The 71,417-nt window shown below is 40.3% G+C and overlaps 5 protein-coding genes across 10 annotated transcripts in view; 3 read left to right on the plus strand and 2 right to left on the minus strand.

The window, feature by feature from the left end:
- Window positions 1–269: 269 nt before the first annotated feature.
- Window positions 270–3,604, plus strand: si:ch211-222l21.1 (prothymosin alpha). The gene is made up of 5 exons (XM_066671266.1): window positions 270–453; window positions 1,920–2,018; window positions 2,344–2,404; window positions 2,492–2,571; window positions 2,686–3,604. Exons 1-5 carry the CDS (start codon window positions 403–405, stop codon window positions 2,755–2,757), a joined length of 363 nt encoding a protein of 120 aa, XP_066527363.1. The 5' UTR covers window positions 270–402; the 3' UTR covers window positions 2,758–3,604.
- A 244-nt stretch (window positions 3,605–3,848) lies between these two features.
- slc45a1 (solute carrier family 45 member 1) lies at window positions 3,849–20,923 on the minus strand. Of its 2 annotated transcripts, XM_066671265.1 has the most exons (10): window positions 20,787–20,923; window positions 18,113–18,556; window positions 17,738–17,830; window positions 16,109–16,333; window positions 14,638–15,536; window positions 12,784–12,937; window positions 12,343–12,519; window positions 11,534–11,739; window positions 9,477–9,702; window positions 3,849–6,467 (listed from the first exon to the last, which is right to left on the minus strand). In XM_066671265.1, exons 2-10 carry the CDS (start codon window positions 18,537–18,539, stop codon window positions 6,439–6,441), a joined length of 2,436 nt encoding a protein of 811 aa, XP_066527362.1. In that variant the 5' UTR covers window positions 18,540–18,556; window positions 20,787–20,923; the 3' UTR covers window positions 3,849–6,438. The 2 variants fall into 2 exon arrangements, with proteins under 2 accessions (XP_066527362.1, XP_066527361.1); XM_066671264.1 differs by lacking the exon at window positions 3,849–6,467 and having other exon boundaries at window positions 8,126–9,702.
- A 2,576-nt stretch (window positions 20,924–23,499) lies between these two features.
- Window positions 23,500–33,683, plus strand: prxl2b (peroxiredoxin like 2B). 2 transcript variants are annotated; one of them, XM_066670527.1, is made up of 7 exons: window positions 23,500–23,632; window positions 24,839–25,043; window positions 25,454–25,505; window positions 25,902–25,965; window positions 27,461–27,536; window positions 27,897–28,015; window positions 32,258–33,683. In XM_066670527.1, exons 1-7 carry the CDS (start codon window positions 23,570–23,572, stop codon window positions 32,282–32,284), a joined length of 606 nt encoding a protein of 201 aa, XP_066526624.1. In that variant the 5' UTR covers window positions 23,500–23,569; the 3' UTR covers window positions 32,285–33,683. The 2 variants fall into 2 exon arrangements, with proteins under 2 accessions (XP_066526624.1, XP_066526623.1); XM_066670526.1 differs by lacking the exon at window positions 27,461–27,536.
- A 358-nt stretch (window positions 33,684–34,041) lies between these two features.
- On the minus strand, window positions 34,042–54,452 carry mmel1 (membrane metallo-endopeptidase-like 1). The gene is made up of 24 exons (XM_066670525.1): window positions 54,313–54,452; window positions 51,754–51,921; window positions 51,614–51,643; window positions 50,010–50,072; window positions 49,393–49,554; window positions 49,196–49,276; window positions 47,889–47,984; window positions 47,186–47,304; window positions 46,837–46,902; window positions 46,606–46,740; window positions 45,655–45,744; window positions 45,421–45,557; window positions 44,979–45,072; window positions 44,048–44,176; window positions 43,618–43,716; window positions 43,058–43,141; window positions 42,133–42,236; window positions 41,943–42,001; window positions 40,611–40,730; window positions 40,223–40,356; window positions 40,026–40,091; window positions 39,810–39,905; window positions 39,127–39,203; window positions 34,042–38,264 (listed from the first exon to the last, which is right to left on the minus strand). Exons 2-24 carry the CDS (start codon window positions 51,908–51,910, stop codon window positions 38,165–38,167), a joined length of 2,298 nt encoding a protein of 765 aa, XP_066526622.1. The 5' UTR covers window positions 51,911–51,921; window positions 54,313–54,452; the 3' UTR covers window positions 34,042–38,164.
- Window positions 54,453–69,044: 14,592 nt separating this feature from the next.
- The window catches only part of miip (migration and invasion inhibitory protein), a 7,931-nt gene continuing 5,558 nt past the window's right edge, over window positions 69,045–71,417 (plus strand). The window contains exons 1-3 of one of the 4 annotated variants that reach the window (XM_066672102.1): window positions 69,045–69,777; window positions 70,357–70,541; window positions 71,094–71,196. In XM_066672102.1, coding sequence (XP_066528199.1) covers window positions 69,438–69,777; window positions 70,357–70,541; window positions 71,094–71,196 — 628 coding nt within the window. In that variant the 5' untranslated portion in view covers window positions 69,045–69,437. The remainder of the gene's footprint in view (window positions 69,778–70,356; window positions 70,542–71,093; window positions 71,197–71,417) is intronic. The other 3 variants (XM_066672103.1, XM_066672104.1, XM_066672105.1) reach the window with 3 other exon arrangements.

Below are 71,417 nucleotides of genomic sequence, written 5' to 3' on the forward strand. Positions count from 1 at the left end.
TTCGTCTTTACCAAATCATTTCCTGAGGAATTTCTGTAAAAGTACAGCACAAATTTCAGCAAAACACCCGACTAAAGAGTACATAGTTTATTCCATCAATAACGGCTTTCGAGTGGGCGGGGATTTGGAGGCAGGTTTTACAGAGCAAGTTCTCCAATGAGAGCGTCTGATTTTTTAATAGACGTTTACTTCTCCAATCGGACGGCAGAAGAATGTCCTCGTCACTGATGCTTGTCCAATGAAATGTCACAGAGCGTTGCCGCGTCATGGAGACGGTTTTCAGTTCTCAGGTTTGAGTCGGATTTGATTCACTCGCTCCGTCTTCAACCTGCCGTACGGAGTTCCTCTTCACTACAGCTTTCTAAATTATATTTAGTTTCCTTTCTTCACATTTAAGCAGCAATGGCCGACACCGCTGTAGACACCACCACTGCCCCAGAGATTACTACAAAGGTGAGTATTCCAAAAAGAAACTATTAGCAAATGGTCAGAGAAGAGAAGTGAGGTAAGGCGAGGTAAGTGAACTGAGTGTGAGCTGAGGTAAAGTTAGTGAAGGAGGTTTTCATTCGGTGTAAAATTAGTCGACGCTGTTCGTGTATTCGGCATATTCTTGTGAATTTATGAATCATAATGACAGAAAGTCCTACTGGAAATGCTATATTAGGTGATGTAACTATACCATGTTTACCATTGGATAACGCGCACAGAAAATTCATTTAGAAATGTCTCGCGTCACGTTACGACTCGACTTTTCTGTTCCACCTTAAATGCAGCCTCGGTTACACGAGGCGCTCGAATGTCACAGCTATAACATTTAAGGTGGAGTTAAAGAATTCGAATAAGAAGCCTGAAGCTTCGGGTTCATGTTAGATATCCTTTGTTCTCCGTTATAGAGCGGTGTTGTTGAAATTACCGGTTATTTTTTTTGGGTTTACCAGTCTAAATTTCGCTATTGAATTCGGTTAATTAACGGCCAACTCGACCGTTTTTTGTTTGTTGGTTCCCTTATTCATATAATTAGACGTTCCTCTGCGGAAGAATAATTTAATTCTGCATGTAAATAGTTAATCTAGCGACGTTTTAAAGGCTGGGGTCAAATTTTAAACACAAACCACACGTTTCTCCGGGTATTTTCTTTTATTTAGCTCTTTTTCTCCAAAGACGCGCTGAAAGGGCGGGAAATCAGGTTGGCGTGAGCGCGCACCCTCGGCTTTGTTCCCCCTCGGCCACGCGCTTTTCTTTTTGTCTTCGACGCGTGAACGTACCTCACGGTCAGAGGAGCCTGGTGCGAGAGAAATAAACCATCTTTGATTATCACGATGTATATCTGAATATTAGACCGTTTTTGATAAGTTCTCCTTGTAGTTAAAGCAGGTAATTAAAAGAATTCAGGCAATGCATAGAGGAACGCCAAATTAACATTGATGCTTCTGCCTTATGATGAAAAAGATGCCCTTTGACTTGAGCATTTCTTTTCATCCTATTTAGAGCCAGATTAAGAAATTTTGTTACTTTATTCAAACGTGTACATTGATTACATATAAATAAAATTATCACCACAGTTTTGCAGGTAAAAACATGAATTCCAGTAACCATCCATGGTAATACATTTAATTCGTGTGGGATTAATGTCTCAATCAAGTAAGATTACTTTGAAAGCAGTGTGGTTTCAGTGCATTTTATGTAGTCATTTACAAGAAAATCAGACCGGTTTTAGTAGGTTTGCTCACACACATGGCATTTTGTTTAGTTCAGCTCAACCAGTGTTTGTGGCCTCTGTGGTTATGATGGTAATACCCCATGTGGGTTGAGAAATACATTTCACTCAGATTCTAGTACAAACATTGAAGTATGGAAAAGAGCCGTAACTGTCAATGCTGATATGAACACATACTTACAATCTCTTGTTGTATGAACAGGAACTTAAAGAAAAGAAAGAAGCAGTGGAAGAGAAGGTCGAGGAGGCCCCAAAGGAGAATGGCAGTGGGGACGCACCTGCCAATGGCAATGGAACAACGGTGAGTAAAGCGTGGGGGTATTTCCCAGTGGGCCTTGCTGCGATGGGCTCTGGCTTGCAGGTGTCGGGAGGCCCATCCCCCTTTGCTCTTTTGTTTGGGTTTGAGAACTGCCACAGATGTAGCAAAAGCAGAGCTGTTATAAGATGCTGCCGCTTGCCTGCTTCTCAAAGCATTATGAAGTCTTGGTGTGAATGGTGAATCATTGGTCTTCCCACAGCATAAAAACAGTCACAGAGCAGTTGTGTACTTTATCTGAAAATCACACACACACTTATTTATTTTATCCTAACTTTTTTTTTTTTTTTTTTTTTTATACCTCTTTTAGACTAATGGTGCCTCCCATGAAGAAGAACCCAGCAAAGAGGAAGAAAAGGAAGCTGAAGAAGGTAAGTGATCTGAGCTAGTTATAATAATCATTGTTACATATTGAGACGTTTGTCTGTAATTAAACTCACTCTGGTGTTGTGGTACAGCTCCAGAGGGGGAGGGTGAAGAGAAGCCTGCTGAAGAGGAAGCAGATGGACAGGCAGTGAAACGTCCAGCAGAGGAGGAGGTGGGTTTGAAACGTTGTTCATCTGTTTCTGAATCTTAATCATTTTAAAAGAAGCCACATCACTAGCGGTTCTGGACGTTTTTCATCTTACTAAATCCTCTCGTGTGTCCACAGGAGTCAGTTGAAACAAAGAAACAGAAGACAGAAGAAAATGGCGAATCCACAGAAGCTGAAGTGAAAGCCTAAAACCTTTGCTATCCTTTTTGGTAGCTCTGTCTGTCTGGTCAAACTGACCTAGTAGAGTTTGTGCTTCTCTTATATAATTCTGTTCCAAAACCCCCAAGACCTGCCACAAGCCATTGTAATGCACTGAAGTCCAATAGATCATGTCCCTTCCTTTTTTTTTGTAAGATGTTATTTATTGGTGTAGAAGTAACATTTTTAGGAACCTTTCTACAAGATTTAAAAGGTAAAAAAAATTGACCAAGTCTGCAAGCACACACTCTACTGTGTTTATTTTGACCAGCAGATACACACTCAAGCCGCTGTACCCTTTCTCTTCATGTTTCGACATTTACATGGGTGATAACTCTGATTCACTTAAGACCAAAGATAAAGTTTTAAGCAGGGGCTAATGGACAATGTTTAATCCTGACAGTTTGTGCTGCTAGTAGTTAATCCCTTGCTTGGCTGATCTGTTCACAGATGGCATGCATAAGCGAAAGGGTCTCGTTGCTGCGCCTAGTTGAAAAGATGGCTTGTCTTTTTTTTGACTGGCTTATGTCATGTTAATTAACCCCTCTTAAACCTTAAGGTTTTTGGTCTTTTGTTCCATATGCATTCCAGAAGGATTGTACCTTTTTCATATCCTTATGTACAGTTTTGGGTTTTGTTTGGTCAGTTTGATTTGTATGGGGCGTGCAAGATCAAAACAGCCTATATCAGAACAACATGCTGGCACTGGTGTTCTCAGTCCTCTAAGCGATCCTTTTCTTTTTTTTTTTTATTATTGTGTTTTGGTTGCTTTTGACCACTGCTTTGTATATTCTGGTTCAGGAGTATAAATAAAATCAATCTTGTCTTTTTAATATTGGCTTTTGTTTGTCCCACAAGTGACTGGATTTTTCATGCAGTGCAGTGTGTTGGGTCTCTCTCAGCTTTTAGTTGGGGTAAAGAATCAGACAGAGACTGACAAACAAACATTTAATTTTCTGCCTTTATGAGGTCTTTTTGCAAGATGAGTGAGTTCTTGCAAACTTAATGCACTGACAATTTTTTATTGCAAGCTGCCCTTTATTTCAAGGGTAATTGGTATCTTTTGTCACTACTGCGCCCCCTAGTGGAAGTTGTATGACATTCGTTATCTTTGCCCGGATGTAGCTATATTATCTGCAAGGTCAAATGACATCCACTGAACATGTGAAAAGTAATTCTTAAAGCATTTCAAAGAATGTACAGCACTCTTGGTGTAGAAAAGCTAACTAAACATCTATCATTTACCTGATTCGCCAGGCGCTGAGTCCATACAACTGCAGTTATCTAGTTTTCCACTGGAAGATGTGTATATGAGGCGTCTTGAAAAATGCTTATATAGACTGCACAATCAGAATTGTGGCTGGTCTATTCACTTGTTTCAAAAACTTGGAGTAATTCAAAACACTGATCAGACTTAGTTACCCAAATAGACTTGAAGGGTCATGGCACAAATTTGTCAAAATATCTGCATAATTTGATGGGTTTATATGAGAACAAATTCATTCAGGTTGGTTTGATATAAAAGGCCCTCTTAAAGAAAAACTTGCTAATTCTGTTTTTTCCCCAGTGTGTGATTGGAAATAGACATGAGATCTTTACCTTTAAAAACTGCCTTTTTATTACACGAATGATTAACAAATGTTTTCTCATTCTCAGAGAACTTAAATAGACTAGACTTCCTGTGCTAATTGTCATTCTAAGCTAATCTAATTTAAACCACCTTTTCAGAGGAGAGTAGAATGCATAAACCCTTTAATAAATTGCTTTATTTGGTTTAGCGTAGTGCAGTATACTTTTTGTAACTAATTCTGTAGCCCTTAGTTTGCTAACACTCAAGGTAGCAGAATGAACTAACAAATAACTCAGGCTCTTGCCTATATGTGACAGTCATAAAGTACAGTGTGCATTTTGAGACAGTCACATATCTTTTATATTTTGTGACAGTATCACAATTATTTTATGGCAAAGAAACACACCAATCCAATGTACCATACACATGAAACAAAAAAGGGCACAATACATTTACATACCATAGGTTTTCATTCCAATACCAAAGGGGCATGGGCTAATTGTATTACTTCAGAAATGCAATTCCAGCTTTTCCTGTCCTGCTTTAGCTGAACTAACAAGAGAATTTCCCTGTCATTTGCCAGCTTCTGATATGTCTAATGGACATTCACTCCCATTAAGTCCAAAGGGAGATAACAAATGGACATTTCTTTAGTCTTCATTAGATTTAAAAGTTTAGCAAATAAAAATGGCTAGGCTAATTTTTCTTATTCTTCCACAGAACCTTTAAGCAGACAATGATATGTTGTGTCCAAATATAATGGGAAAAGCAGTGATATAAAGATCTGTATGTTAATTTCTCATAAGTGAAGAATTGTGATACTGTCACATAACGACTTCCATAAATTTCACTTTGCCATTTTTGTGACTTTATCACAAATCAGAGTTTGACTGAGTTGTAAACAAGGAAAAGTGGAGGTTATATTAAAAACAGTATTAAACAAAGACCAAACAGAATCACAGGGATTTATGAATGACCTTTTAAAAGCCAGGATGGTAATTGTAAGGGATCCTGTTTTGATCCAACCCAGTCTCACACCTGTTTGTGATATAGTCACATATACAGGAGACTGCAATTCGTGACATAGTCGCATATATTTTATGCGACAGTAACACGAAAACTTCCTCATTACTCATATAACATAGAAAAAGGAATAATGTGATTTACATACCATAGGTTATTACTCCAACAAAGGCATAAATTATTTTATTATAATATTTCTCCTAAACAATGCTTATTATTGATGTCCTACTTTAGCTTTAACTCTAACAATAACATTTCTTTCACGTAACGTAATTTTCAAAAGGTTAATACTGAAAAAGACATTTCTCTAGCCATTATTTGCTTCAATATTTTAGCAAATAATGAATTAGCAACGTTACATTTTCCGTAAATAAAAATAAGGCCGTGGTATTAACGGATGGTAATGACGTCATAATGAGGAAGAATTGTCGTGTTACTGTCGCATAACACGGGGCACTGATATGACGGTTTCTATGGTAATTACCTATAACATTCACTTATAATTGTGATATTGTCGCATAAAATGTGGAAAATATGCGCCTATGTCACGAATTGCAGTCCCCTGCATATGTGACTATATCACGAGTAGGTGTGAGACTGGGTTGGATCCTTATCACCACTGGAAAGTCAATGAGTGGTAAATTTCTCAGCAATCATTTTACATCAGCAATGTGAATGATTTTGTTTACACTTCAAATAAAACCACCGCATTATGCAGATTAACAAAAAGAAGTGGTATGTCAAATCTCTTAAAGCAACTGAGAGCCACAGTTGTATCCAGTCCAGGGCCAAACCTTGACAAGACACCTTTTCCACGGTGCACAGGAGTGTGACATTTTGTGTCGTTTCCAGTGAAAAGCCTGGAGGTCTGCCCCCTAGTGGCCACCGAGAAAATATCTCCTGCACTTTAGTACAGAGCTGGCAAGAAGATCTTGAAACAGAGCTTCGGAGAGTCCAAGTTTAGTCACTGTTCACTATGTGTCGTCTTGATCTCCTGCTCGCCGCCAAATCGTAAAAGGGTTTGGCACATTCCCTCCGTTTTTATGGACGCCTTTTCCGTAAAGCTGAGCTGTAGTCACTCACACTCCAGTCTCAACGTCCGCTCTGCCTGATAATGACAAGAACGACTGTCATTACAACCATCATGCCAGGTCAAAGGGCAGCAGGCGGAGGAGCGTGCGGCTACAATGGCTCACTATAAAAGGGTGGGTGTGCACGACAATGTTTGTGACCGTCTCACAATTAATGAACAATGAGGTTTATTTTTTTGGTCTGATTTTGAGGGGGGGAGCGTGACTCAACGGTCGCATGCAGTCCAATCAGCCGCGCTGCTCAGCTCTGTAGACACCGTTGAGTACAATATCAAAAGCATGATGTCAGTGGAAAGGCCAACCCATCATAAATCCATAGTTTTATGATTCTGAGTTTAATTTTTCGTGTGTGTCCGTCTGCATAAAGCTGTACAATTCAGGGTGATAAACATGCACTTGGAGTAGGTGGTGTATGTTTGAGTGCGCTTGACTAAAGTCTAACCAGTCAGAGCTTGTCTGGTGTGGTGGTGTATGTATGAGATTATGATCCAGTTTAAAGCCCCAGGGAACAGTAAAATATATTTTAAAAATTTGTATATAATTTGAAGATACGTAATGACTGATAAACAGACAAACAATCATTCATTTTCTGAAACACATCCTGCACAGGCCAACTGAACACAGGGCGATACTTTTACACAGCCAATCCACCTACCATCATGTTTTTATCTGAGACAGGAAACCAGAGCATCCAGAGGAAACCTGTGCAGACACAGGGAGAACAGAACACACCTCCTCACAGACAGTGACCTGAGGCGAGGATCGAATCCAGGACCCCAGAGTTATGCTGCAGGGCCACCATGCTGCTTCCAATCACACTTGCGAGAATAAAACTGCTGGTATTTGATTACAGCTCTCTGAGCAACACACACTCAGACGTATGCATTTCAGAACGCATTTGCTCATTGGCATTGAGTTGCTGTATGATTGTATTCTGAATTGATCCACCGGACACAAATTAGCTCATGAGTTATGACCATTAAGCTGCATTTGCAGAGCCTTATCATCACATGAGTTGATCCCAAATAAACACATTTGAATCAAGCTCTCTCGAGGTCTCTTGCCTAGATTTACACATTTCTGTGGACTATGAGAGGGCGGCACGGTGGTGCAGCAGGTAGTGTCACAGTCACAAAGCTCCAGGGACCTGGAGGTTGTGGGTTCAATTCCTGCTCCGGGTGACTGTCTGTGAGGAGTGTGGTGTGTTCTCCCTGTGTCTGTGTGGGTTTCCTCTGGGTGCTCCGGTTTCATCCCACAGTCCAAAAACACACGTTGGTAGGTGGATTGGCGACTCAAAAGTGTCCGTGAATGTGTGTGTGTGTGTGTGTGTGTATGTGTGTGTTGCCCTGTGAAGGACTGGCGCCCCCTTCAGGGTGTATTCCTGCCTTGCGCCCAATGATTCCAGGTAGGCTCTGGACCCACTGTGCTTACAAATAATGAATGAATGAATGAATGTGGACTATGAGGAGAAGTGGCTGGTGCACTCAACATCAGTCTTGTGATTGGCACATTTACATTAAAAGAGAAACATTTTAGCAAAATGCATGAGCTATGAACAGGATACATTTAAATGCAGTGAGCAAACAAGAAAAAAGAAAGTCTCTTCTTAGAAAAGAAGACACATATTTAGGTTCCTCTGGGCTTTAAGCCGAGCCTATAGCTTAACCATCTTAATGCAAGTGTGTGTGTGATTATGTGATTTAACTGTGATTTAAAGCTTATCTACAGCAAAGTCAGCCTGACCATATGTTCACATCAAAAGACGGAAAGTCACTCATATCAGGCCAGGTTTAGAGGTCGAGTTCGGGGCCATTTTTGTTGTTCCATGTGGGCGTGTACACTGTCCAGTTTCTCCAGTTTCTGACAAGGAGTGATCTACTAAACGTGTATCACAATTTGGTTTAATGTGGTTATGAACCATGGTTTTCAGTTTACAAGTTTTTTATTACATTGTCATGCAACACTCTTGGGAATGGCAATGAAATGTGGGAAGGAGAATAAAAAAGAACAGAAGCCTCACACATGTCTAGGCTTGGTTCGATAAATAAAACGCAGAAAATTATTATTTGAATTGGTGCTTCACTGCCCCACAATTCATCATTAGCTTAAAGTTGAGTAAATATCAACTACATTTGTTGATTCTTGCTTTGGTTGCTGCAACAAATCAACATCTCCCACAGACAACAGGTGAGCACTTGTTAATCTGTCGCCTGCTAATGTGAACACAGGGTAATATTGGGAGGTGTGTGTATAGGGTGTTTTCTAACTTAAGGCTTACCTACAGCATAACTAGCCTAGTGCCAGTGTACGCATCTTAAGAAACCGTTACGAGACACACGCACATTCTCTGTTTTACTGTTACACAGTCAGAAACAGAGGCCTACAGTAAGGCATTAGTGCTGATTCACATGCAAATAAACCTGTACATCTGACATCTTCAAACAGTCCATTGGCATTTCACTGAAACTCTTACGTTTCCCTTCATTTCGAATATGTGAGAGTGTTTTTTTTTCTACTATTATTAGATTCATGGCATTTATAAATCTATTAATAGAAAATATGTAGATAAATGGCAGCTAAAAAATCTTTGGATTCAGTATTTTGTTGTTTTGTTATTACAATTCAGACAATTAAAAAATAAACAAATAAATCAGATCCCCAAAACTGACCACAAATGGAATCTCACACACTAGCCGTAGGAATACTGAAAACCCTCTCACATATCTCAAACACTGAATGAACAGGACTGGGACAGACAATGCAGGCTAATGGAGTCTGTGATTGTGTCAGTGTATGTGTTAACGTAATATTTCTTAAACTGTGTGGAAAAGCTTACAAAATATTGTAAAATGAATGCACATAAGGCATGAGGTCAATGAACAGAACCTGCAAAACAAAACTATGTGTATGTGTTAATGAGCATGTATATTAGTGTGTGTGTGTGTAAGCAGTGTATTTGGGTGTATAGCAGTGTTAAATTTAAATGTGCACCAGTAGTGGCTGGTTCTCACTCTGCGGGTGCTCACCCTCCGGAGGTGGCAGCTGGTACACCACACACAGCGAGGAGTACAGGCAGCCTACAAATGACATCAGGCTCGCAAAGTACATCACTCCCTGGGCACCTCCCACAAGCGAGGTCAGAGGGCCCATCGCCACAGAGACCAGAATCTGGGCCAGGAAATACTGGCAGCTGAGCAGAGATATGTCCACCCCCATTCCCCGCTTGGTCCCATCCTCTGACGAGCCACAGAACTGGGGGAAATGTCAAAAACACAACAAGAGAAGCATTGATCATGCTAATAATGTCATTATATAACTGTAAATGCATGGCCTACAGTTCAGGTCACACAGAGGTTCAATTTTTCACCTGTAAAAAGAGTGTTTGTTATGAATTGGCCTAGTGCACAGATCTACAAACATGCTCTTTTCAATAAGTGGAAGGTAAGTGAGTGTGGAAACAATTTGATGTTAACATAGTGCTGCTTAGAAACAGAAAAATCAAAATCTTTTCTGCTTTCCATTTTAAACTGTAACACCTACCTCCCACCCAGAGCTCATTAGACGCTCCAGAAATTCACAGAAATACATTACACAACAAGGTACAGCAGATCATGACACAAAAATCCTCATTAGAGACATATCTAAGACCTCCAAAAGACATACAATGACATTTTCTCACCACCCACTGCAAAGCAAAGAACATCGCATCGATTACGCCATTATTTCCAACTTCAGTGGTAGTTAATCTAATGTGTAATGCCTTTCAGTCCAGCTCCCGAAGTCCTATCCAATGAGCTTTGTTGTATTTGCCTAAACACTACAAAGGAAATAAACCTGACTGTAAAAGACTCCTTTATTTTCAGCCAATGGAATAAGAAGTATAAAAATACAATACACAGGAACCCCACTAAAACCCACACCCAGTATTAAACAAAAGGTGTTATAAGGTCATGACCTTCAGAGCTACAACACGAGGAACACCTGTGTGCCCTGTCGCACTGCTATGCTTTTAACATCCTGCATGCATAACCCACATGGAATAAGGCTTTTCTTTTTCAAAGACAATGTGACCCAGAATTGTTCTAAACTGATGTTTTGTTTGCTGGCGTGCTGGTGACAGGTCTATTTTTAGATTTCACATTAAAAGTCAACTCTTCCTGAGAACTCAGAGCTGTTCAAAAAGCTACATTTCAATCTTCTCTTTTCTTTATTTTCCACATACCGTCTCATTGTTGCTTTTATTTTATTTTCTGCTGTCAATTGCCTATTGACAAAAGCTCAAAATATATTACACTCTATAAAAACACATGCTCTGATTGGCTGCTGGAAGAGAAAATATGAATATCCCAGGTAAACATTTTCTGTTTCTGCCTTGTCAAACAAGAGTTATGAATGAAGGTGGTGTTTAATAGAAATTAGGCTTTTAGTCACAAAATCCGTCCCCAAAGCTGTCACTGATACAAAGTTCCCCTTCAAAGAGACTCTAAAATTGACACAAGCTGTACATTATACAAAATATACAGGGGTTGGACAATGAAACTGAAACCCCTGTCATTGTAGTGTGGGATGTTTCATGGCTAAACTGGAGCAGCCTGGTGGCCAATTTTCATTAATTACACATTGCACCAGTAAGACCATGTGCATCCAATGGTTCAAACATTGTGTCCTGCAGGCGGTGCCGTGTATCAGGACGACAATGCACCAATACACACAGCAAGACTGGTGAAAGATTGGTTTGATGAACATGAAAGTGAAGTTGAACATCTCCCATGGTCTGCACAGTCACCAGATCTAAATATTATTGAGCCACTTTGGGGTGTTTTGGAGGAGCGAGTCAGGAAACGTTTTCCTCCACCAGCATCACATAGTGACCTGGCCACCATCCTGCAAGAAGAATGGCTTAAAATCCCTCTGACCACTGTGCAGGACTTGTATACGTCATTCCCAAGACGAATTGACGCTGTATTGGCCGCAAACGGAGGCCCTACACCATACTAATAAATTATTGTGGTCTAAAACCAGGTGTTTCAGTTTCATTGTCCAACCCCTGTATCTGCTGCCTAATGTTACAACTCTGTCCTACCTGTGGGCTCTGGTAGTATTCACAGAGCAGTGAGTAAGGCAGTGTGCAGAGAGACGAGAAGAGCACGCCATACGTCACGCACAGGGACAGCACCACGTATAAGTTGGTGGAGAGAGTGGCCAGGCCGGTGCCCAGCCCAAATGCAAGGTAAGCAAAGAAGTACAGTGTGCGCAATGAGAAACGCTCCTCCAGCTTCTCCAGAATGGCTGCAAAACATAGAGACACACAGATGGACAGGTGATAATGAACTCATTAATCCATGTGTTTCACTGGTCACAAGTGTGTACTCCAGCACAAGTGTCCTAGAATCCCCAGAACTGAATCATTCACTGCAAAATATTTTCAATCCCAGTATGTCTTTTAAACCCCATAATTCTATGGTTTTACCTACTACAAAACAACTCATAGTAATTTAGGTTATATTAAAGGAACACTTGGTGGTATTTTTACCTTGAAATAGCAGCTTCAAAATCATTGTGATGCTTCACTGACCTGTAATAGGGAGAACAGAGCCTCTGTCGTTGCTAATCTGGGCTCAGCACTGCAGAAACAGTACTATGTAACTTCTGGAGGAAGGTAGGAAAGAACCACCTTCCCCTTTTATTTCAGGACAGTGCTGTAAAAGTGAATTACACCAATTACAAGTGAATTATACCAAATCATACCTAGTGTTCCTTTAATCCATTGCTAATGCACAAGCCATAAAAATAACTTCAGCTTTTACTAAATCTATTGTAACTGACAATAACCCAGTATTCCATCATCTAATACATAAAATCTAAGCACGGGTGTAAAGTTGGCATACTAACCTGAATAAAAAGCAGCACTAAATGCATAGATGCACATGCCCCAGCAGCCCATGCTGACCCCATCATTGTAACGCTGATAAGCCTTGGAATCATGGGGCGCTTTGGGATCCCCTTTGAACACCACCTCCCCCATGAAGTCCGTGTAGAAAAGCAGCATTCCCTCAAATGACAGCCAACCTGGAAAAGCATCAGTACATGTATCTCTTAGAACTAATCCACACAATGCAGCATGGGTCATATCAGGTTACATCAGTCAGGGTTGACTCTGTACTATCCAGGGACCCATACAGATGGTAGAATGTACTGTCAACAAACAACATCCAATTTGGCTCTTAACAACTGAATTTCATATCTATGTAAACAACGTGTCTACCCTAAATAGCTGAATTCACTGGATATTCGTTATCCGTCCTCTGATGGCATCTGTTGAGAAAATCTTACCCAGAAAGTGGTTGGTGCACAGGCTGCGCAGAGATGGTGGCATCCTGTAGATGGCGATGCAAAGCAACTTCATTGACATCTGAGTGTCTATGGCCTCTGTGCTGTCGCTAAGGTTACTGTCATAGCGCATGCCATTTAGGAGAATGTTTGCCACCTAGAAGACCAATGAATAAATGTTTTAATGTGCACTTCAGTGCAGAAGCCAAAACCTTCACAGAGCCATTGAGTACACATAAACCATCATTGATTTCAAGAGATCTGCTTCCAGTTCAAGAAGAGCAAAGAAGATGGTTGCATTGACTGCGACTGACGAGTCAAAATATATTCTGTATTGAGATGTCTGGACACTGAGAAGTTCAGTCCAGGAAGACTGAAGGAGCTTTGTGTCCTTTCTACATTACTGTATTATACTAATGTTGCCCCTATATTCAGATGACACTGGAAGTACTTTTTAAAAGTAAGTGTGATTTTCAGTTTGCAGATGAGGAAATTAAGTACCAAGTTGATCAGACTTCTTGTGTGATCTAAAATGCTTCAGTGCTCCAATAGTATGAATAAACCATGGGAAAATGACATTTAAACTTCTGTGGTGGATTCACACCTGCAGTTTCATGAAACTGATCACGTCAATGGCAGTTTGTGCAGTAGGAGGTGTGAAGTTATGAAATTGACATTGTAAATATGTATCTTAGATGGCAATGTACATAGATGGCAGTCTTTGTTAACCTAAATATACCTCCCAAAACTAAATTCTTCAAAACCATCTGTCAGCTAATAACAATACACAAATCTTTAAAGTGGACATTTCGAGTTAGTCACGGATTGTTGGTTCCACATCCTAAAACCAGCTTAGAGCAAGACGAGATTATCAGAAGTGGTGAATGATAATGACCTAAAATGCTGAAGCCATTTTAACGAAAACTACACCATCAAAACCAAGAAGCATCAAATGCCAGAGGATTGCTAAAGACTAACACATTGTCAGTGATAAGCACATTTCAGCTGCAGTCAGAATTCTACATTTGTTTTATTGTCGAATAAAAAGAAATCCAAGGACATGTTTTCAAATACTGCATTTTCAGAGGAAAGGTATTTGTGCTAAACAAGGCTAAAAAGCAATGGCTACCTCTTCAGATATGCTAACGTGCTAACATTAACATTAAATAATATCTGCGCAGTTGTAGATGGTGGTGAGTCTCTACACAGTGTTGATTAACTTCAGTAAACGCAAGCACAACCACAGCAGACCTGCGTGAGAGCCCTACAGTGCCAGGTTAGCTTGCTGGGGGTGTTATGAATAGTACAAAAACTGGAAGTTCATCCGTTGACCAAGTTCTATCCCAGTATCCATGCACAACCTTGGTCAGATTAATGTTAGCATGTGATGTTAACAGTGTATTGTAACTCCCTTTAATGTACTTAAACTGCTGATTTTCCAGACAGGGATTAATTTTCCATTGACTAAACTTGGTTAATCTGTCCTGGATTAATCTTAATCCCTCTCTGGGAAACTGGCCCAAAGTGTCGTTTGAAATTTATTGATATATTGATTTATGGATATAATAATTTTCTCATGAACCTCAAAAGCAAGTCTGTGATGGATTTCTTGCTAAACATCCTATCATGTGTACCAAAGCCAGTGTGTGTTGATATAGGCAGGCAGATGCTAAGTGGTGGTTATAAGCAGCAATCACTAATGATCTACATTAGCTTCACTGCTCCAGTGCAAAACTACAGAAGCAAAATTTAAACACCAAACTTGTCCTGGCTGATGAACTACACTTAGGAAAAGGAGGTGGATATGTAAGTTTTATTTCTACCAAACCATCGGTTTAAAGAATCTGATAGATTTACCTGTTGGCTGAACGTTACAGTGCGTCTGCGACCATTGTCCAGACCAGTGCTGGGGATTATCAGTGGCTCGTCCATTAAGGCGAGACTCTGAGGGCGTTTCAGGATTCCTGAGGTGCTACCACTCTGCGATCCAGCCTGTGGAGCATCAGTGGGCTCAGGGGCCTCTGTGGGCTCCAAATGTTCAATGGCTTGGCCTTCTTCTGTGGTTTGCAACCATTCAGTTCCCAGGCATCCATTTGGCTGTGACAATTCTCTTTGCTGTGAATCATCAGTTGGAGTGGGAGCTTCTATTTGCTGTGAAACCTGTATGGAAGGCATATCTTCTGGGGGAAGTGGTGGGGCTATTGTCGCGGGCTCTGTGGGCTGCGGAGTTTGCTGTCCAGTGTAGCAGTCGATCAACACGCTGTCTATATATGATGTCCCCAGAGATGATGCAAATTCATTGATGCCAGTTAAAGTGTTGTCCCGACTAATAAAGCTGCCATATTTAGGTGTTAATGGGCTCAGAGGGGATATAGGGCTATTAAGACCCACACAGAGCCTTGCATTGGCGCTGCAAGAGTGACCTATGGAATCTGGGTACCTGCGGCTTGAGAACTGATAGCTGTAAAGGCCTTCTTCCTCCTCCTCCTCCAGGTGGGCCCCAGCTCCAGCCGGTGGTGGAGGGGATGGCGGCAGAGGAAGATTAGGGCTCTTCAGATTCCTAGAGCTTCTGCTCTGAGACTGGTTCTGAACTAGAGGTCGCTCTGGGATGCTAGTGAGAGTCATGGCTGTAGTGGCTATAAGTGTTATGCTGGTGAATATATAGATGACCCGAAGCTGACCTCCCATCGACCTCCCAAACTCAGTGTGGTCCCAGTTGACTCCTCCCACAATGTACCCAAATCCACCACCCAGACCTGCAAACAGGGCATTGATTATGATTTATTTGGGAATGTCATCATCTGTTTTTTTACCAAGAGTTGTAAGCCAATTTCTTTCATATTAAGAATACAGGATCCAGTAAGATATCTGGTTGTGTTCTTACTCTAACCACTATGTGTATAATAGATGCAGATTATAATTTAATGTCTAGCTAATTAAATGATGAGACTAGCTAAACCTCAGCTGGAATGCTGACTTTCTAGATATCACAAAAGACCACTGTTCTGACTTTGAAATACTTCCACACTGCAGACATTTAATCTGCCTGATAACTGCCTGAATATGTGGTTCACTGCTGGAGGTTATGGATAATGTTTCTTTAAGTCACCTCTACTTCAGCAGGGAAAAAAGATTGCTCTATGATACAACTAACTTAAAATAGAATGGAATATAAGGAATGTAATTAGGCTTAACATAGCACATACCGATGATCTCTATAATTTAATGTGACATCCTTATAACACAGAGTCCTCTTTACACACTTCATTTGTAGTGACATTTTATTGTGTGTATGTTTTATATAGACACAGAGAGAGTGGGGTCTGACCTGCCAGCAGTGCATGGATATTAAGCCCTCTGTCCTGGTCTTCTGGACTGCACACGTCCATCATGTAGGCATGGCTGGGGTTATCAGCTGAATCAGCACTGAAGTCCATCAGGACCACCCCACACACCGTCAGCACAATGCCCCACTTGTGATTGTCAGCTGTGTCTGCTAGAGCTGAGCCGATGTCCCGCCCATTCAGCACCAACATAAGACCCAGAAGAGCCCCTGAAAACAGTGAACAATTCTTCTCATTAAAAGTGTGATTTTTCATTTACATGAATATAGACATACACTCTGCTTTCTGACTTTAAAACAGGCACGAGATCAATCTGGAGTTAAAGATGGACAGAGCTAGGCAGACAGATGAGGGTAATCTCCAAAGTATATTGATCTGCTCCTGTACTGTGAAAATTCTCTCATACTCTTAACAATAACAGAAGTGAAATCAGGAGGATAACATCAATAATCAAACTCATTCAATCATTCATTCATCGTCTGTAACCACATATCCAACTCAGGGTCGCGGTGGGTCCGGAGCCTACCCGGAATCATTGGGCACAAGGTCCTTCACAGGGCTTCACATATTCACACCTACGGACACTTTTGAGTCGCCAATCCACCTACCAACGTGTTTTTTTTTTGGACCGTTGGAGGAACCTGGAGCACCCGGAGGAAACCCACGCAGACACAGAGAGAACACACCAAATCCTCTAATCAACACCAATAGAAAGTAATATTATAGCATAGCTATATGACTATATATTAATGGAGCCAGACACCAGAGTTGTGGTGAATAACTCTAGACTAGATATTGGAACATCTCTGTGAGAAAAAAATGTAAGGGATTTCTAAATTAATTTGGACATATAGTGTACTACAACACTGTAAATGGGAATTAGAATGGTATTGGGATTAAGAAGAGTGGACCAAATTGGAACCCAGTCTTTGAACTAAGCAAAACGGATGATGATAAATAGGATGATGAATTTTATGTCTGACTAAAGGAAAATACCATTAAAATAAATAAAAATTAATTAAGGATGGCAAAAATTCACAATCTTTTTTTTATTTTGCATTGCTGTACCATTACCAACAAGAGGTCACATGATTTCACCTCCTCTTTGCAAGCATGCTTTAAACATAGTAACACTTATATTTGTGCATTTCATTTGTCTGACACCTTCACCCATTGGGTAACGGAAGTGAAACGCATGGCTTCACAAGTGAAACACATATGTTTTAATGCAAACTATGTGTCCAAATTTTGTAGACAACCCTCATAATTCTAACTCCATAGAAACCCATAAAATTTAATTGAACTGCTGCACATGGTCACTATGTTTAATGCTCAGTATTGGCTAGAGGAGTGTAAATGTGCTCCTAAACAAGAGCTTTTAGACAAATGACAAATTCAGGAATTTTATTGTGAGAGGAGGTGTTCCGTCAGAAAATCAACACGACATGTCATATTTATCTCTTGCGTTCAACAGAAAATTTTGAACAGTCCAGGGGATTTGATTCTAAATCTTATTACTATCTAAATTATTATTCACATAGTTGAATATGTGATTATGTAGCTAGTATTCAGACAATTATTTGTGTTCATGTCCAAATGAGAACAGTTCATACCGATTGCCAGGGCAAAGATAAAAGGTCTACGACGACCAAACCGTGAAGTACAACGATCACTCCATGCTCCAAGAATTGGCTGAAGCAGAAACCCTGAAGAAGAGAGGGAACAAAGTGAGATTAATGGCTGGAGCACTGCTGAGCTGCTGTGACTCAGGGGAGCTGAGGTTTAAGCAGATTTTAAAATGTAACTGGCATCATATAAAAGGCCATGTTTTGGCAGTGATATATACAAGCATGTGTAATGACTAGAAGAATTCTATATATACACTTTATATATTTTATGCAAAAGTTTGGAATCACTTATGACTAATATCTTCATATTTATCATGTTCAATATTATTAACCAGATTTCAAAAGGTAAGCACTCTTTACCAAGTATAGGACTGATGAACCATACAAGACTGTAGAACTGATCTGGAAGGCCCATCTGCAGCAGCACAGGAGTGACGTAGGCTGTCTCCATAGCATAACTGAATTCGATACCAAACAGAATGCAGCCATTGAAGAGGAGCTGTGGGAAGGTGCGGCGGGGGGGCAGCTCGCTCAGGTCCAGCTGCTCCAGTGGGCAGGGCGTGTTGGGAGGAGGAGGTGGAGAAGGCCGTATCAGTTTCCTTCGTTTGGGATGTCTCTGGAAGTTGTTGGCTCTGTGGCTGAGATGGCGTGTAGTGGACGAGGGGAAACTGGACGTCTTGGACAGTGTTGGCCTCCATGCGCCATCCTGGGTTGTCCCAAGCCGGTCCCCACCCGGACTTGCCAGGAGGGGGTCGCTTGGAGTTCCCATTCCGGGAGAAGACATCATGCACTGGACAGTGAGATCTACATATCAACAAACACAATGAATATATCAAAGCAAGTGATTCTTGTTGTCAGTAGGTTTATTATTCTGTATGTTAGCAGGAACACCTAAGTCAAACATATAATCATATGTCCATATTCATCTGGACATTTTATATCTAAAAATAGCTTAGTTTAGGATAAGAAAGCCAATGTTCATCTCCATTTACCACACAGTATTAAGCTTGTGCTGATTTTTCTAAATTTCTGTAATCAGAGCTTTTCACAGTGATAGTGATAAGAACCTTATACTCATGGATAGCAATTATGTGTCTAAGTGCCACATATTTTCATGGAGAAAAACCCCCAGAGTCACAGCGAAACCTAAAACATGTAAACCCAGTAGGAAATACGATTCGCTGGCACCAGTACAAATGTAAGTAAATAAAACAATTACCGGTGATACATTTTTGCAGAGTTTGCAGAGCAATACAGTGTACATCAGTGTAAAACCCTGAAAAGGACAGCAGTTAATTTGATGTGTATGAGAGATATGGATTGCATTTAGTCATCTAAACTATAATTTGGTCTGCTTCTTTTCAATCTAAAAATATATTAGAATAAAACCAGTTAGGGCCTGTTGTTGTGATTTTATCTGTCCTACAGAACTTCTGTCAGAGGGGAATATGAGTAGAATGGTAAAACAGTTTGTGTCCAATTCAGCACACATTGTGACAGTTCATTACTTCATTGCTAAACATGTTTTGATGGAGAAAAGCAAAATCCAAAAAGATTTTAATTTGAAACCAGATGCTAATTTGAGAATGGTAAATTTAAGGGTTCTTTCAATCTTTCAACTTACATAATAGCCTATTTGACATTGAATGTCTATATGACTTTAAGGCTATATGACTATATGGGCCTGCAAAAATAGCAGTGTCAAAAAGGCAAAAGTACATTTTAAACATAAAATCCTCTCCAGTTGTTCATTCTAGCTGCCCGGTTTGTGTAATCATCTCCAGCCAGCCTAAGATGTGTCACGGCATGTAAAACTGGTCTTCAGGAAACATTGTCTGCCTGTAATTTATATATATATATATATATATATATATATATATATATATATATATATATATATATATATATATATATATATACTGTTTGTGTGTGTGTGTATGAGAGAGAATATATTTAATTTAAGCTTGAAAAACACTTGTTGGCATATTTTTGTTGACATGGCGTCCAATGTTGGGGGACTTACGGAGAACACCCGAACACTGTACACTATGTTCTCGATGACATTGACCCAGGACAAGTACAACTACATCTAGAACACAGACAAAAATAACGACTACGAGGGATTCAGAGAGGAACGAAAGGGAAAAGTGTTCAAAAATGTACAGCAGGATGTGCAACAAAATGGGCAAAGGTGTGAAATGAAACGGTTAGCCGGGTGGCTAACGCTGAGGAAAGTGCAGTATTTGGCCTCGCGCACACGAAGCACTGCAGCTCGTGGACGGGTGGGGGGTGGGAGGCAGCGCGGGAGGGGGATACGCAGTGCACATGTGCTTTCAGGTTTCTAGCACAAAACAATGCTTTAACTCACTCTCTCGGTAAAATAAACCATTTATCCTCCATTTTAATGCTGCCCGCCGTTGAGAAATATCTTATACCGATCGTTTTGCTTCACATTTACAATAAACATGCCCTTGAAAAACAAGAGTACCACAAGGACAAGAATTAGGTAAAACACCTCTGTTTTGATAGTGGAAATACTGGATTCTGTTAACTCCTTGGTTGGCTTAATAACCACATTTTCGTCTATTAAGGCTTCCAACCGTTCACTGTGGCCTTATTATCTTTGAACGGAAAAGAAAAAGAAAAAACAGCAAAAAGAAGTAAAAAATGTACACACAAATCGCAGGGAAGAGAGTATAAATATTGGTTTTGTTTTTAGAAAAGCGAACCAATTTTAGTAACTCCATACCTGCTAGGATAACGCTAATTAAACCTTTGTCTTCCGTTTTGTAACGCTTCTAACTGTTTAATAATAGATGATTCCTTATGCCCTACTACTTTACAGTCAAACTGCCCCTAAATAAAAAATACCACGAATACAAAAACATCTTGGTTGCTTGCTTTATATTTTAAGCAAAACTAGATGACACCCAGACCTAAGGACCGTTCCCCGAGCTACTCATGAAAGGTGAGGGTTATACAATCAGGTCATAGGAACGGAGAAGGAAAAGAGAGCATCTCTTTGTTGTATTACCTTCGCGATGCTTCGGTCCATTCACTGCGGCTCCATCTTCATCAGCCGGACATCAACTGACCCTCGGAGTCCGAACGCATCTGCTCTCTCCCTTTCGCTTCCGTTTTTACCGCAGTCATGTCTCAGCCTCTCCTCCTCGTCCTCCTCTTCTCTTCCTCCTCCTGCTCTCCTCTTCGTCCACCACCTCCTCCTTCTTTCTGACGTCACGGCCCCGCCCCTCGCGATCTCAAGATCCTGCAGCATCAGCACCAAGCAAGGAACATCAACCCTCTCCCTCTGTCTCGCTCTGCATGGGATATGAATCATAAAGACAAATTTTACTTTACATAACTCGGGGGAAAATGACAATAATTTCATGTTTCAGATTAATCATAGTGAATGATTAGAGTATTTAAAAATTAGATTGGAATACACTATTTATAGCCGGGGCAGCACAGCACTAAAAATAAAGGTACTATAAAAGATGTTTTAAGTGATGCCATAAAATAGCTTTTTAAAGGTTTAAAGATCCATCATTAAATCTTAATGTTCTTTACCCATTTAAATGTATTAGTAGATGAGTCTTTATGGAACCAAGTGTTTTTTCAATGGCATTGCTTTAAGAAACTTTATTTTTATGGGTGCAGGGTGACATTCAGTCCTTACATCAGGTTATTGTATATGAAGTGTTGTATATGAAGGGTTTCCTCCAAGTACTCAAGTTTCTGCTCACAATCCAACAGGTGTGAGCGTGTGGGAGTCTGTGATGGATGTGTGCTGACTGGTGCCCAATAAATTTTCATCTGATTATATATTCATTCATTCATTATCTGTAAGTGCTTATCCAGTTCAGGGTCGCAGTGGGTTCAGAGACTACCTGGAATACTTGGGCGCAAGGCAGGAACACACCCTGGAGGGGGCACCAGTCCTTCACAGGGCAACACAGACATTCACTCACACACTCACACCTACGGACACTTTTGAGTCGCCAATCCACCTACCAACGTGTGTTTTTGGACTGTGGGAGGAAACCGGAGCACCCGGAGGAAACCCACGCAGACATGGGGAGAACACACCAACTCCTCACAGACAGTCACCCAGAGGAAACACACACAGACACAGGGAGAACACACCAACTCCTCACAGACAGTCACCCAGAGGAGCTGTGTGATTGCGACACTACATGCTGCACCACCGTGCCGCCCCTGATTATATATATAATACATTTTACTTTTCCCAAATAGGCACTTTTTGCCTTAAAGTTGGTGTGAAATGTTTAGAAACCAGCAATTTTAAGCTAGCTTTTTTTAAAATATCCAACAATAACAGCAAAAAAATAGCCCACCCCTGATTCATGCGGCAGCACGCCTGGCCTTCAACCAACCAAAAAGAGCACATGTCACGCCCCTATTAGTTGAGCTGCATTGGCTACCCTTAGCTGCTCGCATCAAATTCAAATCACTAATGATGGCCTTCAGAGTACTCACTGGTTCTGCTCCCATCTACCTCAATAGACTCTTAAAACCATGCGTTAGCGCCCGCCCTCTCCGTTCCTCAAAGGAGCGCCTACTAACACGACCAACCCGCCGTACAGGTCAGTCGAGGCTATTCTCATCTCTGGTACCACGCTGGTGGAACGAGCTTCCAAGCACTATCAGAGCAACAGAAACCCTCTCCGCATTCAAGAAATCCTTGAAAACCCAGCTCTTTGTACTTTTTTTTTTGCACTGAATGTCTTTCTTTAATGCACTTATTACTTCCTGGCATATTGCACTTAATGTAAGGTATTTTGTATAATTTGTGCTGTAGTTCGAATGTTAGCTCCTCTTTTGTAAGTCGCTTTGGATAAAAGCGTCTGCCAAATGCATAAATGTAAAATGTAAATTCAGTTTTCCTTCCAAAGCCTCTCCCAAACACACATGAATGCACACTGCCAGACTACAGCTGGAGGAGACCCAGAGAGAGTGAGAGATAGCAACTGTCAGAATGAAATATGTTTTCTGTTTATGGATCTGTTGATTTATTGGTTGGTATCAGGATGTAAATTTTACCTCAGAAATACAACAACAACAACAACAACAACAACAATAATAATAATAATAATCTGAAGTAGCTAAAATAAATTACACACTACTCTTTTAAAGTTGCAATCAATCATTTTTTCCAGTAATTATTATTTACATTTTCAAATGGCCATTACACTGACACCTCATTGTCTGTAAATTTCAGAAATGGTGTGTTAAGCCTATTTAAATATATCCATACTCATATGGGGGATTCACTCCATGGAGAAGAAACTGCTCATTCACGGTCTACAAAGTCATTTGATTTTACATGTTGTGTGAGATGCACTTTAGAAACAAAAATGTAAAAATAATAAATATTCACGTCAATAAATAAGACTTTGTTTCGATAAAAATGAATTATTGCTCCTTCAATATGGCTTTGCCCTCTTCTGTCATTCTCTTAAACTTTTTTATGATCCACCACCTTCCTTAATATTCTGGTCTGTTTTATTTACTCATCTCAAAGCAGATATATTTGAGACAGTTGCTTCTGAATTTAAGAAGCTACACAGTTATTACATTATATTGAATAAGCCCTGAGTTACACAAACTAGAAGAAACTGGAAAGTCATTGTGAGATTAGGTAATAAGCCCCGCCCCTGTGCCGAACGCGTTGTTCTGATTGGCTGATCCTGGTTTGTTATTCAACGCGGGTCTTACACAAGTGGGCGGGAGCCGTTAAAGAGCAGCGCGCCGAGTTTATGTGGATCTGAGGAGTAGGAACTGGAAAACAGGGAAATGGCGACAGTAAATTTAGCCAAACTGAGCTCTAACCTGCTGAAAAATGCCACGTCTAGGGAGGTGAGTTTGTCCGAGAGGCTGGAGGGCTGCTTTAGACAGTAGTATTCAATCTGGAGGAAGTAACAGTTACTGTGCTAAACTGAAAACAGTGTATTCCTTCATCAATATTCACGAAATCTGTCGGTGTTTTTGGTGTTCGATAGTCCCTTATTCGCGTTTCTGTGTGTTTCTATCCGACAGACTCACTACAGATAATAAATAATCTTTCTCTTTTCCCTGAGCAACAACAACTTGTTGGTTAAAGCTAATATTCATTAGTTTGTGTGGTAGTAGTTTGCGGGGGGAGCTAATGAAGGCCATCTGAGCCACTGTGGCTGACATTTGGCCTGATTTTTGCAGACGTTCAGCATTAAAAATATTTCCCCTAATGGCATTATTTCCTGCAAAAAGTAACTGTTGTCACATAAGTTTTGTTTAATCACTAAAATGTTTCTATGTCTAATTCCTCTAATGACACCTTTGTGCACCGTTGACGTCCCTAACTTCCCCTTTATCAACAAATAAATATCTTTCTAATTCTTTTCCCCTGGACCTTACACACAGGATTTGGGTCTCTGTCATATGGAGCTGTTTGAACTTTGTCCAGTTAGGAAGGCTGTTTCCAACCCACCCCTATAACAAAAATCCAGGACTGTTTAAATTATTTGTCTTAAACATCTTTGGCAGGAAAGACTATTAAAGATTAATAGCTGTTGAATATTTTTGTTGCTCTGTGTGGTCAAATGTTTGTGTACGTATGTTACATATCTTTGGAAATTGCTGTTTTTTTTACTGCAGCAAACACTTTTATGTTTAATGCTATAACATTTCTGTGAGGATTGGATTGCATTCTGCCAGAAGAACGTTAATGAGGTTAGGTACTGATTCCTCATTAGTCTCTGTAGCCTTATCATCAAGGTCATAATTCCAAAGGTATGAATTGGGCTCTGCCTCTTCAGAGAACACAGTTCCTCTGTTCCATAGCACAACATGGTCCATGCTAGTTATTGAGCATTTCAAAGCATTTCAAAAAAGTGTTTTCCAGGAATCACCTCATCAAGGTGTCTTTTTATCTGTATGTGATCAGTACCAAGCCTTACTGCCACATCAGTTATGGTGTGCTTATGATTTTTGTATTGCATTACACAGAGATATTGTGTGTGTTGTATGTTTATTTTCAAGAAACCTGTTATAATGCCTCTCTCTTCATGTTTTATTTTCCATCAGAGTGTGGAGCTTGGCTCTCTGTGGCAGAATCAGACAGTGGTGATCTTCTTCCTCCGGCGGTTTGGTTGCCAGGTTTGCCGCTGGACTGCTGCTGAGGTCAGTAAGCTGGAGACAGACCTGAAGACTAACGGAATAGCCCTTATAGGTGTTGGACCCGAGGAGACGGGGCTGAATGAATTTGTAGAAGGCAGGTTCTTTAAGGGAGGTGAGTTCAGCTTGTTTTCTGACCCGAGTGTCCCCTTGTTTTATAGTTATATTTGGTCTTCCGTTTGCCTGTCATGTTTTATGACCCTCATCATGCTTACACAACCTTTGCCATAAATGGACTGTGAAATATTCACTCCAGCATTTTTTAACCTATTTTCCTGTGTGTAGCAGTCATTTACCCAATGCAATATTTTTTTGTCATGAAGTCTGCTTGTATGTTGGTTTATAAGTGCACTTGATCTTAAAAATGTTCTGTTGTCTTTAATATCTGAATATGTGTCTGTGATAACTGACCTCAGCCTTTGTTAATCGACTGGATGGTTTTGATCCACAGATAAACTCTATTTTTACTATAAAACAGATCATTTCTATCATCAGGATAGAGACACATTTTTCTCTTTATTTCAGATATATACATAGATGAAAAGAAACAGTGCTACAAGGACCTAGGCTTCAAAAGGTACGAAAGTGAAACAGGAAACATAAAGATTAACATAAAACAATCATTTTATAAAAACGTACATGTACCGCTTTGAATCTCTGGGATTACCCAAGACAAGTTCTGTGTCTGAGATGTTTTTTTTAATTTGGCAAATAATAGAAGTGTGTAATTCAGTGTCATCCAACCATTAATAAGTAAATTACAAAACATAATCAAACCATGGCTGCCAAAAGAAAACACTGTATTTCTAGTCTTGACTTTGCTAAATCTGATACCTTTTTTTCCATCTATGGAAATCCAATGCTTTTGTAACAACAAAGCGACAGTTCATGGTGTGAAGCATGTCAGAGAGTTGTTATAACGCCATTTTATTTCTGAAATGAAATTTTGGTGTGGTTTTGCTTCCTGTAACAGATACAATGCCATCAATGTGCTCCCTGCTGCTATGGGGAAAAAAGTTCGAGAAGTTGTGTCCAAGGTATTACAAGTAATTTATGTATTGGATGATTTTTATATACCGTATTTTCCGCACTATAAGGCGCACCGGATTATAAGGCGCACCTTCATTGAATGACCTATTTTAAAACTTTGTCCATATATAAGGCGCACCGGATTATAAGGCGCATACAATAGATGCTACAGTAGAGGCTGGGGGTTACGTTATGCATCAATTAGATGGAGCTGCGCTAAAGGGAATGTCAACAAAACAGTCAGATAGGTCAGTTCAACTTTATTAATAGATTACAACCCAGCGTAGTTTAAGGTAAAACATGTAGTGCAATGTTAATATACCCCACATAGTGGGGGGGGGGGGGACTTTTCCTCGATTCAATAATAATAATAATCACAATATAGTAACACTCGAAATAGTGCAAAGCGATAACAATATATCAATAACTCAACGTTGCTCAAACGTTAAAATCACACAAAATAAACACATAAAGCTCACTTTACTAAGTTATTCCTCATCCACGAATCCCGTTCGTTAGTGATTCGTTAATGTTAAATTCTCTTGCTGCTGCTCTATTCCCGTGTTCTTCTGCGTGACTGATCGCCTGAGTTTAAACTCTGCGTCATATGCGTGTCTCTTAATAGGAGCCATTTTGGGGTCTTTACATAAACAAATGGAAATGAAATATATATACCGGTATATATCCAGCATGCACCGCGCGCGGAAGAAAATGAAGTAGGTTGCTGCTTACCGTAGTTGCGAGACCTGTTGTGGCTCAATATTGGTCCATATATAAGGCGCACCGGATTATAAGGCGCACTGTCGGCTTTTGAGATAATTTGAGTTTTTTAGGTGCGCCTTATAGTGCGGAAAATACGGTATATAATATACATACATACAGGGGTTGGACAATGAAACTGAAACATCTGGTTTTAGATCACAATAATTTATTAGTATGGTGTAGGGCCTCCTTTTGCGGCCAATACAGCGTCAATTCATCTTGGGAATGACGTATACAAGTCCTGCACAGTGGTCAGAGGGATTTTAAGCCATTCTTCTTGCAGGATAGTGGCCAGGTCACTACGTGATGCTGGTGGAGGAAAACGTTTCCTGACTCGCTCCTCCAAAACACCCCAAAGTGGCTCAATAATATTTAGATCTGGTGACTGTGCAGACCATGGGAGATGTTCAACTTCACTTTCATGTTCATCAAACCAATCTTTCACCAGTCTTGCTGTGTGTATTGGTGCATTGTCGTCCTGATACACGGCACCACCTTCAGGACACAGTGTTTGAACCATTGGATGCACATGGTTACTGGTGCAATGTGCAGTTAATGAAGATTGGCCACCAGGCTGCTCCAATTTAGCCATGAAACCTCCCACACTACAATGACAGGGGTTTCAGTTTCATTGTCTAACCCCTTTGTGTGTGTATATATTCTAAATCTGTTTAGAATATAGAAGCTTTGAATTACACACACATATAAGGTGTCAAACATATATATCATTGCATTTCTTAGGCAAGTGCTGAAGGAATTCAAGGCAACTTCAGTGGCGACCTCTTACAAAGTGGAGGCATGCTGATTGTAGCCAAAGGTAAAAAAGGGAAACAGCACATAAACCCAAATGCCAGTAGAATATGTGATGGAGTGTAGAGCCGTTATAGAGTATACATGACGATTTCAGAAAATGTCTTGGTGTTTCTAATAAAGAATATTACTCTCTATATGTGGTGACTGACTCTATTAGAAATAAAGGAAAAAAAACAGACCATTCTGACGTTTTATTGGTTCTGATGTATTTGTTTTATGTGATGATCACTGTAGTTACAATAAAAATATATATTTATATATATATATAATATATATTTTTTTTTTTTTTTTTTTTTTGTAGGTCATGTATGTCTGTCAGTAGAGGGCAGTATGTCTTCATTAGATTCTCTCTCATATTCTTAAGGTGGTGAGAACGTTCTGCTGCATTTTGTCCAAGACTCGCCAGGAGACCATGTGCCCCTCGAGGACATCACTAAAGCCCTGGGCATCACGGTCAGTGTCCAGAGTGACGCAAAACCACAGGTGAGATCATAAATAAATAAGTAAATATTGTGGCAATTCTGCATTTTTTTTATTTAGCTATTTTCCGTCACTCTATAACAAACATTTATTGAATGTGACCCTCTTTTTTTTTTTTTTTTTCCTGAATTACCACAGTATGTAAAAACATGAAAATTATCTTATATTTGAGTGGCAACCCAACTTACTGAGCATGTCCAGTCACAAAATAGAATAGGACATCACTATAAAGATATGTTTGACCTACTGTGGATTTACCCATAGAATTAACTGGTAAATCCATGAACATTATTTCAAAAAGATTTTTGACAGAGTTTCAAATTACAACCAAATCCTTAAAAACGTGGGTCATGGGGTTTCATCAAAATTAACAATGCTGAAGGGTTTTGGCTTTGTTTTTAATGTTCCACCTTACGTCTTACCCAGCCTGAGATTTAACAGAGACTGAAATATTTAGCTTTTTTTTACTGAACACTTCATTCATTCATTCATTCATTATCTGTAACCCTTATCCAATTCAGGGTCGCGGTGTGTCCAGAGCCTACCTGGAATAATTGGGCGCAAGGCGGGAATACACCCTGGAGGGGGCGCCAGTCCTTCACAGGGCAACACAGACACACACATTCACTCACACACTCACACCTACGGACACTTTTTGAGTCGCCAATCCACCTACCAACGTGTGTTTTTGGACTGTGGGAGGAAACCGGAGCACCCGGAGGAAACCCACGCGGACACAGGGAGAACACACCAACTCCTCACAGACAGTCACCCGGAGGAAACCCACACGGACACGGGGAGAACACACCAACTCCTCACAGACAGTCACCCGGAGGAAACCCACACGGACACAGGGAGAACACACCAACTCCTCACAGACAGTCACCCGGAGGAAACCCACACGGACACAGGGAGAACACACCAACTCCTCACAGACAGTCACCCGGAGGAAACCCACGCAGACACAGGGAGAACACAACACTCCTTACAGACAGTCACCCGGAGCGGGGATTGAACCCACAACCTCCAGGTCCCTGGAGCTGTGTGACTGTATACATGCTAGTGATTAAAATATTATTTAAGGCCGTATTTCTTTCAGGCCAGTGCAGTTCCGGGAATAGCTGTAGGGACTTTTGTTCGCAGAAAATGTGTGTCTACACTGTTTGCTGCAACATTACCCTTCACTGATGTAATTTAAACTTAATGAACTGGTTGTCTGTAGATTTAAAACGAGCCCCTTCCACTTATATAAGCAAATTTTGTACTTTCAACTGGCAAAATAGTAGTTGGGCAGTCATTTGCTGCATGGAAATAGCCCCTTTTTAGTACTGGTAGATTTGGGCCATCAATTAACCAGATATTCCTACAACTATCTGTGCTTTTCCCTGGGCAGCTATTTCTGTCTCCTGTGTCAGTTATTGCTGGGTCTTTTGTTGTACATGTACAGTTCATCATGTCGAAACCCTTTAAAGGAAAGTCTGTTCACTCTGCGGCCATTTTGTAACGCCCCCAGGTAGTTATTTCCAGTCACACAAAACCAGGCTCTTATCTCTATAAATGAATTGAAACCAAAATACTAGAAGTTCATATCACTATGTTTAAAACCACAGTTAAATTCTAACAAAAATATCAAAAACTGTGTAGCGTTTGGCCCAATAATGTACAAAAAAATATATTTTGCTGCACTTAAAGAGATCTCCACAAAAAGGTGGGGACATACCCAACTAGAGCCATCAATCATCCTGCCTTCGCTGCTTAACCAGAAATCTGATTGGCTAATTTTGATGAAGGGTGGGATTTTAACTGTAAACAGACGCCATGTTGAGTGATATGAGAAACAATGTTGGAACTGCTATAGTTGGTGTTTAAACACAGTACCTAAATGTGTTCCGCTAACGTTTTTGAAAAGTGGGGAAAAAGCAAACTAAGTAAAATCCAAACCTGCACGTTTAGAGGCTTGGGTTTACTTATGGTATTCATTGTGAAGAATGGGGTTTTCCCTTTAACAATAAGAGGAACATTTGGGTTTATTTTTCTAGTGGTTGAATTTGAAAGGTCAATAGGAATCAAGGCACACCATAGAGAAAAGTAGCTGTCTGACAACTGTTCAAAATTCCACTGCACTTTTAAGTTCTGTTCTACCCATTCCTGGAGAAATTTACTGTTTACTGCTGTGACATTTAGGTTTGCATTTTTTTCCTTCCAATCAGCAGTACAGAAACTGTCATCAACAGCAAAAGGTATTTGAGATTGGAATTTCAATGCAAGGTTTCAAGATATCTACCTTAAGTAATACAAAACAGCAATAATAAGTAAATATTACCCACCTATGGAGCAGGAATACAGCAATATCCTTCTCGGTTAATGCTTTTCAACGTTTGGAGGTTTCTCTCCAAACTGCACACCGACACATTGTGGGTTTTTTTTAGCCATTTACTGACACCAGAGCTTCATAAACACATTAGACTAGTTTTGAGCGCAATCAGACTGGAGAACAGCAAATGGTGAGCAAATCCTCTACATTTAATTAAAAGTGCTTTTAATTAAAACCAGGAACATCACCTGTAAGTTCAAACCATAATATTGAGATGTAGCAAACCTTTCACATAACAGTTACTATTTCTTTGTACATGCAGATTGTTATATTAAACTGAATTTTGTCATTTTATGGTAACTGTTGCATAGGATTGAAAATGTTAGTTTGTTAAAGTAAAAAATGACATGGTGATTTCGATGTCAGTGATACACAGCATATTAATACTATTTTATTATACATATATATCATCAGTCACAGCTCCAGGGATCTGTTGTGAGGTCAAGTCCTGCTACGAGTGACTGTCTGTGAGGAGTGTGGTGTGTTCTTCCTGTGTCTGCATGGGTTTCCTCCGGGTGACTGTCTGTGAGGAGTGTGGTGTGTTCTCCCTGTGTGTGCGTGGGTGTCCTCCGGGTGACTGTTTGTGAGGAGTGTGGTGTGTTCTCCCTGTGTCTGTGTGGGTTTCCTCCGGGTGACTGTCTGTGAGGAGTGTGGTGTGTTCTCTCTGTGTCTGCGTGGGTGTCCTCCGGGTGACTGTGAGGAGTGTGGTATGTTCTCCCTGTGTCTGCGTGGGTGTCCTCTGGGTGACTGTCTGTGAGGAGTTAGGTGTGTTCTCCCCATGTCCGTGTGGGTTTCCTCCGGTTGGAAAAATTTTATTTATTTATTTTTATTTGGGCCAGAACTTTATCAGCTCCAGGGCATTAGAGCCAGGTACACAATAACCAAGGTCACTATAGAGCACACACTATTCAAGGTAGGCTTTGGCCTTTGTGGAGACACACTCTAGAATATCAAGTTTAGATTAACTTTTGCTGTCAATGTCAGGCTGTTGACACGGTCCATGTGTGTTATCATCAATGTACAGTGGTTTCATACCAACATGCATTAAGCCCAAACAGCACAAGGTGGAACTTCAAAATTAGGTTTAAATCTGAGGTATTATATTCATACCTCTTGTAACTGGGTCACATATGGTCTTATTTGGGATTAGCCTCTGTAAATATTCATTGCATTAAAGCTCCACATTGGCATTTATTTGGTCCTGATAAAGTGGCAAAATGATCCACTCCCACAATGTAGCTAAAAAACTGCATTTTAAAACCGATTCCTTTCTTGTATCTGATATACCTTTTTAAAGAGTTAGAAGGGAAATGAATACTCAGATTTGTGGCCTTGGTATGGAAAAGCAGGGTTATGTTCTAATTTTAGGTGATTCTTACACAGTGCATTCAATACACACCACATACAAGCTTAATAAACATATTTTTAGCCTTACAAGATTAGACAGGGGCCATCGTTGCATAAGCAGCCTGTGAAAAACAGGACATGGCTTTGGCCTTATTTTCTTATAAAAGAATTTGCCTGCTGTTTTAATGCTTCTGACATTTTGTTGCCTTGCAATTTCCTGTCTGCTGGATTTGGATTCGGAAGGATGTGCGGTAGTCTTCCTCACACGGCTGGCGACTGGGGGCTATATCAAATCACACATTAGTTACCTACCATCCTTATTCTTATCTACAAAGTATGGAAGATTTTAACATGGGGAAATTCTCTCCTGTGGTATTTTATTGAAAGATTTAGAGTCCCATCAGGTTTATGAGAAAATGATTGGCTGTCCAATGTTACATTTCTTTGGAGCCTTCATGCAGACATTTGGTCAACCTTATCTTTCCTTTTCTTAATTAACAATTAATTTTCTGTTTCTTTTGTAGTGCAGCGATGATGTCTGTACGAAATAAAGAACTGCAGGTTTTCTCAGACTTGGGAACTTCTAAAGCAGCAGTTTTGCGGCATGTCTTCAGTGGAATCTCTGAGCAGAGCAGGTTTTCTTGGTCTTAATTTTGACACTAATTGTGGTATTTGCTGAATTTATATTCATGTTATTAAATTTATATAATTCCTCTCTGAATTTGTACTTGTTGTAGTATGTTTACACTGCATAGAAATTTAATGAGATTTATTCACACTTTATGGAAATAGTCTAATCTTCTGGACAATTCATTTTTAACTACTATTTTAAATTAACTTTTTCTGTACACTAATCCTGGCCACAGACTTGTATTAAATAATTTTTTCTAGAGAGTGTACTTTAACAGACAGTTCATTTTGTTTTTATTTATTTTGAAACTTGAACACTTTTTTCCTAACTGGCAAACATTCATTCATTCATTATCTGTAAGCGCTTATCCAGTTCAGGGTCGCAGGGGGGCCCGGAGCCTACCTGGAATCATTGGGCGCAAGGCAGGAATACACCCTGGAGGGGGCGCCAGTCCTTCACAGGGCAACACAGACACACACCTACACATTCACTCACACACTCACACCTACGGACACTTTTGAGTCGCCAATCCACCTACCAACGTGTGTTTTTGGACTGAGGGAGGAAACTGGAGCACCTGGAGGAAACCCACGTAGACACAGGGAGAACACACCACACTCCTCACAGACAGTCACCCGGAGGAAACCCACGCAGACACGGGGAGAACACACCACACTCCTCACATACAGTCACCCGGAGGAAACCCACGCAGACACGGGGAGAACACACCACACTCCTCACATACAGTCACCCGGAGGAAACCCACGCAGACACGGGGAGAACACACCACACTCCTCACAGACAGTCACTTGGAGGAAACCCATGCAGACACGGGGAGAACACACCACACTCCTCACATACAGTCATCCGGAGGAAACCCATGCAGACACGGGGAGAACACACCACACTCCTCACAGACAGTCACTTGGAGGAAACCCATGCAGACACGGGGAGAACACACCACACTCCTCACATACAGTCATCCGGAGGAAACCCACGCAGACACAGGGAGAACACACCACACTCCTCACAGACAGTCACTTGGAGGAAACCCATGCAGACACGGGGAGAACACACCACACTCCTCACATACAGTCACCCGGAGGAAACCCATGCAGACACGGGGAGAACACACCACACTCCTCACATACAGTCATCCGGAGGAAACCCATGCAGACACGGGGAGAACACACCACACTCCTCACAGTCACCTGGAAGAAACCCACGCAGACACGGGGAGAACACACCACACTCCTCACAGACAGTCACTCGGAGGAAACCCACGCAGACACAGAGAGAACACACCAACCTCCTCACAGACAGTCACCCGCAGGAAACCCACACAGACACAGAGAGAACACACCACACTCCTCACAGACAGTCACCCGGAGCGGGAATCGAACCCACAACTGGAGCTGTATGACTGCAACACTACCTGCTGCGCCACCGTGCTGGCCAACTGGCAAACATCTATAATTTATATATATTTCATATCAAATATGCCTGATTTTAAGTGGAACTGGTGAAATGTGAAATACACTTTTCAAAGAATAAAAAACAATGTATATGCATTGTATGTTGTAGTTAGGTGTCTCCTTTATAATCTTTATTATGAGGAATATACACATCTTAAAATAACAATATAATAATTAAAGTTTTGTCTCCGCATATATGTATCATACACATTCAGCCTGAAAGTGACAAATGTATATAATCTCTCATAGGAATCTTTTGAAGATCTTCAGAATAGCTTTTACAACTATGTATACATGTATTCCACAGCAATCTCTGCACACTGTTGACAAAATATATATACAAAAGTATTCACATAGCAGCATTTGTAAACCGGGACTGTTGACTACAGTTAACCTACTGATTAATCACTGTCTTAATTCTTAAATTCTTGGCATTTCAAAATGGCTTTTAATGCACTTGGTAGGTACGCATGACCGAACATGCATGTATTACTTGGCAAAACATATTATTTAGCTCAAATCTTCAGTACTGAAGTAGTTTTATCTTAGAATACACAGAAAACACTGAAAATCCACAAAATCCTACGTAACAGTACATTCACAAGGCGTAAAACTTGACATTTACGCATACAATCATATCATATATTCATATATAACTGTATCATTTTATATATATCACAGCAAAGGTGACTCTTCACAAGGTACAAAACAGCTTTTAAACCTGCTTTCCTAAGCCTTTACTTGTAAAGCTGTGGTTGCAATCCTTGGCATCAAAATGTTCGAGAATACACAATGTACCTCACACCTCAATCTCTTTTGTAAGAATCAGAAATGTGCATTCATAAGTATACTTCATACTCTGTAACATTACTGTTAATGTCTTTTTACGTCATAAATGTTATCATACATGGCAATAAATACATTTACACAGGTTAAAATATATTTCAGCTCATTAAAGGAGTAATATTTACACGTAATAGAACGCCATCTGTTTCCATGACCAAGTCTTTCTGGCTGTCTACGAAACAACGAGTCCGTCACATTGATGCGAAGCACAATAGCACCCCCTTTTGGAGCAATACTTAAACATGAGTGAGAATGTGAGAAATGCCACCTCTTGAGGTGCAATTCCTAACCATGTGTGAGTGAGTTACAAGCCAGTTCCATAAGGTGCTTCGCATTTGAAAAGTGCAAATACATTCTTCTGATTCCTCATCGTATATTTATACACCAGTAATCCAAGAAACATTATTACTTGCCATTCCCAACGTAACATTGAATGTACTAGTCAAGCTACGGAACGCCTCCTGTCGCCTCAACTTCAAGTACTACTCAGCCACTTTGGTGCATGTTATAAATGTAGCCTTGTCTGCTATGGTTTAAAGGGGACATGTTATAAAACATTTACCCATGTATGCTATTAACCCACAATCGAATTGTCCTCATTTTGTGCTGCTTCTTTAGTAGAATGTAGAAATTTTAAAATTGTCCTGCATCATTGTATGAGTTTCTCCAATCACAGCATACGACCCTCATTATTAAGAGAGAGTGCAAAGAGGTTAAACAGGATTAAATAGGATTACTTTATATATGCAGAAAAAAGTGAAAACGGCTAAAATCCAGAGTGTCTTCTCCTTCTCTCCTCATTCCTGGGTCCTTCTCATTTACAGAGCTGTTTAGACAGGGCAGAGAACATTGCTGTGGTGTTTGATGCTTGTGGCATTTTGACCAAAGCATGTCACCAAGATTTTATTAAGACCCCAGAACTGTGTTCACTTGTGGAAAAAGTTGTATAACGTGTCCCCTTTATAAGTAAATTTGAAGTGTTCACAGCTCGAAAGAAACACCAAGCTCTTCTCCTCAACTCGTTAGAACCCAGCTTTAGAACCCCCTGTACAAGAAATCCCCTACAAACAGTACTCGCCATTATGGTTCTGCACAGATTGGCTGGCAATTTAGCTTCAAAGGCAGATATGAATATTCCATTAATCAGAGTCTCTGTGATGAGAGATAACAGTCGTAATCAATATCCAAGGCAACTAGATATATTTGTCATTTCTGCTTATTGACTGGACATTCAGAATCCATCTCGGTTCCTCCGCTGCTGTTCAAAAGCTAGTTTGATCTTTCCTGCCCCCCCCAACACACACACCCCAAATATACACACACACACAAACACACACTTCCCTCTGTCCTTCCTGCTTAGTTCTGCTGTCATTAACAGTTAATCAAGGTAGAAAATAAGAGTGAAACAGGGGCCAGGTCTGAATACTTCCCCTAATAAGAAGCCTATCTCTGTAGCAGGTTGGTCTCAGAGATGAGAGTGGGCTGTCACCTCAGCCGCCACGCTCCAGCTCACATCCCCCCCACAACCGATCAATTTAAGAGATCTGGAGCAGCCACTCTACCTGCCCCTGCTCCCCTCACCCCTTAAGCCAGATAAGTCTGCAAGTAAAAGTATTTTTCTTTTTTGTGATGAAACCATGCACATGTTTCCAAAGATAGCAGCTATGTCCTGCCTCAGTGATGAATTACACCGCATTAAAATTCAAGTGACAAAAACTTTTATGGATGGCCTAGTGAGTGTGGGTCCTTACGGCGGAGTGGTCTACTCTGAATAAGTGATTATACCGTCGTTTGATTTTCAGCCGGCTTTGAGAAAATGAATGGTTTGCAATGGCTCTTCAGAATAGCTTTTTAATATTAATTCAGACTTGTGTCCAAAGTTCACACGCAACAGTAGCAACAGCTAAATATCCCGTATATAAATGTATGCGCAGCCACATTTAGTCACATCCTAGTGGTCTTCCTCTGGTACCGTATATCATTACAGAGACTAATCAAGACATAAATACATTACACTAAAACACCAAGTTACCACATACATGTAAATAGGATTCTTTAATAGTGGTGGAAAGGTTCGGATATCTAATCATCAGTGATGCATGTATTTTGCCCCTTGATAAAATGAATAAGAAATCAATAAATAAATACGAATAAATATAAGGGAATAATACGCCCTGGATGATCTGCCATTCTGTGTTAGAAATGGAATTTGGAAAGCTGGATTTAGCTTAATGGCTCTTGATTTTCTGGTTCAGCCACGGATTTTCCTGTTGGTGCATCATTCATACATACAAGACCCATTTTCAAGAAGCTTTCTGCCTGTTTCTCTCTTAGGAGGACATTGTGCAACAGCCAGCAATAGCTTGTGTTAAGGGTGAACACCATGACAAAGTGCCACGGAGGGAAATGCTGGAACTGAGGTGTTTAAGGTGTCCCTAACAGGATTGTATCTCAGTCTGGTGTCGCACTGGCCGGACTGCTAAACCTTTACAGTGGTTAATTGGCAAACAGCTTAGTAAAGAATGTCTGTACTGAAGGTGCATCCTGCTATTATCCTCGTGACATCTTAACCAAACCCCACTAACACGACCGAGACATTTCCTCTGCTCACCAGCAGCATGTGGTGATTGTTTTCCCATGCGTGTGTAAAATGTGAAGATTAAAGCATCATGAATTTAACAGTCTTGTAGTCTTCAGGTACGAGGTAAAACAGCCTAAACTGATAGGTCACGTTTTGCTACGCCCTGCTCTGTAAGTGACTTATTTATTTGTTTATAATCTTTTATTTTATCTTACGATAAAAGACACTAGTACGCCCCTTTTTTTCGTTATTGAAACGAAACATGCCTTTTATAAACATTGTCTGTGCCAAATGAGACACAGTACATTCACGGGGTTTCAGTCCTAACCAAATCAAATGTGTGGGCTTCAAAGCCTCCTGCTTTTGGCTGGCTGGAGGATCTCTTGAAAGGGATGACATTTTTTGAAGGGCTTGCCACAATTACATCCAACCATAGGCAAGTATCTATTTACATAATCTTTCAAAAAATAAACACATGGCTTAAAATATTATGAAATGCACTCATATTGTAAGTAATATTATGTATGTATGAGCTTCTGAATTTGAAATGAATACACGGTGATAAAGTCACCAACACGTATTTTCCAACAGTCAGAGATCGTTGTTGAGTAATAACACTTAATGTGTGTATCACGTTCACACCCTCATCTCACTGAGCACTGCACTTATACGTGTTGGAAGTTCTATTAAAAACCTTCTGACTGTGAATGTGTGTGTGTTTGTGTATGTATGCACACATGCCTAGGTGCCAATGAAAAAACCTCCTGTGTCTTTCGAGTGACATAACGTTAAGGCAGCTCATCACCAGTCATATACACTGCAAGGGTCAGGAATTCCCCAGCTGCTGACTTTCCTGCCCGGGTGGAGAACGTGCACCGTACACTTAGTAAGAAACACACTACCACACCCTGCATTTCTCCTCAGGGTTCATGGGAGTTCCTCTTTCGCACTTGAAGGCCTCAGAAAAGGCTTCAAAGTTCTGCAAAGATCCCAGCACCCTGGTGATGAGACAGTGACAGATGAGTCATAATTTGAAACGATTAGTTCATTTACCCTGAAAATGCCCCTGGTTACTATAATAAATAATTAATAATGAAATATATACATCAGTCTGCCAAGATATTCAAATGACTTCCTTGTTTCTTCATTTGCATAATTTGTCCTTTTCACTCTGTATTTCAGTGACCAGGACCTCCACAGAGCAGGTTTTATTTGGGTGGTAAAACATACCACTGCCTGCAGTGACTCATGCAGCAGATGAGCTGCTCACTCTGACTTTACAGCTACAAAGTGGGCCAAGAAGTTAGATGTGTCTATAGACAATGAGTGGACAATGAGTGAGCTAAAAACTTTAGCTTCACTGCTGAGTCTGATCCACTTGTACCAGAGCAACACACACTAACACACCACCACCAAGTCAGTGTCACTCCGGCACTGAGAATCGTCCACCACACCAATTATACCTGCTTTGTAGTGGTCTTGTGGGGGTCCTGAACATTGAATGACAGAGTGAGAAGGGACCAACAAAGCTTGCAGAACAATAATGAGTGTGTAGTACAAAATGTGCCTTTATGGAGCTGATCAAATGAACAGTGTGTGTAGAAACAAGGAGGACATGTTTTTAATGGCCTTTTGGAATAAATGTTTTAGACCCATGCACGTTACTCTAATTCTATCCACTCTGACTAATAAAGTTCAAGCATCAAGAAGAAGAAATGAATATACAGAACTCAGGGAGAAGATGACACAAGATTTGAAGTAAAAAAGGTATTTACAGTAGATTTGAAATCATTGGATATTTAAAAAAATATTACATTAAAGTGATTCCAAAATTGGCAAGTGTGGGGGGGAGGAATGTACCTGTATTCCAGAGGACTGTGGGGGTCCGTTTTAATGGACTGGATTGCATATTCAGGACGACAGGCACCACACCATACCTAGGGAAGGCAATCCACTTCATGACTTTGATCATTTTCATTCGTTTGAAACCAAAAACAATTTTCTGACACATTTTCCATATTTGACTGATATCTAACGATGTTTAATCACTTGGTGTTCGAAAAGAATATAAAGCTATAGAGAGGGTACAGTTTGTTAAAGACTGGGGTGCTTGAAAGATGCTGCACTAACAAAACCCCAAGGTCTTCACCAAACAGGAAAACTCAAATGGAATTCTAAAAAAAATTGTAGAAAAAATAAAATGCCTCTTCATTTGGGGCAAGAACGGTACAAAAAACTGTAACGTCCAGCAACTGGGCTATCACAGAGCACTGCTCCCAAGAGCTGGACTTTATTACCTGTCATTTGAAAGCTGAAGCATCACCCAGGCCATTTGGACAGATTCTGCGATTCAATCAGCAGTTTCATGTCTAAACTGCCTCAGAGATATTAAAGTGCATGTAGCAATTTACTTTCAGAAGGTGGGACATTTCCTTTCCAAGCAAGTCAATTTAATTTGATGGGATCTTAACAAGACTGGTCTGAAACTCAGCCTGCACGCCCGCTAAGGGGAATAAACAGAGCAATGATTTCCTGTCATTCACCTGGGCAAAGTTGAGGAAGAAGAGTTGCTTATGATCCAAGTCCAAACCAGGAAGATGAGGCTCCTCTCCTTCCCTGTCCACCCACTTCATGTACGCCTGATGCCCCACACACAAAAGCAAAGTGACAAAGAGAGACAACTTCTTCAGCAAAAGATCAGCTTAAGAATGAACCTACAAGGTTATATAAAAACGCATAAAAAGTAGTCGGAAACCCACTTTATACGCCTGCCTCACGCCTCCGTTATCAGCAATGTTCTCCCCCAGAGTTGTAATGCCACTGACCTGTGCCAGAGAGGATCAATAGACTCATTTTCCTTTTTAGACTTAAAGACAAATGTACATTCATGGGTCCCCTTTGAGCCATTTTGAATATATTCCAATAATTAGTTAATCTCTTGAATACTGATAATTACATTTTGACCTCCCGCCAGTTTCCAGCTGAACTTGCCGTACTGTTGCATCACACATTTGGACTGGTCCTCGAAATGTTCTGTAGAATAGTTGCTCCACCAGTTGTTCATGTTCCCATCTTGGTCAAAGTTACGTCCTGGAAGGAATAAAGGTGGCGCTTCAGAGTGCGAGGTTAGCTAAGGAACAGTGGCGTGGCAAATATTAGCCCTGCTCATATTTCTTGTCAGCTCCAGAAGAACGCACAGTTAATCTGTGATATTTAAAATCGTGTGCTTAGCATCAGCTGCAATCTATCACACACAAATTAGACAGTCATCTAATCAGAACTGTTTATTCGGCCAAAGCATGCTGAAATTGCTGTTATTAATCAGAGTGAGGTATCTGTCTCACCGTGGTCATCAAAGCCATGGGTAATTTCATGTCCTATCACCATCCCGATGCCTCCAAAATTTAGTGCTTGCAGCTGCTTCTCGCTGAAGAAAGGAGGCTGTAGAATTCCAGCAGGAAAAACTGAGAGAGAAAGAGAGAGAGAGAGAGAGAGAGAGAGAGAATGTAGTAAGTTGTGTCCTCATTTATGGTTTAAATATTCATTTTATTAATAAGGGATGGGAGTGAAATCCTGAAGTTCTGACTAGCTGTAGGTGATGATACATGGGTATGTCATAGCTAGCACATACACTCATTTTGTGTTTGTTCAAGTGTCCAAGCAGGTCAAACTGGGCAAGTAATAGCAAGTCTCTGGTCATATTCTGTCCTATTTATATCCTGCTCAATCAACATGCACATAATGCACATATTCTGATGATTATTCATATTACAACCAGTGAAGTCTGAGTTATTTGTTTCTATGAATAAATCATATGTAACAACAGCCTTTGTATGAAGTATTAAACCTCTTGTAATGTCTTTCTTTGGTAGGAGTGCACTGGCTTTGCCCAGGGTCCTCTCCCTGGCTAGCTGTTTCACCTTTAAATAAGCTACCCTTCTGTGGGGCTCTTTGGTTTCACTGGCGACTGTGTTCATCAGGAAACTACAAGCACACGTTGCATTCACAGAAGCCGCTGCAAAGAGCTAGGATTTTCTCCATTTCCCCCCATTGCATCAAAAACCCTGGTTACAGCTGCCTCTCTGTCTCCAGAATAGCAATTCAGCTTGAAGTGTTTCCCAGAATGTCCAGGAACATTAAAATGTGCAATCTAAGAGTAATTATGTGGAAATTACTCCAGCTGAAAATCTGCATAATCACCCGGCTTTTGCAATCTATGTATTAACCCAGCGTGAATAGCATGCTTTCTGTGCCTTCAGCGCATCTCTTTTAGCAGCAGCTTTGTGTGCACTCGAGCCTGAAACTAGCTTTATATTATCTATGAAAAAAAAGCCTTACAGGCAGTACGGACATTATTTCCAATGAGCTGAAAAGGCAGTTAGACCTATGCTTAGGCAGCAGTGTGACCGGAAACTATGTCTCCCTCTGGTTCTGTGTTTGGGCAGACTTTAGTACTTCGGCATTTCTTCTTCAACGGTGGTCCCACTGGGTGTTTTACAGCTGATTGGAAATCATAAGCTTAGTTCAAGTCTTCGTATAAGGTGCAATTTTCAAAACCATGCAGGTAAAGTCATAAACTGCATTTCATTTTTGGCTAAATAGATGTTCTTAATGCCCCCAAGAAAACTGCTGATTTCAATGAACTCTCTTCAAGGAACTGACTGTCACAAACGTACCGATCTGGTTTCTGTTGTGAGAGTAGAATGCATTGACCACAGCTGCACCAATGATCCACCTGACAAAACATTGACAGCGTGAGAGCACAGAAGGTCAGTGTTTAGACAGTGTCTGAAAAGGACATGAAGTGCCTGTCTGAGTCGTAAGATTTATTAGTTTAAATTTTGTTTTGTTTTGAGAGTAACGCACAAGTCAGGGTCCACAGGTTCCCTAAGCTTCTTGTGTCCTTTCCGTGCAGTCGCTTGAAGATTCTCCAGAATATTCTCAAAGTAGTTCTTCTCACTGAAATTTAGCTGTGGGTGAAAAGAGCGTGGTATTTAAAACATTTTTCTCACTCAGAATGAATGAGATTAACATTTTAATTAAAAATAACTTCCACAGTCTTTCCACTATTTTACCTTGCTATTTTAGCAATATAAAGTGGGAGCACTGTTAGTGAAAATCATGACATCTGTGATTCGGTCGTTGGCAGGAGACAGCAAGCCAAGTCACAAAGATATTTAGTAACAACAGGACTTCTAGTTTAATAATGCTTCAATACAACATTCCTACATGTTCCGTTTATTAGAGAACAGTCATTTGCAACAACAGATTATGACTGTCTTATTTATTTATCTCTGCCCACACAAATAGTTCCACAACTCAACTGAGGTTTGTGTAGAACGTCTGTTTACAGGAAACGCAGAAGCATTTACCTGCACACTAGTGTGCTACTTTGTGTATGTCTACATTAGCCCAGGCTAGCCAGTTTGTATAATGCACAATTATCAGTAGAACTATATAAACCCGACTGAAGCCCAAGATCTGGATAAGCGGTTACAGATAATGAATGAATCCCAAGATCACTGATGCTGCTGATCACTGAACTCTTAAAACTCCCACTCGTATGCTATTGCTAACATATATTAGACCCCTCCTGTAAAGGGGATTAATACATGTAAAGTTAGAAGTCCCAGAGGAGTGATTCTCTAAATCAGCACTCATGTAATATATCTGGTCCAACTTGATGAATTGTTCAAAACATACAAAAAATTCTTTCCTTTAAACAGTGCATATACGAGTCGTATTACTACATAAATCAGAGCAGGGACTAGAAATCAATAACAGTGCTCACATGGATGTACTCTTGATCCAGTTTCTGATTGTCTTCTTCTAGAATATAATCTGGATAGCCGATCTGTTCTGAAATAGACATGGCCTGAAACATCCAAAAGCCCAGTAATCAACTTAGGATTTAAATATTCAAATTTATCACAACTCACATCTAATTAGTGGATTGACATCACATCTAGTGTATTGACACAACTGCAGTCAAACTACCCAAATCCCCCAAACACTGTTTCAGTGCCCCATTAATTCAGGTCACTTCCAAGCAGTGATTCTTTAGAAATTCAATGCTAAATCAAGGTTAGATCTGTATAATACTTGAAGGGTTGAGTATTATACAGTCATTTTGTACAAAGCAGGTAAACAGCTTGTGATTACTCTTGAAATAGACATGAAAACATAATGCTACTGCTTTATTTCTGTGCTGAATCTTGTGATCTTCATGGTACAGTCCTGTCTTGCACCCTTTGATTCTCGGTAGGTTGCCGACCCACCGTGACACTGATAATTGTGACATGGTTACAGTAGATCAATACATTTAAAAATAAATTAATGTTTTGACATTACCTTCTCTCTGGCTTTCTCTTTGGACTGATCATCCATCCAGTTCAGCTCTTCCAGTGTTTCCACAAAAGCCTCTTGAATCTTTCTGATCAGTTCCCCAACCTGGACCATTTTTGTTTTAAGCAGGTAACAAACATCCAAACACACATGCACTGGCAAACACAACTGTTAGACAATACTGTACAAGTAAGTTAATATAATGATAATATAATATATAATCAGTATTTTGTATTTTATAGTTCATCCAAAGACCCTTTCCAAAGTTCATTACACTTCCTTAAGAAAATCTAACAAACACAAAAACCAAGACCAACATTTAACAGCCTCAGTGACGGCTGACGTTGTAAACCATAAAGACAATGTAAACACTAGAGTAAAATATCGTGTTGTACGGTGCAGTGTTCAGACGTTGTAGGCCGGCGTTAGGACTCACCATATGTTTGCTGTCTCCAGCAAAGGTCTCCCGCACATACAGAGCTCCGACTGCATTCTCCATATTGCTTTGGACGTATCGAACACAGTCCCTCCAGCGCGCTTCCTCTACTGTGGTGCCATGTAAAGCCTGAGCAAATGAATGCGCATGAAGATGCCGAATTATATTATACATGCACAAAGCAGCAAGGTGTTGTGTACAAATGTATATAAAGCTTCTCATTGTTTTTTATAAAGCCTATGTTTAATGTTCTTTCCTACTCTTGATTTAATTAGGGTTCCTCAAGGGTTCTTGATTAAAGACAGTGGTTCTTTTATACCAAGAGTTCAATATAGACCCATTTGAATGATAAAATGTTTCTGTGAATGGTGAACTTGTTCTTCAGATTAAATGGGGAATGGGTTGTATATGTCTTTATACAGCAACAAAAAATGGTTTGTCTGTTGATTACAAGCTGGACACTGTTACAATTCGGTGTATAGAACCAAATACAGGGTGAATCAATAGTCGCAGAACACCCTTTTATTTCTTTGATATGTTACATGACCTATTGGAAAAACTTGCCCTTGCAACCTCTGACTCACCCTGTACAACACCATCAACCATCAATCTCACAAACCATTCCACCATAAAAAGAATCATTAAAGCAATCAAATGGTTCTCTATAAAACGAATGGTTCTAAATATAACCACTGTCTTTAATCACAAACTCTCACAGAGGCATCTTTTATTAAGCATATACCTTACCATTAATCACCTGTTTCCTAATGGTTTTTCAGCTTTATGTTCTTCAAAATGTCACCCCTAGTATGAAGTATAATGATCCACTACAATATTACTGATCCATCATCACATTATGAACTCTATGAACCCACCACAGCTGTGAGAATCATTTGAAAAGTGATTTTTTTGGGGTATGAGCGTGACTGACCTTTCGGTAGTGGGCTCGCACGTCTTTGAAGCGACGGCTCAGGCTGCTGACCCTTTCCATCACAAGCATCCACACCAGGTAATTCTGCACAGTCCTGCAAGGACACAAATGACATTACAGTGAGTAACAAGTTTGTCGGTATATATGACACACTCTGTTTTATAAAAGTGGCCCTTTGCGTTCTGGTATAAACTGTTTGTAAAATTATTGCATCTGTCTGTAAACATCAGGCATCTACAGGTAAAAAAAAAAATAGCTGGTTTGTTTACAGCAACACATTCGTTTTAGGGTAAATTAATGTACATTCTCCCTAATAATTAAAAGCAATTAATACATACTATATTCATTTTTGAGCAGCCCTTCACAGCTGTCCGACTTATTCACAGTGAGGTATTAACTATAAAACCCAACGTCTAGTTTTGTTGTGTGCTCTGTGTCTGACCTGTGGTCATATCTAGGCAGAATGTGGTTGAGCTTTTCGAGGTATGGCGAGCAGTAGACCACAATGGGCTCCTCTGGGTGCACTGCTATGGAAACACTGCTCATGATGCCATGGATGTACTGGGTCCAGTTAAAACCCTGCAACACCAGCCACAACAGAGAGCCATGCTGTGATACACCCAGTGACGCTTCTTCTGGAATTTCTGTTCCTGGAGTTACAACTCTTTACACTCACATCAAGAGCGAAGGTATCCTGCACCTCTTGCAGAGTCATCTTATTGTAGAGCACAGTGATATCATTACGTTCCTCAGCTGGAGATGTGGCCTATGATTAAAAAGCAGATTAAAAAACAAAGTCCATAAATATAAACCACCAGACTGGGTGAGTGTGTGGTGCCTTGTGATGGACTGATGCCCTGTCCAGAGTGTGTTCCTGCCTCGCACTCAGTGATTAAAGGTGGGCTGACCGTGATTAGGATTGAAGCAGGTGTTGTGCACTTTATTTTAGTGCAAAAATCAATAAAATACTTAATATGGCCATGACTAACCCAAACCTTTACATACATCCACATCACACCTAGGAAAACATCACTACACTGCTGTAGGTTTGTCATTTTTAAGTCTGCTTTTGACTATGGCATTTAAAAGCTGTTTTATATCATGGCTTCCAAATGAGGTAGGGTGAGCTGCACTGTTATAAATAATGTTTACAGAGTGCACACCACTACTACTTTAAAATGTAATTACAGCATCATTCATTCATTCATTCATTTCAATTCAGGGTCGCAGTGGGTCCAGAGACTACCCAGAATCTTTGGGCACAAGGCGTGAACACACCCTGAAGGGGGCGCCAGTCCTTCACAGGGCGCACATACATTCACTCACACCTGCGCACACTTTTGAGTCGCCAGTCCCCCTACCAACGTGTGTTTTTGAACTGTGGGAGGAAACCCACGCTGACACAGAGAGAACTCCTCACAGACAGTCACCCGGAGTGGGAACCCACAGATCGCGACACTATCTGCTCCGCCACCGTGCCGTCTTCAATAATTAATTAATTAATTAATCAGTCCTGCACTGATTATTTTATAGATTGATTTCGTTGCTAAATTCAGAGCTGATTAAAGTTGCTCTTCTATCTGTGCAACAGTCTACAGGCCCAGGTTTCAGATGCCAGGCTACTCACATTGGCGATCTCTTTCTCCAGCTCCATCACTTGCATCATTTCCTCCCACACACGCTCATCATCCTGGGTCAGGTTCCTGTCCTCCCGCGCTATTTTTGCCATGGAAACCATGAACTGCAGGTAGGCCTCACGCACCTACCCGAATAGAGAAACACAGGCAGATTGTCGATACCTGTAATTATAACGTGGGCAGCAACTGAGTGGGCAACTCACGAAGAAAAGAGAGTGCACCTTTTTGTAGTTGCCATCATTGAGGTAATAATCTCTTGAGGGCATTCCTAGGGAAGGCTGGTCAATCTTTAAAAACACAAGCAAGACACTATGAGCTATTTGACATACCTTCAAACTTTGTAAACACACTGATAAAGAATCAGTGCCAGTTTACAGTGATTTTTCGTGAGTGATATCAGACACATGGCAGAGCTGGGCAGAAGAGGCAAGTCAAGGTGAAAGAGGAAATGTAAAGTTAAATGTAGTTAGTTTTAGTTCGTTATTCAATGCTAAAGGAAAATGGTGGCTATATAAAGCTTCAAAGAAGTAAACAGAACCTATTAAAATATTCGGAATCAAGTTTCTGTACATGAATGATGTGACGGCTTGAATCTCGGTCGTCAGGCCACACAAACATTTCTAGCAAAACCTTCTTGTTGTACTGAGCATTTAAGGTGGCAAGGGTATCCTCCAGGTTCCATGTCTCTTCTGTGAAGACAAATAGATTAAAAAAAAGACACATCAGCATCAAATACACTTTCATTTTTATTCAAACAAACAATCCACATCAATGCTTTTACACGAGGAAAAGTCAGACCCATAGTGCCCACCCTTAGCTTTACTTAGTGCTTCACTGAGATTAGCGCTCCAACAATTAACTGTCCCTTTCCCTAAGAAGCTGTCGCAAATCTGTCAAACGGTGCTCCTTGTGTGAGTCTGCCCACAGACACACATTTATATGATGATTTAATTGGAGCTTTCTCCCACTATTAAATTTAATTACAGCATTCTCACTTGTACGGGTTTGTAAGGGGGCAATAATAGAAGCCTTACTTTCAGCTACTTTGGAAGGAAACACTCCACTTCTAAACCCGTACAACTCTTCCAGCCCTTCCAAACAGTGGCTTTGTGGTAGTGCTTTAGGTGTGAAGCCTCTGCCATCTCAATCAGTCTGGACCTTATCATCTCTGAGACAGCAGCTTCAGTGCCATTGTATTTATCTCATTTAGAAAAGACACAGACATTGCTGTCTTCTATTGTAGTGAATCAAGGCTGCCTGGTATCTTCAGTACCTGCTGTGCTGTTCCAGTCCTCCGAGGCTACAGGCCAGTCACCAATACTGTCAATGAGCTTGAGGAGGGGCTTGGAGTCACGCTGTTCAATCACACCTGCATGGAGCAGTACAGGTGACAGTTTATTTGGTTCATAACATGCTTTAAATCTATGAGACTGGGCCTTCTTCCGTGTTGTTTTCTCAGGGTAAGCATTATTTCTAATCATTGTTGAATATACTTTACAGACTGGAGGTCAGAAAACTTCCTGTGTTTAGATTGGTCGAAAATTCCATTAGCTTCCGGTTAGTTGAGAAATTTGTATTTTGTGTTATAAGTTTTTAAAATACACCACACGTATCAAAACATTTTGATATAAAACAAAAATGTGCGTGTGATGCCAGAGATAAATTCAGACCTCAGAACCTCTCGTTACCATGAGATCAACAATGCTAAAAATAGCTGACATTCATCATGTTTATGGGGAAACAAGCTTCAAATATATAAATATGCTATATATACAGTACTGTGAAGAAGCCTTAAGCACCTAGATAATTAAATATATTTAAACTAATGCCTTCTCAGTAAGCATTGTGCTTGTACAAAACACAATACAGGGCGGGCCGTTTATATGGATACACCTTAATAAAATGGGAATGGTTGGTGATATTAACTTCCTGTTTGTGGCACATTAGTATATGGGAGGAGGGAAACTTTTCAAGATGGGCGGTGACCATGGCGGCCATTTTGAAGTCGGCCATTTTGGATCTAACTTTTGTTTTTTCAATGGGAAGAGGGTCATGTGACACATCAAACTTATGTTGGTTTTAAACTTATAACTTGGTTTTAACGTAACTTTATTCGTTCACGAGTTATTTACAAGCTTCTGACCACTTATAAAATGTGTTCTAAATGCTGCCCATTGTGTTGGATTGTCAATGCAACCCTCTTCTCCCACTCTTCACACACTGATAGCAACACTGCAGGAAAATGCTAGCACAGGCTTCCAGTATCCGTAGATTCAAACCATTATTTTTCTTGTAAAATTCCCAATAAGTTTGATGTGTCGGATGACCCTCTTCCCATTGAAAAAACAAAAGTTGGATCCAAAATAGCCGACTTCAAAATGGCCACCACGATCACCACCCATCTTGAAAAGTTTCCCCCCTCCCATACACTAATGTGCCACAAACAGGAAACTAATATCACCAACCATTCCCATTCCCAAGGTGTATCCATATAAATGGCCCACCCTGTGTGTGTGTATATATGATAACTCTCCTTTTTACCCTTCCATCTTCCAAAAATATAAGCAATCAGACACTCACTCTCATTCATACATGATCTGTAGAGCATCTTGGCTTTCTTAAAAGCCTGCCGGTCACATTCATTCTCTGTCTCCAGAATTCCTGTGGACCATTGCAAAAAACAAGATGACATGCAGCAGAACATTACATCCAGCCCACATAGTTTTAGCCTCTCAATCAGATAGAAGAGGTCAAATGGTGGACATTGCCAAACTGACCCTTTAGCACAATCTCCAGCTCATCCCTCAGGATGTTGAAGACACTGTGGAGCGAGCTGGTCTCTGGAATTACGTTCCGCTCCAGCCATCCCCCACAGGCGTACTGGTAAAAGTTCTGGCACGGGTCAACACTGGGGTCCATGTTCTGGAGTAGCCTAGCCGCTGTAAGGACAGCAGTACAGTAAGGATTCACGACATCTATATAATATTTTAATATATATTATATATTATAATCATTGTAGAACTAAAAAAATCCTCCCAGATGATCAGTGGACCTGATGAAATGGTAAATGAATGTACAATAACATTTATGTTATTTTATTTTAACGTCATAGCTGATTGGTGAATGTTAACTACATCAGTCTTTAGGGCCCAGTGCATAAGATTTTATAAATATGATGCTTGGCTGAATCATCACCAAAATAATTTTGAAGAACAGAGAAATGAGGCTCTATTTTATAAACATAATGTGTTTTAAAGTTTTGGAAAAATACTCAGCTTTAATAAAAGTAAGGTATGGATATAATAATTTATAAGCTACACAGCCTTAAAACCATCCACATGACGAATGACCAAGCCTTTTGATTTTAGTATTAAATATTTTGAAAAAAATATACCTGCCGTGACACAATCTGGGGTTGTGCACACACTGCTGTCCGAGGTGATGTGATAGTGTAGCCCTGTAAAAAAACAACATAAAGGAAGCCCGTAACTCAGTGATGAATGTGCATTGTGATTTAGCACCAAAAATCCGACACAGCATCTGAAATTCAGCCCAAATAAAAAATGACAAAAAACAAGCTAGCGCATGCGGATGGTCTTCAACAACGTGCTTTCATTTCAGACGGTGGGGAAATTGCTTTAGTGGAGCTGGAAATGTCCTGGAAAAAAACAATGCAGGCAGAAACAAGCGATACCCTTCTAGGATGTGACATTATTAATATATGGTGGTAGATCACAATCACTTCAGACTGCTTCTGTCACAGACACGGATTCTACATTGTTCATTCAGAACCGTCTCTGTCAGCTACGACACTGCTGCTGTCTGAAACTTCTGATAACACAGGAGCAGATGGGGACAGGAATGGTGACTGATTAAAAGGAGGGAAGGTGAAGAAGTAAAGTATATAGCGCAGTCATATTTATTTACTTTACAACACACATCTTATTACAAAACCTTACCAACTTTAACGAACAAACAGTTTAACCCCTCGAGTTAAATTCCTCACCCTCATGATCACAGAAATTGCAGATTCATACATCGTCATTATCTTTTCCACTTATTGATTTCAGGGTCACGGTGAGATTCATACATATTGATTTCATATGATTTATAACAAAGCTATCAAATTTACTAAGAAAAATACACGTAAATCTTCATAAATATTGACTAATGTAATTTCCTTTATAGCAATCAACCTCAGCCAAAATGCACACTGCAGCTGCAGACCAGCAGGAGCAGGTACTGAGTAATTGGAGCACATTTCTATATACAAGGCTCTTTCATTTTGTGTATATTCATAGATATCTTACTTAAACCACATGCTTCAGGTCATGGCACAGAATTTCAAAATGGGGCTGAGGTCAGGACTTTGGGCTGGCATTAAAAAAAAGAGCTCCTTCTGTTCAAGTTGCTGCTATTGATTGGTTTACTTGTGTGTTTTGAGTAAACTGATGATGCTGACTATCACCCATGTTTCTCTAATGACTCTAGAGGGTCTTTGAAATCTCAAAAACCTGTGAGGCACTCACAATTGAATTGAATTGAATTTAACTCTTACCCATCAAGAGATTATTGTTCTAGTTATTACCATCAATTTTATATGAATCACCTTGATTGTTGGTATTGATTTTTTGATAGTAATTCATGTGTTGGCTGGTGTCTTTGATGTTATTATGCCTTTTAATATAACAGTCATTAATGCATAAATAGGTTTTATTCCCAATATTTTACCAAATCATGTGACTGTACTTTGAGAAGCCACTGTGATGGCAGCACCTCTTTTCCAGCACCTCATGGAAATGGCGTTTTCACAAAAACACTCACTTAACGATGTCGAAAAACGGTACCATAAGGGGCGCTGTTTCTCACATACCCATTCATATTTACATACTGCTCAACAAGTGAGTGCTATTGTGTCAATGACATTCTGTGTTCTTGTTACTATTAATTACACACAACAAATGTCTGAGAATCAGAATCAAGCCACTTTTACTGTACCTTTGGTCGGTCCATTTCTGTACGAGTATTCTGAAAATGAGTGGAAAATAATGTTAAAAAGAAAAGCAGTTCTTACAAGTTCCATAAAATTTACAAACACTAACAGGACGGTGTATGTTCACAGACATGCATCTCCTTACCCTTTAGGGCAGAAGTGTAGAGCACTATCAGTCCTGCCAAAGCACAGCTCATCAGCAGTAAAATAATGGACAAACCAATCTCCACAACAGTCCAGTGGTGTTTTTTGGGTTTAGTTGTCTTCTCCATTATGTCCATTTGGCTCTCAGATTTTCCCATTCTGTGCTGATCTGAAATGAAACAAAATTGCAGACAGTGGTACTTCATGTGATAAGAGAGTAACACCATTCAAGTGTGAACTAATTCCTCAGCTACTAACAAACGAAGTAGCTCTTATATAGACAAGACGCGGAAGAGAATTTTGACCATTGCAGCGTTCCACCTGTGTGTGTATCAAAAACGGTCAGAATTCATTTTATATTTGGCTATGCTCCAATAAATTTTTATCCTACGGAATTACACAGACGGATTTGTTTTGATATTTTCCAGACATATGTAAATGTACTGTGTATTTTGACTCACCCAGAAACACTCATTTTAACTTCAGTTGTAGGCTGAATATATTTAAATGCAACACAATGCATTTTGTAAATGTTAACAAAGTTTACATACTGCACCTAATCCTTTGATTTCACTTTCCAAGATAAAGTCAGGTTTACTGACAGATAAAATGAGCACATTCTGGGAACAGTACGATGTGGGCAGCAGTGGCCTAATGGGTCAGAGAAGAAAGTTCGGATAACGTTCTTATCCCTCAACATCCATGGCCGAGGTGCCATTGAGCAAACCAGTTAACTTCCAACTGCCCCCTGGGTGCTGGGGGTTGAATAAAGTATAGTGTCTTTTTCTTCTTCTCCTTCTTCTTTGATTTATGAAAAGTGCACTTAAGTAAGATAAGGCACAGAATCTGAGAACAAACCAAACATCAACATGCCACTGTTACAGCATTATGGAGTGTTTAAGCTCCTCCAGCTATATGCCTATGTTCATCTTATGATTAAGCTGCTGCAGAACAATACATTTAATCTTCTAGAGTTTCTGACATAACTGAACTGCTCTGCATTTGTTCCATTGTTGGATAATGTTTAATACTTTGGTGCTTTCCGCCGCAGTCGAGCACAAACCTCAGCCTCCACAGCGCAAATCTTTAGAGGCACACGTTTCTCAAAAGACTTCAAAACTGCTTGTAAAGTCTGAGGGCTGGAAAATTTGAGGAAAATAATTAAAATCCTTTATGAGAATTATTGAATCATTTAAACTTTTTTTCCGTGTCGATCCTTTCAGTGCATTACACAGACTGTTTAATTACATCATTTCAAAAGCTGAAGATATAACTGTCTATCCATATTAGCAGGTCCCTTCATTTGGTACAGGCGTTCTGATCCAGCCTCATCTCCACGCCTGCAGCTTGGGTGCACACATTTGAAGCCATAGGGGGAAAAAGGGAATAATCTCTCTGTTTTAAGCTGTTTCCTGCTCTCACTGAAACACTACAAAATATTGTCTTGGGTTACAGCTTGCAATGGAATGTATGTAAATATACTTTTACATGTAGAATATACTGTTTTTTCATAGTAAAATGAGATTTTACGTTTCAAAATCGTAGTGATTTGTAAGCTTAATCTTAATTCTAACACACGGTTTCATACAAAGCTATCCAGCAATCCATCAACTTGTGGAATGGGGGCTTTGTGGCATTGGGTGATAACGCAGACAGAGTGTGCCACTGGCTGCCAGTAACCCATACTGATGAATACTCATGGGCACGCTTATCCCAAAAGTGTGACTGATATATGTTTGCATATGTGTGTGGACTACTGCTAGAAAATACCAAAACTGGCCAATAGATGAGAACAGTGACAGGCTCATTCAGTCAGACTCTGTCAAATGTGTTTTCTTTTCTGATTAATATCCTTTATTTAAACCAAGATTATGTTAATTCCAAAAATTAAAAAGATTTATCTGCAAGATTTTAAGACTTAAAAAATCAGGCATGAGTGTATAACTCACTGAATATTGCTAATAAATATACTCTCTCTCTCACACACACACACACACATTTATGTACGTTTGTGTGTGCATGTGTGTGTTTTTATTAATAATTCTAAATACCCCCAGAATGCTCAGTAAATTGTAAGAAATTATTAGAAATCAGAAATTAGAAATAATGAATAATTATGATCTAAATTTTCTAAGAGTAAATAGAGTGCAGCATCATCACTTGTTCATCTATTTGTTCATACAGAACATGTTAAGGAGCCTCACATTTCTCTGAAGAAAAATGTATCTTTCAATTTATTCTCCAAAATAAACTCTTCTTTGTGATTTCATTGAAACCAGAGAGTGATGGATATCTCTCCAAATAGAGAGACATTTTTAAAATTCTCATAAAACTGCAGTGTGACCTAAGAACGGAAGCTGTACAAAAGGCATGTGTTCATTCTGCTTCACATTAACTTTCTGTTTCATAATTAATTAATGTTAAATTAATCATTTTTTAAATTTGTAGTTCCAAATGGACTGTATCTCAGAGACACATTTTCTATCACCAAGTGTACAACTTACACTCAGTTCAACACAAGATGTCCATGTATTAGAAAGCGTATATATTGCCAGCTTACCTTTTTCCAGTGGTGGACCCGTGCCTTGGAGGCCCTCTCTAGACGCCTTTCAATTTCTCCAACACCCCTTCTAGGCTCTCGCCCGGAGCTGGTGTGTGCAGAAATGAAGCAGCGTGCAGACGGCTGGATGCCAGAGGGACTGTCTGTTCTGATATGCCTCTGAGGGAGGGAGTAAAGTGAGGAAACATGGTATGATGGAGGGAGGGTGGGAGGGAGGGGATATGAGAGAGAGAGAGAGAGAGAGAGAGAGAGAGAGAGAGAGAGAGAGAGAGGGAGAGGGAGAGGGAGAGAGAGAGAGAGAGAGAGAGAGAGGGAGGTGCATGAGAGGATTGTGATGTCTCAATAGGATGGTGATAGCAATAATAAAATGTCATTAGAGCCTCCTCTAACCTTTTGGAGCTGGCTCTGTTAACCCTTTCAGACACATGTGATAGGATACATGTGCATTTTTACAATGCGCAAAAAAATGTGCATATTCAAGTTTGTTCTTTGTTGAGGATTAACTTTTTCATCACTTTGACAATCAACAGAACATGCAGCTTGACTGCAGTATGACATTCAGAGTCAGAAAACAAATCTGAGAACAATTAACAGCAAGTTGAGCATTGTGGCAAGTGTGTGAGATATCAGACATGAAATTTCATTCATTCATTATCTTTAACTGCTTCTCCAGTTCAGGACCGTGAGAGGAAACCGGAGCACCCGGAGGAAACCCACGCAGACACAGGGAGAACACACCACACTCCTCACAGACAGTCACCCGGAGGAAACCCACGCAGACACAGGGAGAACACACCACACTCCTCACAGACAGTGACCTGGAGGAAACCCACGCAGACACAGGGAGAACACACCACACTCCTCACAGACAGTCACCCAGAGGAAACTAACACAGACACAGGGAGAACACACCACACTCCTCACAGACAGTCACCCGGTGGAAACCCACGCAGACACAGGGAGAACACACCACACTCCTCACAGACAGTCACCCGGAGGAAACCCACGCAGACACAGGGAGAACACACCACACTCCTCACAGACAGTCACCCGGTGGAAACTCACGCAGACACAGGGAGAACACACCACACTCCTCACAGACAGTGACCTGGAGGAAACCCATGCAGACGCAGGGAGAACACACCACACTCCTCCCAGACAGTCACCCGGAGGAAACTAACACAGACACAGGGAGAACACACCACACTCCTCACAGTCACCCGGAGGAAACCCACGCAGACACAGGGAGAACACACCACTCTCCTCACAGACAGTCACTTGGAGGAAACCCACACAGACACAGGGAGAACACACCACACTCCTCACAGACAGTCACCCGGAGGAAACCCACGCAGACACAGGGAGAACACACCACACTCCTCACAGACAGTGACCTGGAGGAAACCCACGCAGACACAGGGAGAACACACCACACTCCTCACAGACAGTCACCCAGAGGAAACTAACACAGACACAGGGAGAACACACCACACTCCTCACAGACAGTCACCCGGTGGAAACCCACGCAGACACAGGGAGAACACACCACACTCCTCACAGACAGTCACCCGGAGGAAACCCACGCAGACACAGGGAGAACACACCACACTCCTCACAGACAGTCACCCGGTGGAAACTCACGCAGACACAGGGAGAACACACCACACTCCTCACAGACAGTGACCTGGAGGAAACCCATGCAGACGCAGGGAGAACACACCACACTCCTCCCAGACAGTCACCCGGAGGAAACTAACACAGACACAGGGAGAACACACCACACTCCTCACAGTCACCCGGAGGAAACCCACGCAGACACAGGGAGAACACACCACTCTCCTCACAGACAGTCACTTGGAGGAAACCCACACAGACACAGGGAGAACACACCACACTCCTCCCAGACAGTCACCCGGAGGAAACTAACACAGACACAGGGAGAACACACCACACTCCTCACAGTCACCCGGAGGAAACCCACGCAGACACAGGGAGAACACACCACTCTCCTCACAGACAGTCACTTGGAGGAAACCCACACAGACACAGGGAGAACACACCACACTCTTCACAGACAGTCACCCGGTGGAAACACACGCAGACACAGGGAGAACACACCACACTCCTCACAGACAGTCACCCGGAGCAGGACTTGAACCCACAACCTCCAGGTCCCTGGAGCTGTGTGACTGCAACACTACCTGCTGCGCCGCCGACATGAAATTTGCACAGTGATAAGTGTCTTTTGCAAGTACATTCCAGAACAACATGTTCTGGCTGATCTCAGAATAAATGTGTACATTAGATTTTACCCATAACTGTCACTAAGTTTTTTTCTTTTAATTCACTCCTCACATTACAGCTACACGGGTTCATTAACTCTGGGAGAGAAAGATGAGTGTGTTAAGCTTATGACTTTATTCACCTCTCTGCAACTGCAAAGCAATGGGAGTCGAAGCAGTGGGGGGAAACAGGAGGTTAATATCTGCTGCCCTCATAAACCCAGCTAAGAGGGCCCAGGTGGAGGGATGATCACACTGCTGCTGTGGGATTGGCAGGAACTTGGCCTTGGCTTTGCGGGGATGTGAACCCTACTCCCGCTGTTGTCAGATTGAAATGGCATAGTGCCAAGGCTCATTACCAGCCTGATTAACCACTGTAATTAACAGATATTAGGGAGAGAGCGAGCCGTTGGTACTGCCTGCTGATCAGCCCCCATGCAGAACTGCCGTTTCACAGCCCAGCTGTCCATATCACTTAGTCCATCATAATACACACCGGTAGGGATAAATGCTACAGGCTAAAATAAGAATGGAACAATTGGGAACACGGGTCAAAGACTGCTAATTGTGGTAAGCCATTAAAAATCCATTTCAGCGGCTAATCTCTGTGAAAGCCTAGACACATGTAATAATAAAGGTGTAAGTTTAAATATGTTTCCCAGCATAGAAATTGAATATTTATATACATAGAATTTACCACAGACATTATTAGTATTTCTGTCCATGAAAAATATTTACTGTGTATTAGTACATAGTGTAGAAATGGGCAGCATTTGGCAACATCAGATATTTTATTTCTGTTCAATCAGTTTGTAAATAATTTTCGTACTTGTAGATTAGCATGCTAGCTATCTCTTCCAGTGGGTTTCCTCCGGGTGACTGTCTGTGAGGAGTGTGGTGTGTTCTCTGTGTGTCTGTGTTGGTTTCCTCCCACAGTCCAAAAACACACGTTGGTAGGTGGATTGGCGACTCAAAAGTATCCAAAGGTGTGTGTGTGTGTCTGTATTCCTGCCTTGCGCCCAATGATTCCAGGTAGGCACCGTGACCCTGAACTGGATAAGCGCTTACAGATAATGAATGAATGAATGAATAAAATATAAATGAACCTTATATCCAAGTTATTTTAAAAAATAATGAATTCCCCTCATATTCAGATTTTGTATTCCATTTTAACTGTGAGGTCAGTGGAAATATTTAACAAGAAGCTGGCAAGTAAGTAGTTAAAATTTAATTACATTTTATTTGTTTAATGCTTTTTACTACTGCAAAACTTAAGCTTAATGAGTGCTGTTTTGTGTGTTTGAATATATTTTCCTGTGTTCAGTGCACTAATGTTAGTTAAAGACCTTTTCCCTTTTTACCTGCTTTTACCTGCACTGGCATTGTTTTGAAATTAAGTCAGAAAATATTAATTAATAGAAATGTTAATGATTTATTTATAAATTGAGTTTCAGAGGTTTAAACTGGAATTCAGTTTCTAAGTCATTCAACATATATGTTTTGAATGTACATGCGTGGTTATATACATGAACTTACATCACCAAACAAAACTCTTGTGAGTATATTTTGACGTTTTCTAATTCCTAAAATAAATCAATAAACATGGTCTATGTGACCTGGCCCTAAACCAATACTATGTTATTTGCATTTTGGTTTATCATATAACAGCATAGATATTTCAGGACATAAAAAAAGAAGACTGCAGCCTTCTCTGCAAGCGTGTGTCCATTTTATGTACTAGCACAGGGAGAACAAATTCAGTCATTAGAGATTTATTTGCTGCACTGTCTTTGCGCTTATTCAGGTCTCAAGTATACACTTCACATCTTAATGATGAAGGGCTTAGAAAAACAGGCTTTGAAAGCTTTTTAATTAGGGTATTAAGGTGGAATTTATGTCATTAAAGGGCCAGTTAGTGGTTTTTGCTAAAAGCCCATATTATGATTTTGACAAGCTGAAATGTTCTGAGAAGAGCCACTTGTTTGAAGGCACTGATTATATCAAAAAATTGAACTTGTGGATTTTTTTCTCACTGTGCTTTATATAACATACATATCACATTCCAATAATAAATAACAGTGCTTAAAGTTTCACTAAATTTTTTAAGCCTTCTCACACCAACAACTGTCTGTCAGCCATTTTATGAAGCTGAAAATTAGTTTATATTTCACTGTATAAATATACTCCTATTTAAATTCATATGTAAAATATTTAATGTTTTTCTGTCGGTTTCAAAAGGTTAATGGAAAGAGAAATATAACATTGTTTATAGACGCCTGAATTCACACTTAAAAAATGTGAGGAGTGATGCTACAGAAGAATTACTTTGGTTGCTTAAAGAGCCTTTAATGGCTGTGTATTTTGTTTAATCGTCTGGTTGTTTGTTTACATTCCTGTATATATGATGCGAGAAGGGGCAACGTTCCTAAAGCTTTAAGAAACACCACATAATGTATGAGCTAATTTTGTTTATACAATTCACAAATCAAGTACCATTAAACAGTCTGTATTTGAAAAGCATGTAGTCTGATTATTTGGCTAGTCGGTCTCATTAGGATAAATCAGTATCTCTCGTTATGTAATAGCTAGTGAAGGTACTGGCCTTAGACTGAAGGAAGCGCACGTTGTAGCCGTCTGTCTTGTGTGAAAGCGCTAGCCGTCTCCACAGGGGAGATGTCACAACGTAAGCTCTTGGCAGATTCATGGGCCTTGGTTTGTTGTTCGACCTCTCTTCACACATTTGGCCTGACACTGATTAACCAGTATGTGCTCCCTCAATAAGATTGACTCCATGGTTTCAACTCATCAGGCATGGAACACAGGCTGGTGATGAGGAGACTGTTCCCGTTAGCTCTGACTTACTTGGTCTGCCGACTGGTCATTTTTCTATTAATGTGTCACACCCAAGTCCTATATTTCCAGAAAAGTTGGGAAACTCAAAAACAAGAATCTGGATTTTGTTAATTCTCTCGAAGCTTTATTTAACTGATGAAAGCAAAAAGAAATAATCTCCATTGTGTCCACTGACACACACACAGCTTGACTGTATTTTATAAAAATAAACGTATTTATAATTTGACACCAGGCGGCATGGTGGTGCAGCAGGTAGTGTCGCAGTCACACAGCTCCAGGGACCTGGAGGTTGTTGGTTCGATTCCTGCTCCGGGTGACTGTCTGTGAGGAGTGTGGTGTGTTCTCCCTGTGTCTGCATGGGTTAACTCCGGGTGACTGTCTGTGAGGAGTGTGGTGTGTTCTCCCTGTGTCTGCGTGGGTTTCCTCCGGGTGACTGTCTGTGAGGAGTGTGGTGTGTTCTCTCTCTGTCCGCGTGGGTTTCCTCCGGGTGGCTGTCTGTGAGTAGTGTGGTGTGTTCTCCCTGTGTCTGTGTGGGTTTCCTCAGGGTGACTGTCTGTGAGTAGTGTGGTGTGTTCTCCCTGTGTCTGTGTGGGTTTCCTCCGGGTGACTGTCTGTGAGGAGTGTGGTGTGTTCTCCCTGTGTCTGTGTGGGTTTCCTCAGGGTGACTGTCTGTGAGTAGTGTGGTGTGTTCTCCCTGTGTCTGTGTGGGTTTCCTCCGGGTGACTGTCTGTGAGGAGTGTGGTGTGTTTTCCCTGTGTCTGCGTGGGTTTCCTCCAGGTGACTGTCTGTGAGGAGTGTGGTGTGTTCTCCCTGTGTCTGCGTGGGTTTCCTCTGGGTGCTCCGGTTTCCTCCCACAGTCCAAAAACACACGTTGGTAGGTGGATTGGCGACTCAAAAGTGTCAGAGAACTTGGCAGTGTTTCTGAATAGAATTGATGTATGGATTTCTCTTTGGTTACAACTGTATTTCTTAATGCAGTGGTGAATCAAATCACAGAGTGGAAAAAAAATGAATATAATTTGGAAGGTGTTCCTTTTATAACCAGCCATGACATCTTTACCTTTTAAAATTGTACCCTCTTACAGTGGAATGTTTCAAAACTGTTTAATATTTTCAGTCTAATTTTTCTTCTTTCCTAATTAATAGTGTAATATATTACAATTTTAAACCTTATAAACTACACTCAGTGAGCTCTAACCAGGTAAAGTACAGCGGCCTCCATAGAGTGGGGTTAGCTTCTTGTTTTGTGTAGTTTATTTTAGTAGAGTCCCCAATATAAAAATCAAAAGAAGTCTTGACTCCTTATATAAATTACATTTTTTTAATTGTATTAATCCCTAGTTTAGCAAAATATCTTTAATTTCACCTGTTTCACCTGTGTTATAATGTAATATAACTGTGTGAGTGAATGTGTGAGTGTGTGTCGCCCTGCGAAGGACTGGTGTCCCCTTCAGGGTGTGTTCCTGCCTTGCGCCTGGACCTACCGCGACTCTGAACCGGATAAACAGTTACAGATAATGAAGTGAATGAATATAATACAACTACTTAGTGAACATCCAGTTCCCTAAAAAACAACATCACAAATCAGCAAAACTTTCTTATTCCCCAATAGCCAACACTGAAGGAGACAGTTTTCTAACTAAAGTCAGCACTGAGACTGTGAAGGGTCAACATGTAAATAATGAGGATGTGTCTCTGATTGTGTGGTGTGTTATTGTCCTGAGAGGACACCGTACTATTAGGCATCACGCACTCTGTGCCAGATGAATTCTGTATTTTCAGCTCTTGAAACCCTATTATTAGTGTCTTTGTTGCCAAGGCAATATGGAGAAGTGAATGAATCCTCTTGACTTGGAGTTGACCTCTCCCCAGCAAATGCCTATTAGAGGACATTAAACTCACAGCAATGGACGGTATTCATTTTAACACTTGCTCTTGTGATGGGAAACATTTCCATTAGGCCAAATGTAATAAAGTAGTGATTGTGTCACCTTTCACATCTATACTAATCAGAACTAAAGTGGATGTGAAGACCATAACTCCCCAGAAATTGGTCACCTTCCTTTTCTTCGTCCATCGTCCTAATCCTCCTTATCTTAATAGCATCCCCACCCTATCAACCACATGGCAGGAACCATCGATCCAAACAGTCTTTTTTGTCAGCCTGAGCACAGCTGGTTCAATAACAGTCTGCACAGTCCACAGCAACTCTCCTGTGTTCAAATCACTTTAAGCCATACATCAACATTTAGCATTAGCGTGTCCTCATTTCCCTGTATTCAGCTTAAGATCACTTCTTTTCAAAGGAGCCAGCTAATATTAAACCTCAGACGATAGAAGCGATTAAAATCAGTTGAATTAATTATTCAAAGATGTCAGCAAAGTGCTAATCCAATAAAGAGATTTGCCACAGTTCTAAAAATGTAATTGTAGGCCTTTTTTTTTTTTTGACCTGAGATGTGTGAGCATTCGTTTTTAAGACTAGACCCAGTGGTGGTCTGGTGAGTCTTGTTTAATATCACCACACTTCGGTGTTAGAGCAATGTGTAGCCATTATTAAACATGTATTCTGCATTTACCTTTGTCCACTGCATGTCCCTCGTTTACATGGGCCAGGGATGCAGAGCTGCTAAATATCTCCCTCTGCTGGACGAGATATTGACTGTACAAACCGCAAAGAAGCTCAGCTCATGTCTTTACATATCTTGCCTTTTGATCTTATATCCTACTAAGTACTTTTGAGTTATTTGTATCGTAGGGTGACCAGATCTAAGAAGGTGAAAAAAAAAGGGGGGGGGGGGCATTCACTGCCGTTGTATGCTTAGCTGAACCTATGTGTGCTTTTATGTCTTTTACACCTTTATTTACTACACAAAACATGGAAATTTCTTTTTTAATACATCCTAGAACTTGCATTTACGTTTCGGCATAGCTGCTCGAGATGAGGGTAGGTACATGAGCTTTGCCTGACGTAAACAAGGACTACTGACGTGCAGACTGACCAATTAAATGTTTACAGAGAAGGTTATCGACCAATAACGGTAGCCCTACAGTCAGACCGTCCAATCAGAAGATTTTAGGCTACTTCACCACGCCCCCTTCTCACTCAAGCGAACCAAACGGAGTAGGGGAGGGCGGGACTAGTTTGTGAACGAAACTTCTCGAAACTCTATGTAAACTCTAGAAAAACAAAGTCCCGGACGTTTGTCAAATTTCGCCCGGACATTTTTTTAAGTCTAAAAAAGAGGACATGTCCGGGTAAAAGAGGACGTCTGGTCACCCTAGTGTATCGTAACTCAGTTAATTAGTATTAGATATTTCAGCAGGGTAAAATGATTTCTGATTCATTTTAATTTTCCATCAGAGCGACCCTCATAACCTTAGGGCACTGAAGACGATATGAACAGGAAATGGACCAAAACAGAAATAAAATACGACAAAGGCTAATTATTAATTACTGTAAATGTGTCAAAGCTGTAATGAGTCAATGTTATTAATTTATAGTATATGAATAATTTTCGCTCTGTCATTTTAAACATCTTTTTAGATTAATCAATACATACATTGTGAACACTTTATAGGACAAGTCAAATAACCTAGTAGTACTGGAAGTGCACCAAATATAAAAAAACAAGTGTTTGAGTACTAACGCCTCAAGCGTGAAACACCTCCACGTGTCTTGTCTTCAGCTAATGAGCAATGAAGCATTCAGAATGGTGGGGCAATAAACTTCAGACAGCACAACAGTGGGGGAGTCATTATGAGACAGGGAGGGATGGCTAATGTTAATGGGAAAGGGGCCAGCAGCAGCAGTGCCTACAGCTTAATCACATATAGCACTTGCTTAGACACTCATGGCTAGCGAAGTCGTGTGCTGAATACAGAGTGAGATGGACGCCTGGCATGTGAGAGCGGCCATGTTATTTCCAAGCTAACTCTTCACCACCTGCTGAGCTGTGATTTTAATCCAGCACTGTGTGTTCTGTGTTTACTGTTCCCAGCCTTACATGCTAAGCAGCCTTTCTGATGTAAATTTGATTCAGATATAATTAAGAATTACAAAAATAAAATAAAATGTGAAAAAACATCTACAAGCCAGTTTGACAAACATGTTTATAATGTATTAGCCATTTCCAATCACTATGTCTAATAAAAACATATTCTGAGTTAAATTAAGATAAGCATGAACAGAAGCAACAAAATGTACCGGAAGACGTGGGCCACTAGTGAGTTCAGTCAAATCAGTTTCCATTTTGTTTATATTGTGGCAGTGCCATGGATATTGGACTTTTAAAGTGGAAATAATTCCTACTTTTTACTGTTTCATTCTCAAGCAGACTGAGACACAGTGGCATATTCTGTTAGTAATTTTGTATTTTCTTTCCTTCTGTATTTTGTCATAAACAGGGTGTTCCTAATTTTCCAGTGTCTCTTGGTTTTCAGGTTATGGAAGAACACTAAAGCAGGGATAGAGTCCTCTATGGATATTAACAAGCCCTCTCTTATTTTATTTGAATTAAACCTCAATTTATTGATTATCTTTGTGAGTAGTTCAACATACACTTCCCAGTACGTAGTGGGTCACAGGGTCTGTGTTTAATATTAGGTAAATATGAGCGATGGCTAATACTGACAATATTCTTCCTTGTGGCATGTGGTCCACAACAAAAATGAATTTTCAAAAACCTAAAGAGTATGTGCACAGACTCCAATCAATTGTGCACATATAATTGAAGGCATCCTCCAATTTACTGTCATTGTCCAGTAAAATAAATAAATAAATAAAAGAATAATAATAATAATCACACAGCTCCAGGGACCTGGAGGCTGTGGGTTCAAGTCCCGCTCTGTGTGACTGACTGTGAGGAGTTTGGTGTGTTCTCCCTGTGTCTGCGTGGGTTTCCTCCAGGTGACTGTGAGGAGTTGGTGTGTTCTCCCTGTGTCTGCGTGGGTTTCCTCTGGGGGACTGTCTGTGAGGAGTTGGTGTGTTCTCCCTGTGTCCGCGTGGGTTTCCTTCGGGTGATTCCAGGTAGGCTCTGGACCCACCACGACCCTGAACTGGATAAGCACTTACAGATAATGAATGAATGAATAATAATAATAACAACATGTATCTCCATTTTTGTCCATTTGTAGTTTACTAAATCATTTGATCATGTTGAGCATGTGTGAAAATCTTTGATGAATGGACCAACAGGAATGCTTCAAAATTACTTGGAATATAATCTTTTTAAATTGACTTCCTTTGGAAATTAAAGCAGTTTTCCCCTCTCCTATTTCAGAGAGACAATGACTAATATTCTCCTAAATCATCACAGCGAAGTTCCAACATGTGGTACACAGCATCCTCTGCAGAGGCTTGTTACCACAGCAAAGGGGGAAACCTTAGTAATAATACCCTCGAAGTATTATTTGTAAATACTTGTTTCACAAACAGATGTCTACAAATTATTGGAAATATCAAGGTCATTACATGCTCTGAGAAATTTCAGAAGACTAGGCAGACGTAGGCAGATCAATTAATCTAGTTATGCGTTGTACATTAGTTGGAAAAACAAACCTGTGTATCCATTGTGTGTCATTATGGGGCTGAATTATGTGCAAGATGAAACATGTCATACACAACCATCACCTATTAAGGCTGTACCAGTGTGAATTACTAATATATGAAGATGATTAAGCACATTTCTTGGATATGGACAAGGATATTACAGTCTGATATGATTTGTCACAGTGCTGGGAAATACAAAAAAGGTTCAAGGTGAAAGGTTCAAAGACATATAATTAGGAATGTGTCTACCTGCAGGCATTTACATGTCGGCTACATAGCGGTGAAACAGTGCACAGTTTTTAGTATATTCACATAAGAATATGAACTGAGATAGGATGCTTTAGGAGCAGTTGCGCATTAACCTCAATGCCACGTGTAAGCTACAGAGGTAGAAAGGACCCCAGTGCTGTGGCTTTTGAACACTGGAACTGCATTCTCTTGATCTTTTGGGATGAGGTATGGTGGCGTTCCTGATCCATTAATCACCCAAAATCAGTTCTAGAGCTTATTAATTGTCTCATGGTTAAGTGACATGAAATCCTCACAGAATATTTCCAACTTCTAGTGTAAAGCCTTTCCAGAGTTGTGGAGGCTGTTATTGCTAGAAAGTATGCAGGGCAACAGCTAGACTAAACTGTGTAAATGTAGTCCTGCAGAGTACTCCTGTATATAGTTAGCTGCGCTAATAAAATGGAAAATGAACGTAGAAACAAGGTCATTTTAATGATATGGCTGAGTACTGTATCTAACATTTATACCATGATATTCCCTGATGTTGCTGTTCTATTTTAGAAATTTATTTGATAGATAATTTATAAAGTTAGTGCATAAGCCTGAAGGATGAGGACTTAGAGTGCAGGAGGGGTTTCTTAAAATAGTGTATTTGACTTGGTTGATATAATGGCCTTTTATTCTGACTGTACGAGATATTCATAGCTAATGAAAAGATACTTGAAATGTGTTGCACCATTTGTAGGCGGATTTGGAAAATAGGGGTCTGTTTGTGGTTGTTAGATATGAAGTACTGAAATTAAAACCATAACCATCCTTTAAAGCGTTATTTGAATATTGAGCTAAAAAAATAACGTGTTTGGTATTTTTAACTTGAAGGGTTTTGTATTAGTGTGTCGGTATCTTAACAAGTCGGATGAATAAAGGATGAGAGGTTTCTTTGCATACACTTTGTAGGCCTTAAATGAGTTGATATAGCTGTGGTTTTGTATGTAGGGGGATCTGTGGTCGTTTGGTTAATTGTGTGAAAGTACATGAGGAAGTTTGGTGGGTTTCACTCTAGATCTCTAGTAAGACACCGAAGATTTTCATGACCTTTAAATGGTTAACAGCTACAAAGTAAACATATACTTAAGTACAACCTATCAGGATTATTTTTGAGGCCCATTTTCCCATGACACAGTAAAGACAGTAATTGTTAAGCACAATGAACATGCTTTTACTCACCAGATAGCAGTTTGAGAGAAGCTGTATATCTACAGATGTTTGCAGTTACCTGTGGATCTAGACTGCTTTATAGTGTAAAGTGGTGGAGAGGTACATACATGCACAGTAACTAAAGATGAAGGTGTAGAGTTACATTTAAGACCCTTTTGAGGCTTTAGAGAACATTATTTTCTTTGAAATAATTCTAAATAGTAATTCTGATGAACATTGATGTATGTAAAAGGGTTTACATCAGTGTATAATTTTTGCGAATATACATTATAGAGACAAAACTTAATTACGTATACTGCCTTAAAATACATTAAATTAGGAAATCCTGAACTCTATATTAGATCATTTAGCTCAAACTGATTTATTGCAGTGTACTGGAGAGTAAGAAAATTAATTTGAAACAATACTATGACTATGTGTGTTCTCCCTGTGTCTGTGTGGGTTTCCTCTGGGTGACTGTCTGTGAGGAGTGTGGCGTGTTCTCCCTGTGTCTGTGTGGGTTTACTCCAGGTGACTGTCTGTGAGGAGTGTGGTGTGTTCTCCCAGTGTCTGTGTGGGTTTCCTCTGGGTGACTGTCTGTGAGGAGTGTGGCGTGTTCTCCCTGTGTCTGTGTGGGTTTCCTCCGGGTGACTGTCTGTGAGGAGTGTGGCGTGTTCTCCCTGTGTCTGTGTGGGTTTCCTCCGGGTGACTGTCTGTGAGGAGTGTGGTGTGTTCTCCCTGTGTCTGTGTGGGGGGTTAAGCCTAACCCTAATCCAGGTAGGCTCTGGACCCACCGCGACCCTGAACAGGATAAGCGCTTACAGATAATAAATGAATGAATGAAAACTATGACTATGCTTCACTTAAACGGAAGGTCTGCGATTGGTGGGAACAGTTTTCTATGGTTTGTTTATATTCAGAAGCTCGGTATCTGTGTCAGACTTGTCTGTAAGTTTTTATTCCTGTTTGAATTACCACAGAAACCCTTCTGTAACTCGAGTTACTTTCATGCAGTCAGCAGTCTCCTAATTTTAGAGTGGGTTGCTAGATAAAAAATATTAAACAGCAAACCGATGTCAATATTACCCACCTATGGAGCAGGAATAATACAATGTCCTCATTGCTTTTCATAGTTTTCCACGTTCTGAGGGCTCTTTGCCTTTTCTGCCATGAGCAGAGACAGAGGAAGCCTAGCTTGTCTGACTGAGCCACTTTGTTTTTTCTCTTTTAATGACACCAGGGCTTTGTAAACACATTGGACCAGTTTCCAATGTGAAAAAGTTTGGACAGCTAGCAAATGGTGAGGGAATTTATTCCGAATGTTATAATTTTATAAGTGTTTTTTCATTACAACCTTGAACATCACCTTTAATTGTTTAACAGGGAGTCAGAGCTTTACAAATATAGTTTACAATTTTCACAGCTTAAGTAATCAAATGAGTCATGTGAACACTTAGGTCACTTCGAAATTTAGGCGTACTACACTTGTCATAGTGGCTAAACAGATAATGGTCCGATTCCAAAACAAAGATAATAGGCCTAGAATTTTCAAATAGAACACACATGACCTTGAGCCTGTTATTATCTCTACTTTTTCTTTTCTTCATTCTCACAGCAAAAGCAAATGTATAAATCTGTGTGTAAGTAAATGTTGGTAAATGTGTGTGAGGAAGAATGGCCTGTTTGTGTGTGATGTTGCTTAAAGTCAATATGAATTGCAAAAGGGAAAAGCTTTTTACTTTACTTAATGGTACATGTTTCCTTTATATGGCATATTTCCCAGAACAGCGTAGGCAGCGTAGTAATGTGAACAGGAATTGATTTCATCCACTGAGATTCGACTGGGTGATAGAAAACGAGCCTTTGTATATTGATTTACCCTTTCCACATTCACAGGCTCTAGGTGATGTAATTACACATCATTTTATAAAAATAATAATTCATTAAATAATTAACAAACAACTTGATTTTTATCGAAACCTGACCCACAACCCAGCCTCACGGTTTTCAACACGGTTGAAAACAACAGTGCAAACCCTGTTATCAGAATGACCTTGATTGTGTTAATATTGAGGTTGTCAATGTAAACATACGAACAAACAAAACACCCCTAATGAGTGATTATTTCACAAGTGGTCAGCACAGTGAGAGTAGAGAGAGAGAGAGAGAGAGAGAGAGAGAGAGAGATTATTATTATAATTTTAAAGTCCCCTCTCATTGATTAAACCCCTGAGAACTCGTTTCTCAATGTGTGTGTGTGTTGCCCTGCGATTGCCTGAGGTATCCCCTCCAGCGTGTGTATTTGCGCCTAATGATTCCAGGAAAGACTCTGGGACCACTGCGACCCTGAACTACCAGTTTACACAATGAATAAATGAACTCACGCACATATGCGCAAACGGTAGATTAACTAGCATAATTAGCTAGCTTAACCTTTGAATGTTTGACAAACATTTCAGGTCCCTCGTTTACCTCTATTTTGTTTTTACTGAAAGTCCTTGCTCTCTAGTATAGGAAACTACTGAATATACACAAAAAGCGCACTGAATGGTAGATGGACAATTGTGGAGTTTGTGGCCGAATATCAATGAAACTTTTGTTGAGGTTTCGGACGCCTGCGACCTACGTTAGTGTCCTCCTATGTAGGGAGCATTGAATCATTTGGGAGTGAGCCTGAACACCAGGCTGCATTGTGGGCGAAAATCGCAGCCAATCGTTAGGGTACAGAGGTAAACTCAAAAAGAAGAGGAGCTGCTGAGATTTGCACTGGAAATATTTAAGTAAATATAAAATGAAGCCAACATATACTCATTTTTAAAATGTAGCTTTAATTTAAGACTAGATATTAGCTTCAAAACAAATAATAATAAAAAAATAAATTCGAGATTTTGCGCGCTGCGTTATTGCCGTAGTTGCTATGGTGATTGTAGAGGTTTTTTTTTCGGTTAGCCGTTAGCAAAGCCATTTAGAAAACATTCTCTAGCGCAGCAGCTCTTTCTCTGTTTCACAGAATGTTGTCTTTTGAGCGTTTGAACGCTTTGAGGAAACAGAACCAAGAGCTGTTGGCGAAACTGAAGCTACAAACCGAGAAACTGCAGAGTCTAAAGTTACTAGGACCCAGCGGAGTAGCAGATAATGTCATAAGAACAGACACAGAAACAGCGGAGAGCTCTGGGGGTAATGAAGTTACCGTTCGTGTGGCTCGAATAAATGAGAAAAGTGGTGACTTATATATCACTAATGTCCCTGACCCCGTTGTTACCGCCGTGCCTGTGGGTAAAACACGGGCTCTTGAGGCGCTGTGTAAACTCAGTAAACCCAGGACTCGAACTAAAGGAGAAGAAGCATCAGGTAAGAAATTATATAACTTAATTTCTTTACTATCTACATAACTTTAGGTAACGTTTTCTGTGTTTGTGATTCTCCTCCCAGATAGCACACCTTACTGGGGCTCACAAAAGTTGAACATGAGCTTTCTGGGTTCAAGATGGGCAGCGTAGTAACTATATATGGGACCCACATGGCCTTAAAGGTGCAAAAGACAGTTTCACTAAAGTAGCTACCTGTCTGTGTTATTGTAGTTAATCTACCAGATGTGTGGTAGTGTGGTAAACCAGTGTGGTAGTGCATTAAGGTGATCCCCAGCAGCCATGCAGTTTTTCACTAAATATATTTGTGCTGATGCCATCGCTAATAAAAGATAGTTTTTTTTTCATATTTTACATTATTTTAAATGTATTTTATTTTATTTTAATTAATTTATATTAATCTATAGCTCTGTAGGGCACCCATACATTTTCCCAAAATTTTACGCATGGACAAAACTGGTGCCTGTCAGGGCATAGAGAGATTCATACACATCAGCCTTAAAGAGCACTTCAGCAACACACACTATGATGGATGTTTTTGAAACAAAGTCTTTGCTTTCAGCAGAGAAAACAGATAATTTAGCTGTTGTTTCAGCTCCACACCTAAACGAACCGAGCCAGCCTTCAGAAGACACCACATACACCAGTCTCCTTCATGAGAAGGGGAGCAGTCGCATACCAGAACAGACTCCCACTGTGGGACATGTGAAACCCAAGCCCTTACTTCACCCAAATGACAAGGATCAAGTAAGTAATTCAAAGTAATTCAGAGTGAGTTCATGTAAAATGATGCATGGTGGAAACTGCACCTTTTCACCCTGCATGTGTTTTAAAAATACATTACAAAACCTTATCCTGAAACATGCAACATATTTATAACCATTTTGTGTAATAACTTCTAAAGCAGACAAGTCAAGTTGAAATCCCTCCTGACCATAGCTTTGGATGTAATTGTATTTCCCCTCATCTTGCCAGTTAGCAGATGAGACAGAAGCTTTGCATTCTGTGACCGCATTGTGTTGGCTCAGTTTAATTAAAGTTCTCTGAATATGTATACCATCCCAGTCCTGAAATTATGTCTTAAATAATAAGGTCTACTGACTGTAGTGACTGTTTAAAAAACAGAACTGCTCTTAGTTTACTTTGGTTCTTTGCACTTTGACAGGATGCTTTATGTGGTTTCAACTACAGATTTGAAAGTACTTTTCCCAAAGGTTTACCCCTTCACTTTCAAAATAAGTGCCATATTCTAATACTGCAAATGACGCTGACTATGTCTTGCATGTCTTGTTATTGCAGAGAGGCTTGGACAGAGTTTTATTTCAGTCTCCTTGCCAAGAGCTAGAAGCCACATCAGAGAGACAATGTGCACAGCCGTTACTAGGTTATGACTGGATAGCTGGTAAGTTTGAAAAGTCTTTTACTAGTCTGTAAGTTTAAGTCTTTATCATTTATGGCCTGTAGGCACACCCATACTATAATTCCTCACTCATATAAATAGTACAAATTATTGTCAATATAATTATTGAATGTTAAGCTTTAATTTAAATGTTTAGTCAACTTGGATGTTAAATGACAATGAACCACATCACTTAGAATTTTAAATCTAATGCAGTTTTTATT

The sequence above is a fragment of the Hoplias malabaricus genome, chromosome 5, assembly GCF_029633855.1.
Source record: "Hoplias malabaricus isolate fHopMal1 chromosome 5, fHopMal1.hap1, whole genome shotgun sequence".
In the NCBI taxonomy this organism is placed as follows: Eukaryota; Metazoa; Chordata; class Actinopteri; order Characiformes; family Erythrinidae; genus Hoplias; species Hoplias malabaricus.

Coding starts and splice junctions, on each gene's coding strand:
- prxl2b (XM_066670526.1), top strand. CDS start 23,570: ATGGCGACAGTAAATTTAGCCAAACTGAGCTCTAACCTGCTGAAAAAT. Junction 25,044..25,453: donor AGGCAGGTTCTTTAAGGGAG/GTGAGTTCAGCT, acceptor TCTTTATTTCAG/ATATATACATAGATGAAAAG. Junction 25,966..27,896: donor TTCGAGAAGTTGTGTCCAAG/GTATTACAAGTA, acceptor CATATTCTTAAG/GTGGTGAGAACGTTCTGCTG.
- si:ch211-222l21.1 (XM_066671266.1), top strand. CDS start 403: ATGGCCGACACCGCTGTAGACACCACCACTGCCCCAGAGATTACTACA. Junction 2,019..2,343: donor CCAATGGCAATGGAACAACG/GTGAGTAAAGCG, acceptor TACCTCTTTTAG/ACTAATGGTGCCTCCCATGA. Junction 2,405..2,491: donor AGAAAAGGAAGCTGAAGAAG/GTAAGTGATCTG, acceptor GTTGTGGTACAG/CTCCAGAGGGGGAGGGTGAA.
- mmel1 (XM_066670525.1), bottom strand. CDS start 51,910: ATGGGAAAATCTGAGAGCCAAATGGACATAATGGAGAAGACAACTAAA. Junction 49,555..50,009: donor CCCAGATTGTGTCACGGCAG/GTATATTTTTTT, acceptor CTGTCCTTACAG/CGGCTAGGCTACTCCAGAAC. Junction 47,305..47,888: donor GGACTGGAACAGCACAGCAG/GTACTGAAGATA, acceptor TTGTCTTCACAG/AAGAGACATGGAACCTGGAG.
- slc45a1 (XM_066671264.1), bottom strand. CDS start 18,539: ATGATGTCTTCTCCCGGAATGGGAACTCCAAGCGACCCCCTCCTGGCA. Junction 15,537..16,108: donor TATCCATGCACTGCTGGCAG/GTCAGACCCCAC, acceptor CCCTGTTTGCAG/GTCTGGGTGGTGGATTTGGG. Junction 12,520..12,783: donor GTGCACCAACCACTTTCTGG/GTAAGATTTTCT, acceptor ATGCTTTTCCAG/GTTGGCTGTCATTTGAGGGA.